General features: G+C 37.7%; 5 protein-coding genes and 1 pseudogene across 9 annotated transcripts; all 6 read left to right on the forward strand.

Annotated features, from left to right (window-relative positions):
• Positions 1 to 13,869: 13,869 nt before the first annotated feature.
• LOC142625268 (uncharacterized) lies at positions 13,870 to 16,057 on the forward strand. Its single transcript, XM_075798954.1, has 4 exons — positions 13,870 to 14,085; positions 14,185 to 14,603; positions 14,716 to 14,791; positions 15,098 to 16,057. The coding sequence occupies exons 1-4, from the start codon at positions 13,870 to 13,872 to the stop codon at positions 16,055 to 16,057; spliced, it is 1,671 nt and encodes a 556-aa protein (XP_075655069.1).
• Positions 16,058 to 16,395: 338 nt separating this feature from the next.
• LOC142625269 (uncharacterized) lies at positions 16,396 to 17,246 on the forward strand. Its single transcript, XM_075798955.1, has 2 exons — positions 16,396 to 16,929; positions 17,016 to 17,246. Exons 1-2 carry the CDS (start codon positions 16,396 to 16,398, stop codon positions 17,244 to 17,246), a joined length of 765 nt encoding a protein of 254 aa, XP_075655070.1.
• A 1,221-nt stretch (positions 17,247 to 18,467) lies between these two features.
• Positions 18,468 to 26,849, forward strand: LOC142625271 (WAT1-related protein At3g53210-like; annotated as a pseudogene).
• A 2,951-nt stretch (positions 26,850 to 29,800) lies between these two features.
• Positions 29,801 to 32,181, forward strand: LOC142626050 (protein WALLS ARE THIN 1-like). Of its 3 annotated transcripts, XM_075799821.1 has the most exons (7): positions 29,801 to 30,114; positions 30,210 to 30,272; positions 30,366 to 30,482; positions 30,577 to 30,745; positions 30,893 to 30,978; positions 31,336 to 31,488; positions 31,933 to 32,181. In XM_075799821.1, exons 1-7 carry the CDS (start codon positions 29,885 to 29,887, stop codon positions 32,102 to 32,104), a joined length of 990 nt encoding a protein of 329 aa, XP_075655936.1. In that variant the 5' UTR covers positions 29,801 to 29,884; the 3' UTR covers positions 32,105 to 32,181. The 3 variants fall into 3 exon arrangements, with proteins under 3 accessions (XP_075655936.1, XP_075655935.1, XP_075655934.1); XM_075799820.1 differs by having other exon boundaries at positions 30,577 to 30,983; positions 31,337 to 31,488; XM_075799819.1 differs by having other exon boundaries at positions 30,577 to 30,978.
• A 23,855-nt stretch (positions 32,182 to 56,036) lies between these two features.
• LOC142626263 (protein RTE1-HOMOLOG) lies at positions 56,037 to 58,767 on the forward strand. Of its 3 annotated transcripts, none has more exons than XM_075800064.1 (3): positions 56,037 to 56,253; positions 57,524 to 57,810; positions 58,181 to 58,767. In XM_075800064.1, exons 2-3 carry the CDS (start codon positions 57,541 to 57,543, stop codon positions 58,601 to 58,603), a joined length of 693 nt encoding a protein of 230 aa, XP_075656179.1. In that variant the 5' UTR covers positions 56,037 to 56,253; positions 57,524 to 57,540; the 3' UTR covers positions 58,604 to 58,767. The 3 variants fall into 3 exon arrangements, with proteins under 3 accessions (XP_075656179.1, XP_075656181.1, XP_075656180.1); XM_075800066.1 differs by having other exon boundaries at positions 56,083 to 56,258; positions 57,516 to 57,810; XM_075800065.1 differs by having other exon boundaries at positions 56,086 to 56,258.
• A 2,324-nt stretch (positions 58,768 to 61,091) lies between these two features.
• LOC142626322 (thioredoxin H-type) lies at positions 61,092 to 65,209 on the forward strand. The gene is made up of 3 exons (XM_075800145.1): positions 61,092 to 61,396; positions 64,505 to 64,627; positions 64,765 to 65,209. Exons 1-3 carry the CDS (start codon positions 61,307 to 61,309, stop codon positions 64,906 to 64,908), a joined length of 357 nt encoding a protein of 118 aa, XP_075656260.1. The 5' UTR covers positions 61,092 to 61,306; the 3' UTR covers positions 64,909 to 65,209.
• Positions 65,210 to 71,372: the final 6,163 nt, after the last annotated feature.

Genomic DNA, 71,372 nt, shown 5'->3' on the forward strand with positions numbered 1-71,372 from the left:
GGTGGTACTTTCCAACGAGGAGGAAGAAGCCCTTTGAGGCCTCCGTGTGGTTTGTGGTTGCCCTTCCCGAGGACGAATTTGAAGAAGACATGTGGAAGAATGGAGGTCTCCTCACCAATAGGGCTGCTAAGGTTGCAGAGAAAAGAGGGGGACGTCTCAAGTTCCCCCATCCTTACCACCTCCCTCCTCGGAGCCAAAACTTCCGGCCGAGGATCCAAAGAAGAAGAGGAAGCGGGATAACGAGGGGACGATTAATAAAGACCCCAAGAAACCACGACAACAACTCCCACTCGGCCCAGCAGCGAAGGTGGACAAGGGCAAGGCAGGGCCCGCTCGGTTGAAATCGGGGAATCGGGGACGAGGGCGAAGTGCGCCGAGCACCGACCACCCGGTCCCCCGATCGAGACCCGGGACGGCGCACCCATCTCACCGGTCCGGTATAAGGGCGGTTCAACAAGGCCATGCCCACCACCCGGCCGAGGTCTTGGAACGCCCTCTTGCCGCCGGACATGGAGACCTTGGAAAAAATGGGCCGGCCACCACAACTATTCCTCTCCCTAAAAGAGACTTAGCGCTGGTAAGTGTTTCTCCTTTTTTCCGGAAGATTCCACTTTTAACAATATATATAAGTAAAGTTTGTTTTTCTTGTTCTTAACTCCATCATACTTTGTTACGGGCTATTCGGGAGGTCTTTGTCAGAGAAGTTTATTGAAGACACTCGAAAAATAGCCGGGCGAACCGAGCTCGAAGTGTTGGAGCGAAAAGTCCTTGGGTACGTTGCCGAGAACGAGAAGCCGACCTCGAGGTGGCGGATGCGAGGAGAGAGAAAAAATGGGGTCGAGTCAAACTTGAAGACTATGAAGACCCGGATAGAAGGACGGCGCAAGCTCCTTCATGAAAAGAGATGAAGAACTCTCCCAAACTCAAAGGGAGTGCTCGGATTCGAAGAAGGAGCTGGCGTTGATGAAGAAAGAAGCCGGCTCCTTCCAACTCTCTCTCCACGCTGCCAAGCGAGCAAGTTTCGATGAAGGGGTAGCAACCACAGAGGAGACAGAGGAGTTCGCAGCTTTATGCCGCGAATACTTGTCAAAAAGTATGGGGGAAGCTTTAAACGTAGCGAGAGTTCCCCAATCTTCGGATCGAGGAAGTCCGAGAACGTTTGGCTTCCCACAGAAATACGAGGAGATTGAAGAGGCTCCGGCCGCTACTCCTACCCCGAGAGACAACTCTTCTGCTCCACCTCCGGTGGTTTCACGGCAAGTTCCTCGATCCTACGAACCCTTCCGGTTCCAACAAAGAGAAGGAAGGAGAAGGGGATGCGAGAGAAGGACTTGAGCCGAATAGTGGAACCCAACGTCCTTCCAACGAAGACAGTAGATAAAGGAAAGCAAGTTTTGACTCCTTTTGAGCTGGAGTTGAGAAAGACCGAGGGTACCAGTACCTCTCAGCAAGACCCCCCTCCAAAGGCTTAGGACTTATCTTTAGGACTTCTCTTTTTCCATGTTTGAATTATATATATGTAATGTATATTTGATTAATTAATGAAGAAAAATTTCATTTTGCTTTTCACTTGGGTTGTATCTGTTTTTACTTTATACTTTTTGTTCTTATTACAGAGGTTTCTCAGAGTAAACAACTCTAACACCAAGGATTGCACAATCATAACTTTCATATAATCACACGCATATTATTAAAGATTTAATAAAAGGTGACATGGTTAATGTATTTAAACAATGCCTTGACTAAAAAGAAGAAAGGACTTCATATAACGATTAAGCCCTTATAATGCATAACACTGTTTCTAGTAGGATGTAAGATCCGAGGACCGTTCCTTACAAAAAATTGCTTAACAACCAAAGATATGAAACTTAAGATCCGAATTTAATAAACAGTAACGCATTAACATCCAATCATAATAAGGAGACAACCTTGATCAAAGTTGTGGTCCGAAGATAAGACTTAAACCAATTTTCCGTTTGATTCTTAAAAATTATAACTTCAAATGTTAATTTTCCCAAAGTAGGAGGTCCGAAGACCCGGCATAACTAAGGTTCTGTTTAACAAATGACAAGACATCAATTTCCACAAGGTTTATGGTCCGAGGACTGCACTTAACCAAGTTTCTGTTTGATTCTTAAAAATGATAACTTCAAATGTTAATTTTCCCAAAGTAGGAGGTCCGAAGACCCGGCATAACTAAGGTTCTGTTTAACAAATGACAAGACATCAATTTCCACAAGGTTTATGGTCCGAGGACTGCACTTAACCAAGTTTCTGTTTGATTCTTAAAAATGATAACTTCAAATGTTAATTTTCCCAAAGTAGGAGGTCCGAAGACCCGGCATAACTAAGGTTCTGTTTAACAAATGACAAGACATCAATTTCCACAAGGTTTATGGTCCGAGGACTGCACTTAACCAAGTTTCTGTTTGATTCTTAAAAATGATAACTTCAAATGTTAATTTTCCCAAAGTAGAGGTCCGAAGACCCGGCATAACTAAGGTTCTGTTTTAACAAATGACAAGACATCAATTTCCACAAGGTTTATGGTCCGAGGACCGCACTAAACCAAGGTTCATATTGATTCTTAAAAATGATAACTTCAAATGTTAATTTTCCCAAAGTAGGAGGTCCGAAGACCCGGCATAACTAAGGTTCTGTTTAACAAATGACAAGACATCAATTTCCACAAGGTTTATGGTCCGAGGACTGCACTTAACCAAGTTTCTGTTTGATTCTTAAAAATGATAACTTCAAATGTTAATTTTCCCAAAGTAGGAGGTCCGAAGACCGGCATAACTAAGGTTCGTTTTAACAAATGACAAGACATCAATTTCCACAAGGTTTATGGTCCGAGGACCGCACTTAACCAAGTTTCTGTTTGATTCTTAAAAATGATAACTTCAAATGTTAATTTTCCCAAAGTAGGAGGTCCGAAGACCCGGCATAACTAAGGTTCTGTTTAACAAATGACAAGACATCAATTTCCACAAGGTTTGTGGTCCGAGGACTGCACTAAACCAAGTTTCTGTTTGATTCTTAAAAATTATAACTTCAAGAATCAGAGCTACTCATAACTTTGAAATATATTGACAAAAGCTCATTTTCATTAATAATAATACCTTCTAAGATTATTTACATTCCATGGACGTGGTACAATTCGTTCGTCTAGGTCAGCTAGCCTATACGACCCTATGCCTGCTATTGAAACAATGCGATAGGGCCTTCCAGGTTAGGTCCGAGCTTACCCCAAAATGGAGTTCTTAGAAGTGCCTACAACTTTCCTTAATACAAGATCACTGTGCGCAAGTGGCCTTAGCTTCACGTGGGCATCATATCCTCGTTTTAGCTTCGCCGATAATAGGCCATTTGGACCATGGCCGCCTCACGCCGTTCCTCAAGTAAATCAAGATCTTTCTCTAGAAGTCCCTTGTTATTCTCTGGGCTAAAAGAACTTGTCTTTAGAGTAGGAAAACCATATTCCAATGGTATCACCGCCTCGGCTCCATAAGTCATAGAGAATGGCGTTTCTCCAGTGGATACGCGCGGTGTGGTCCGATACGTCCACGGGACATGAGGGAGCTCTTCTACCCATTTACCTTTCGCATCATCCAACCTCTTCGAGCCCGTTGACTATGACCTTGTTAACGGCCTCGGCCTGCCCATTTCCTCGAGGATAAGCAGGGGTAGAATATCTATTTATGATACCCATGTATCACCAAAATATTGCCTAAAGGCGTTCTTTGTCAAATTGAACGCCATTGTCTGAGATAAGTGTATGCGGTATACCAAATCTAGTAACAATATTTTTCCATATAAATTTCTTTGAATCAACATCTCGGATATTGGCTAAGGGCTCAGCTTCAACCCATTTAGTGAAGTAGTCTGTTCCCACGAGTAGCCATCTTTTGTTGCCAGCAGCCCTCGGAAATGGCCCTACAATGTCCAAGCCCCACTGCGCGAAAGGCCATGGGCTGGAGAGAGGGTTAAGAACCCCTCCAGGTTGGTGGATATTAGGGGCGAACCTCTGACATTGATCACATTTTTTGGCATAATCCTGAGCCTCCCTCTGCATATTAGGCCACCAATAACCCTGAGTCAGGGCTCTATGGGCTAAGGATCTTCCCCCGGTGTGGCTCCCACAAATTCCCTCATGCAGTTCCTCCATTAACATTTATGTTGATTCTGGGTGCACACACAACAAATACGGTCCTGAAAAGGATCGTTTGTATAGCTTCTGGTCCTCGGACAACCAGAAACGCGGCGCCTTTCGACGTACCTTTGCCTTCAACCTTTGTCTTCGGGAAGAATGTCACTTTTAAGAAAAGATATGATCGAATCCATCCAACTAGGACTAGGCCTTATTAGATGGATGCGAGGTGCGTTAACGATTACAAGAGAAGGTTCTACGGATCCTCAACGAGAATAACCCTTGGTAGACCTTGAGCCGAGGATGTTGCCAACGTAGCCAAAGAATCGCATGAGTGTTTCCACTCCTAGAGACGTGAGCTAAGGCAAAGGAGTCGAATTCGGCGCCGACGCTCGACTGGGCCAAATATTCCTGCGTCGTCTCAGCCTCCATGGTCCCCATGACTTGGCCGACCACTAACTGAGAGTCCGAGAACACATGGATTTCCTTGCCACCCATCTTATGTACCATTTGCATGCCTACCAAGACTGCTTCATACTCGGCCTCATTATTAGTAGCCGAGAAGGCCAATCTCAAAGATTTTTCGAAGACAATTCCTTCAGGGGACATTAGAACAAGTCCAACACCAGACCCCTTTTGATTAGCAGCCCCATCCACATAAACTCTCCAAACCGAGGGCGATACGTCTGTGATCACACCAACTGATTTTTCACTCATGTGTGCTTCTTTTGAAGTTTCTTCTAACAATGGTTCAGTGAACTCTGCCACCAAATCAGCGAGGACCTGTCCCTTCACCGAAGTGCGAGGCTTGTATTTAACATCAAAGGCTCCCAAAATGGTTCCCCATTTTGCCACCTGCGAATAATCGGCACTACGCAACACGGCCTTAAGAGGCAACTGGGTCAAAACAACCACGGTATGAGATTGGAAATAATGAGGAAGTTTGCGCGTGGCGTGGACTACGACGGAAGTGCTTTTTCCAGGGGCGTAGATAGCGCACCTCGGCCTCATTTAAGGACTTACTAACGTAGTAGATCGGTCTACGTACTCCGCTTTCGTTCCTTATAAGGACTAAGCTCACCGCATGAATAGCCACGGCCGGATAAGCGAATAAAACCCTCGTCCACCTCGTGGCGAGATAAAATAGGTGGCCGAGAAAGATATTGCTAAGCTGTTAGAAAGCTAACTCGCAGAGCCTCGGTCCATTGAAACCCTTTCCACTTGTGCAACAACCGAAAGAAAGGACGGCATCGGTCACCGACCGAGAAATAAATCTATTCAACGCGGCAATCATTCCGATCAATTTCGAATCTCTTTTGGGTTCCTAGGCGGCAGGAAATTCTGAATAGCCTTAACTCGCACCGGGTTTACCTCTATGCCCCTATGAGTAATCATATATCCCAAGAACTTTCCGGATCCCACACCAAAAGAACACTTGGAGGCGTTAAGGCGCAACTTATACTTCCTTAGCACCTCGGAAGGTGTCGGCCGTATTGTCATGTGCGAAGGTACCGTCTTACTCTTCACCACCATATCATCTACGTATACTTCGATGGTTTTTCCATTCTTCGTTCAAACATTCGGGTCATCATTCTTTGATAAGTAGCCCCGCATTTTTTAATCCAAATGGCATGACCTTGTAATGATAGTTCCGGTTGGAGTAATGAAAGGATCTTCTCCCGATCCTCTAACGCCAAGGGAATTTGGTGGTAACTGGAAGGCGTCCAAGAAACTCATCCGAGGATGTCCAACGCAGCATCTACCGGTTGATCAATCCGTGGCATTGGGAATGAATCTTTAGGACAGCCTTGTTCGGATCGCAAAGTCCACACATACTCTCCACTTGCCGTTCTTCTTTTTAACAACAACAGTATGAGCCAACCATTCAGGGTAGAAAACTTCTTTGATAGCCCCTGCCCTTTTGAGTTTAAGAACCTCTTCCTTCACAGCCTCAGAATGTTCTCGGGAAGATCGCCGAGGTGGCTACCTCCTTGGAACGATGGCAGGATTGACGTTTAAACGATGACAAATAAAGGTCGGATCTACGCCTGGAGCCTCATAGGGGTCCCACGCAAAGACATCTAAATTATCCTTCAGAAATTTCAACAACTCCATCTTCTCTTGATGTGGCAAAAGTATGCCAACTTGGAAGAACCTCTCTGGATCATCTGTTATTACAAACTTCTCTAACTCCTCACAAACAGCCTCGTCTCCTGTCATCGCTCCGGAGTGCCTCGGAGGCTGTTAATTGCTATGACTCCCGGATGGACAAGGTTGATGACTCAATTTCGACCGACGAAGCACCGCAGCCGATATGCATTGCCTAGCCACTACACGGCTGCCGGATTTCCTCAACATGCTCCCCCGAGGGAATTTCACCTTAACATGTAAGGTAGGAGACGACTCCCAAAGCGTGCAGCCATGGCACAGCGAGGATGGATGTACGTATGGAGAGTACGCGTCAACCACAATGAAATCTACCTCAACCGTTTCTCGTGCCGGATTGAACGGGTAAACGGATTTGTCCCTTCGGCACAACGGCCCTTCCTTCGAAGCTTATAAGTGGGGAGTCGTAAGGGGTTAGATCTTCCAACTCAATCTTAGCCCTTTAAATAGATCGTACATGATATCTTCATTGCCACCGATCTATCATCACCCTTCTCACATCATAATTCCCTATCCCGAGGGTAACCACAAGAGGCATCGTCATGGGGGTCCGGATAGTCCCCGCTTTATCCTCCTCGGAGAAACCCAAGACAGTAAAGTGCCCCTTTAACCTTCGCGGCCACGCTACCCACATCCTCGGCCCGCGGATGGGAAACCGCCATCACCTAGTGGGACCCGAGCCGGTCCCCGCTGTGTGCAGTGCGACGAAGATAACATTAATTGTTCCCAATCTTTGGCCGAGATGAACTGTTCCTCTGGTTGTTTGAACCAACTTAGTGACACCTGGTGGCCGACACAAGCATCTTGCTTTAACTTTCCCTCACCGACGAGTCGCTTCTGTGATGGTTCCGGGGTCCGACGGTTTTCGGTAGTGTGACCCACATCCCGATGATGCGACAAAAAAGGTTTTGATTTCTTCTCGCGGGGTCCTGCCATCTTGCCGAGCCATCCGAAGAAGGGCTCTTTGCGAACTTTTTCTAATAACGATGCGGTACCGGTTCTCGGAACACGTGTTACGCCCGAGGTGCTGCCGAGCCGGATTGTCCGAAGTAATCCCTCCTCGGCTTGTTGTTGTGATATCTGTTCGACCTGAAATCCCTTCTCTCCTGTGGGATAACCTTCTCCTTTCCCTTTCCCTGCTGCTGGTCTTCCTCTACCCTTTTGTATTCATCAATACGATCCATAAGACGGCGTACGCTGCGGACGGGCTTTTTCGTCAAAGACTTTCTTAGGTCGTGATCAGTAGGGAGACCCACCTTAAAGGTATTAAGCGCCACCTCATCAAAGTCGCCGTCTATTTCATTAAACATCTCCCAGTATCGATCGGAGTATGCTTTCAGTGTCTCCCCTTCCTTCATGGCCATGGATAACAACGAGTCCAATGGCCGAGGGACTCTGCTACACGTAATGAACCGCGAAGCAAATGCCCTAGTTAGCTCTCCAAATGAGCCTACAGATCCCGATTTGAGACCGTTAAACCATCTCATAGCCACAGGTCCCAAGCTGGAGGGGAAGACTTTACACATCAAAGTCTCGTTGTGAGAGGGCACGGCCCTCCAATGGTTGAATTTACTTACGTGCTCCACCGGATCGTCCGGCCATTATATATGGTAAAGGTGGGGCAGGTGAACCTCACGGGAAGCCTCCCCCTCTCGATCCTCCGTGAAAACGGAGATTTAGAGAGCCGGTGCAACGCCCCACTCATGGTATCGTTGCCCAAGCCCCTAGAACGAAGCTTCACGCCTCGCGGGGCTGGTGGTCGTCCTCCTCACCGGAGGATGTTGCGGCCTCGCGGGGGAACATGACCTTGAGCGTAGCCAAGTCCCCTATCCTTCTGCGAGGAAGAACTAGACGAGGACGGGGAAACCTTACGTTTAGCACGGCGTAACTTTCTCTTCAAACGATTGATTTCCTTACGCATGGATTTAGAACCCTCATCATGGGTAGTGCTACCCCCTCCATGAGCGAGTATGGCTAGCCCCCGGGTATTACGTATGGACGCTTCCCTCACAATCCCTACGATGTTCAAGACGTTCGAAATGATCTTCCGAAAGTGATCCTTGTGACTCTGCATGGTGAGAGCCTAAGCCAGCAATAATATCCCTACCTCTTCTAGAATAGGTCCCCACAGACGGCGCCAATTGTAAGTGCACAAGTGCAAAGGCCCCCAAGAACAGTTATGGCCTGTGCCCAATGAGCCTTAAACAATATGAATTTGTAGAGTGTGGGCTTGAAACCTAGGTTAAAAGTGTGTGGGGATTAAATGACAAACTAAAGGTTGCAAATATTTGGAAACAACAAGGGATATTGTAAATCGGCCTTCTCGGACGTAAGCCAAGGGCTGTTCTTATATTATATCTTTCTCCTTGTCTTTTTTCTTTTTTTAGGTTACAAAAAGTTCGTTTTTCTTTTCTGTCTTAGATTGCTCTTTAAATACTACTCTTTTGAATACTTTGTACACGTGTTGCCTCACCTCCCCCTTAGCCTAGATATTTCTTTTCTCAGTGCCTTTGAATAGTAACCAGAAGTTTCTCTTCCACTGTTCAGGTGTCACTTCCCCATAAATGCGGCCAGGGTGGTAGGTGCAGGGTCTTTAATGTGGAGGTAGCAGCCTTTATCTTTGACATTTCTTCAACACCGGTGCTTCTGGGGCGTTCTAGGGTTCCCCCCTTTTAATCATTGGCCTTAACCGTGTCATCCCCTAATCTTTATTATGAAATCCCGAGTTCTTCGGAGTTCATCCGAGGGTAAGGTCACCCTCGGCTGGATCCTCGGATCCTCGGCGTATGGGCCGACCCATAGAAATAACAAATTCTAAACCCAGGATCAGGTTGGCATTCCTTAACACGGCCCAAAAGGCCCACGTTCCCATCAGGATCTTTTTGCCCCCCACAGTGTCAATAAAATATAATTTACTAATTAATAACAATATAATTTATACTTCCAATTATGTAAACATATTTTAATACTACAAATTAACTGAGTATAATTTAATAATTAATTAGATTTAATATAATACTTCAAATTAATAAAATATAATTTAACACTACAAATTAATAAAATAAAATATATTAATTAATTAATAAAAATATATTTTAATAACTCAATTTAACAAAATTTAATTTAATTTAATACTTCAAACTAATTTAATATATTTTAATTTAGGTAAACTACATAGTTTAGTCCCTAGCCTTTACACCATATTTCAATTTGGTCCTTAACCTTTCAATTGTGTCAATTTGGTCCTTAACCTTTTAATGTCGTGTCAATTTAGTCTTTGCCATTATATATTAGATGTAAATTGTTTACATAGCAAATAGCCAAAATAAAATTTTAGTTTATTATCACATCAACAGAAGCTAATTTTTTATTTTGGCCATTCGACATGTCATTAATTTTCATTCAAAAGATAATTGTAAGGATTAAATTGACACGGTAAAAAAAAGATAGGGACCAAATCGACACAATTAAAAGGTTAGGGATAAAATTGAAATATGGTGTATAGAATAAGGACCAAATACGTAGTTTATCCTTTAATTTAATACATCAAATTAATAAAATATAATTTGTCACTACAAATCACTAAAATATAATGTAATAACTAAGAAAAAAATGTAAGATGAGACTCAAGGACCAGAAATATTAAAATATAATTTAATATTACTTTGGAATGACTAAAATACCCCTAAAACTAAAAGAAGGTCAACTTACCTCCATAAACATAGAAAATGACTGAAGCACCCCTACCACCCAAAAAATGGCTGAAACACCCCCTACGCAAGAAAAATAATTGAAATACCTTTGAAGCCTAAAAAAATACTACAATACCCTTGAATACTAAGAAAACACCAAAATTGGAGAAAATATAACTTCTTATTCAGTGAAAACGACCGAGATACCCCTAAAACTAAAAGAATGTCAACCTACCCCACAAACTCAAAAGTGGCTAAGACACCCCTACCACCCAAAAAATGACTGAAATACCCCCGAAGCAAGAAAAATAACTGAAATACCATTGATGCCTATAAAAAGACCACAATACCCTTGAATCATAAGAAAAAACCAAAATTGGAGGAAATATAATTTAATATTCATTAAAAACGACTGACATACCCCTAAAACTAAAAGAAGGTCAACCTACCCCACAAACTCAAAAATGGGCTGAGACACCCCTACCACCCAAAAATTGTCTGAAATACCTTCAAAGTAAGAAAAATAACTTAAATACCATTGAAGCCTATAAAAAGACCACAATACCCTTGAATCATAAGAAAAAAACGAAATTGGAAGAAATATAATTTAATATTCATTTAAAAATTACAAAAGTACCCCTAAGACTAAAAGAAGGCCAACCTACCCCACAAACTCAAAAAATGGCTGAGACACCAAAATACCCCCAATTGCTAAAAATGAACCAAATACCCCATAGGCCATAGGCATTAAAAATGTTCACTATACACCCAAAGCCAAAAGGTGACCAAAATACCCTAGAAACTTTTAAAAGGACCAAAGTACCCCTAAACCCTAAAAATGACCAAAAATACACTCTAAGACTAAAAAAATGACCCAAATACCCCCATAAATGCAAAAAATGACCAAATACCCCCTATGCATTAAAATTTTTTACACACATACATCCTAAGCCAAAAAAATGACATAAATGTCCTTGGAACTTAAAAAATTATTAAAATGTTTAAAGGGTATAAGATCATTTCTTATGTTTTGGGAGGTATTTCGGTCATGCTATAACATTTCTCTAATTTTTCAGTCATTACAACGCTGCCTTCACAAGTTCTTCGATCATTTTTTATGCTTTAGGGGTGTATCGGTTATTTTTTAGGTTTCGAGTGTATTTCAGACAACTCCAACGATTACGAGGGCATTGTGGTCATTTTTTGATTTATAGGGGTATATTGGTCTTTTTCAAACATAGGGGGATATTTATGGTCGGTTTCCATATTTCGGGGGGTATTTTGGTAATTTTATGCGCTTTTGGGGGGGGGGGGGTTGGTCATTTTTTAAAGTTTCGAGAGTGCTTCGATCATTATTTAGGTTTCAAAGGTAATTCGGTTTTTTTTTTTTTTTTTTGGTTTCTACATTGCATTGGTCTTTTTTTTGTATCGGGTGTATTTTGGACTTTTTTGTGGTTACGAGGACATTGTGGTCATTTTTTCGATTTATATGGCTATTTTTGTATTATTCAAGTAATCGAGGGGTTTTCCACCTTTTTCAGGCATGGGGGGTACTTTTGTCATTTTCTAGCTTTTAAGAGGTATTTCGGTCATTTCAATGTTTTTAGGGTATTTCGGTCGTTTTGTATGTTTCGGGGGTATATTAGTCTTTTTCTGGGTGTCAGGTGTGTTTTGGACTTTTTTTTTTGTCTTTTTGGGGGCATTTTGGTCATTTATTAGACTTATAGGGGTATTTTGGTCTTATTCAAGTAATCGAGGGTATTTTTGTCTTTTTCAGGCACAAGGGGTACTTCGGTCATTTTCAATGTCTTGGGGGGTGCTTGGGTCATTTTTTATGTTTTGGGGAGTATCTCAGTCATTTATTAGGTTTCGGGGGTATAGCGGTCTTTTTCTAGGTATCGGGGCTGTTTTGGACATTTTTGTGTGTTTATGGGGGCATTTTGGTCACTTTTTCAATTTATGGGGTATTTTGTCTTATTCAAGTAATCAATGGTATTTTGCTCTTTTTCAATGTTTTGGGGGGTACTTTGGTCTTTTTCTAGGTTTAGGGGAGTATTGGTCATTTATTAATAAATCCCTATAGGTGACCTATTCTAGCGCTTTTCAAAAACGCCTAGATAGGTGAACCATCTGCCAGCGCTTTCAAAAGCGTTGGGATAGGTCTCTCTTATAAGGGAATTGAGTAATCCTATTCCAATGCTTTTGGAGCACTAATATAGGTGGACTATATTCCAGCGCTTCCAAAAGCGTCGGGATAGGTCTCCATCATAAGGGAATAAGGTAATCCTATTCTAGCGCTTTTCTAACATGTCGAGATAGGTTAATTCTCTGCCAACATTTTCAAAAGCCCTGAGATAGGTCTCTCCTATAAGGGAAATGAGTAACCGTATTCCAACGCTTTTAGAGCGCTAGGATAGGATACTTTCAAAAATTAAAGTAATTAAAAAAACGATAAACCTAACCCATAGCGGCGGTTGTAAAATGTTGCAATAGGACTTCCTATACCTGTGTTTTTGGAAACCACTGTTATAGGCCTCCTATTGCAGCAATTAATAAAGCACCGGTTTTGAGCTGCCGTAGTAGGTGTTGGGAAATTTAAACCCCAGTTGATAGAATTAACAAGTTTTAAACCCAAGTTGTTAATTAGATTTATTATGAATAAACTTATTAAAACAAACAAACATCAAAATCACATCAAAATCATGCAGCGGAAAAATAAATAAGACAAAATATGATGACCTAGGAAAACCAATTAAACAAACTAGTTTCACAGTACAAAACCTGGGGGGGGGGGGAAACCTTCCTGAAAAGCAATCCACTATAGTAAAGAGAAGTTTCAGATCTAGTACAAAACCTTTGTCCCTAAACTCTACAATCTCTGTAGATGAACTTACAGTAGAAACCTTCTACCGCTTCAGAACCTCTGAACTTTTCAATATATGAACGCCACCCTTTTGATGCACAGATCCCAGTACGTGACTAACTCCTTTGCACGAATCCAAATACATGACTCACTCACCAACTTAAGGAAGAAGAATGTTGGCTACAAAGTTCTTCACTTCATCAATAATGAAGATCAAGAAGCACTTGGTTACAAAACCCTAAGGCGTAAAGATGCAGTAGCTTCTTTCAGAGAGAATAAGGCTTGGGTCACCTTTTGCATGTGTTCTCCTTGTATTTTCTTGTGTGACGGCCTCTAAAATAAGCCTTATATATTTCTAGGGTTTTGAGAAAAGAAACCATATACAAATACATAAGCATGGGCCAAAAATCAGATTTGAAAATTTGATTTTCGTAATTCTTGATAGATACCTCAATAGATAGCTATTTTTTGAGACCTATTGCGAGCTATCGAGAAGCTATCGAGCATCCAGAAGGTTTCTCGATCAATCAAAATAGCTATCGAGAGCTATCGAGATTGCGATAAAGAAAAGCTAAAAAGTCTCGATAGATAGCCTAGCTGTCGAGAGCTATCGAGGAGCTATCGAGATTTAATGAATCATTACTTCTTTACTTGTTTCTTGGATAGACTTGCATGGCTTTAACACTTGAACTTGAAACCTAGTTTCTTGAAGTATTAAATACATCCTAGATATACTCAAATACAAGTAAAGTGTGTTTTGTCAAAGGATTATCCAATTACATAAAATTGACATATGTTCCTAACATGATTCACATATGTCCTAATAATAAGATTTCCTATATCAGCAGTTTCAAAAAGCGTTGCTACAGGCTCCTCTATTACCGCAGTTTTTAAAAGCGCCAAGAAAAAAACGCTACAATAGGATGATTTTTTTGTAGTGTTTGTCTCTTAAAATTCAGCCCAAGAAGCCAATAAAGAAGCATTTTTTCTTCGAAGCTATGTGGACAAGGGAGGAGGAATGTAAGGTAGTGGTGGAATTGGCTTGGGACCTGCTCAAAAGTGACCCCGAGTTCCAAATCACAGACAGATTGAAGAATTGCCAAGTGAACCTTCAAAGGTGGAATGATAGTGTGTTTGGTAATGTAAATTGGAGCTTAAAACAGAAACGAGACAGGCTTCAAAAACTGGAAGTGCTAAACTGCCTACATGAAAAGGTAGAGGAGATACAGGGCTTGAAAAAAGAAATTAATGAAATGCTGATCAGGGAGGAGATAATGTGGAATCAGATGTCCAGAGCTTCATGGATCAAGTAGGGTGATCGCAACACAAAATTCTTTCATGCGGTGGCAAGCCAAAGACGAAGAAGGAACAAAATAGTAGGGTTACAAAGTCCAAGTGGGGAGTGGCAAGAAGACCAGGGAGAGATTGATGGCATCATTTTGGAATACTTTGGAAACATTTTCAAATCTGATCAATCTACCAATGCTGAGTTCAATCTAGAGGCAATAAACCATAGAGTTTCACCCGACATGAATGAAAGCTTGCTTGCAGAGTTTAAGGTGGAAGAATTGTGGAGAGCTCTTAAACAAATGAACCCTACTAAGGCCCCAAGGCCAGATGGTACGCCCCCTATTTTCTACCAAAAGTATTGGGATATTGTAAGACCTGAGGTCATCAATTGTGTATTAAATGCTCTTAATTCCTGTGTGATGCCTAATGGGTTAAATGAAACGTATATTTGTCTTATCCCAAAAGTAAAATCCCCCCAAAAAAATTATGGAATATCGACCTATTAGTCTTTGCAACGTTATCTACAAGTTAATTGCTAAGGTCCTTGCTAACAGACTTAAGTCAATTCTTGTGGAAGTCATTGATGAGTCTCAAAGTGCGTTTGTGCCGGGGAGGCTTATTACGGATAATGTATTAGTGGAATTTGAAACGATGCATAGCATTGATTAGAGGAGGAAGGGGAAAGAGGCCTTGATGGCGATAAAGCTAGATATGAGCAAGGCCTAAGATAGGGTTGAATGGAGGTATTTGGAGGCTATGATGCATAGGATGGGTTTCCATGAGAGGTGGATCTCTCTTATGATGATGTGTATTAGCACAGTGGAGTACTCAGTGTTGATCAGTGGAGAAGCCAAAAGTAAAATTAAACCGTCAAGGGCTCTAAGACAAGAGGATCCAATATCCCCCTATCTATTTTTGTTGTGCACTGAGGGGTAGTCAGCTTTGCTGAAGGAGGAGAAGGAAGATACGATAAAAGGGGTGGCTGTATGCAGGGATGCTCCTCGAATCTCCCATTTGCTATTTGCAAATGACAACATTGTGTTCTGTAGGGCTACAATTGAGGAAAGCAACAGGATTATCAAAGTCCTAGAGGATTATGAAGGTGACTCGGGGCAAAGAATAAACAAAGAAAAAACTTCCCTCTTTTTCAGCAAAAACACACCAAAAGAGGTCCAAGACCAGGTGAAACAGAGATTTGGAGCTCAAATTATAAGGCATCATGAGAAGTATTTGGGGTTGCCTCCGTTAATAGGGAAAGGGAAAAGGAAAGCCTTTAATCAAATAAAGGATCAAGTAGGGAGACGTATTGCAGGGTGGAAAGGAAAATTATTGTCCAATGTGGGTAGGGAGATTCTCATCAAGGCCGTAGCACAAGCCACACCTACATATATGATGAGCTGTTTCAAAATCCCGGACTCACTTTGTAAGGAACTTAGCTCCATGATGAGCAACTTTTGGTGGGGGCAAAAAGATAAAGAAACGAAGATGTCTTGGATCTCTTGGGAGAAACTTTGCACACCAAAGGATAGAGGAGGCATGGGGTTCAGAGATCAAAAAGCCTTCAATTTAGCCCTTCTCACCAAACAAGGTTGGAAAATCATGAGAAATCAAAACTCCTTGGTCCACAGAATTTTCAAAATGAAATACTTCGCGGCAAGCTCTTTTTTCGAAGCCAAACTAGGAAATAGACCTTCCTACGTATGGCAAAGCATGGTGGCAGCAAAAGGAATTATTGAAAAAGGGTCGAGGTGGTGTGTGGGGAATAGGGAAAGTGTGACCATTTGGAAGGACCGGTGGCTGCCCACACCAGATTGTTTTAAAGTTGTAAGCCCGAGAATATTCTACTCCGCAAATGAAACAGTGGTGAGCCTCATAAACTTGGAGTTGAGAAGTTAGGATGTGGCAAAAGTGAGGAATACGTTCTCCCCCATGAAGCACAAGCAATTTTGGGAATTCCTATCAGCCAGCGGCTTCCTAATGACTCCCTCATCTAGGCTTGGACTCCCAATGGCAAATTCACAGTCAATAGCGCTTACAAAGTGGTGCAGAAATGGCTTCAAAACAGTCAACACAAAATAGCAGGGGGAATTGCTCTGATAGCTCACGTATGAAAGGCCTTTGGAAGTTAGTTTGGAGCTTAAGATGCCCGAACAAGATCAAACATTTCATGTGGAGGACTTGCTTGAACATTCTCCCTACAAAAGGGCTGCTAAGGAGTAGGGGTATTACACAGGATGGAAATTGTGATTCTGTGTGGCAAATGGGAAACGTCTGGGCATGTTTTATGGGGCTGCAATCTTGTTGGGTCGGTGTGGGGCAATACTAAAATTAAATTGCCTATCTTCGAGCCTAGTCCTAGGGAGTTCATAGACATAGTGTGGGAAATCAAAGCAAAAAAGCCGGAAATTGATTGGGAGTTATTTGCTGTTACGGCTTGGAGTTTATGGAACAATAGAAACTCAGTGCGCCATGGTGGGCGGAGTAAGACTGCAAAGGTGATTGTTAGGGAGGTGGCTGCATATGCAGATGAAGTTCGAATAGGGAGTGAAGGCCAGGTTAGTTCTACCCCTCATTTCAATTCTTTGTGGAGTCCTCCTAGGCGGGGTCTTTACAAAATTAATGTCGGTGGAACGATGTTTAAGGACTTAAATTGTTGCGGTGTGGGTGTAGTCATAAGGAATGAAAGGGGGCAGTTAATGGGAGCATTGAGCAAACGGTTTGATCTTCCTCTGCAAGCCTTAGAAGCGGAGGGAAGGCAGTGGAATAGGGCATTTTTTTGGCGTGGGATCTGAGTTTAAAGAGCATCATAGTGGAGATTGACTCTCAATTGGTTGTTAAGGCTCTCACAAACCAGGTTCAGAGCCCGAGCTCTATTCAGAAAATTATTGAAGGCACAACTTTGGGTCTTAGGTGTTTTGACTCATGGGAAATTAATTATGTTAGTAGAAAGTGCAATTCTGCAGCACATCTTATGGCTAGATATGCCAAGAATGTTAATGACTATGTAATATGGGTGGAAGACACCCGACCTGTGATTGTTGATCAGGTGTTGATTGATGTACATTTGAATCTTAGTCCAATTTAATGAAAGGTCAGTTGCTTTGCTATCAAAAAAAAAAATTAGGGTTTTACTAATATATGCCTGAGCTCAGGCATATATTAGTGAATTATTTTAAGAAATTTTTTATAAAAAGATGAAAAAAAGAGTAACTTTTTTTTTGTTAACTTTTTTCAAATTCTTGTAAAAAGTTTATTAAAATGAATGATTAATGTATGTCACAAGGGAATAAATTAACTGAACCCCTTTATTTTGATATTGTATATATTTTTGTTATGTTTCAAATTGATTGCGTGGGAAGAACTTTAGTGAAGTTTTATTTTATGGGTCGTTTTGATCTTAATAGGCTTAATTAACAGGTCTAACTTATAAGAAAACATGAATTTTGTGTGTACATTGCCCTGATGGACAATACACTTTTAGCAAATGGAGAAGCTAAAGTTATTAGTGCCTGAGGTTAGGACATTACAAAATTTGCAATGAAACATATTTTTATAATTGGCAATTACATATGCATTAGGTGGATCTTGAATTTATGATCTCACTTTCGACGTTGCTCTTAGAAGGGGAAGAGGTGCCATTTGAGTAGAGCTAATTGGCAAAATATGTAGTGACTAATGCTAACTTTATATATATAATTGCAATTTATTTTGAAAATAAAATATTCCATGATGCTACAAATTAGATGTTACATGCACTATTTTATTATCTACTTAGAGCATTCTCATCAAGAATGCTAAAAATGCTAAAAAACCAATTTTAGTACCAACATACAAAAATACATACTACATCAAAGCTCTCAAATACTAAAAATTTTGACACTTAGCTACAGTGAGCTATCATCTATAACAACTCACTGTAGTTGAATGTTAAAACCAAAAAATATTTTTTTAATCCCAGCCTCTCCCTCTTTCTCTCTTTCTCATGCTAGCAGCCCCTTTTCCACATCTTTTCAGTTGACTCTCCCTCAACCCATCCCTTCCCTTTTCCCATGCCTGAGACCCATCCCTTCCCTTCTCCCACGCCTAAAGTCGAACCCAACCTTGAAACTCTTTGACTAGCGTGGGCAATAGCATGGGCATCAGTGTTGAGGTGAGATCAGCGTGGGTCATCGGCATGGAATAGTGGTGGTTGTTTAGGTTTCATGGGTTTGGGTTGTGTGAAATTCTTGGGTTTGGGTTTCATGGATTTGGTATGGTGGGTGGGCTTTTTTTGGTTGTGGTATGGGTGGGTTCAACGTCGTCAATGATGGTTGTGATTGTTGTGGCTGTGGCAGTGGAGGCTGGTGGCAGTGGATGTGGGTTTGAGTTTGTGATTTAATTTTAGGTTTGTGATTGGTTTTGAGATTGTGATTTGGTTTTGAGTTTGTTTTTGTTTGTGATTTTGTGATTTGGGGTTGAGGTTGTGGGTGGTGATGTCTGTGGGAGTAGGTGTGGGTGGTGGTGGCTGGTGGCAGTGGGTTGGGTTTTCTATGGGTAGGGTGTTTTTGTTTTGGAGAAGATAAACGTGCAAAAGAGAGAGGAAGAAAGAAAGAGAGAGAAATAGATGAGGTTGAGAATAATAAATAATTATAAAATAATTAAGAAATAATATTTTAATGAAGTGTTAAAAAATATAAAACCTTTGATTGTGGGTATATTATAAAGTAGGGTGTTAAAATTGATAAAGTACTGTTTTAAGTTGCTAAATGCTATATTTTTTAGCATTCTTGATGTGAATGATCTAATCCTTTATAGGGCCTTTTCTTTTTCTTTTTTAATTTTTATTAATTTTCAGAATATTGAGAATAATTTGTGGAACCTATTTAGTCATAGTTGTTTCAACAAGACAATAACGGGTTGTAGCAGTGAACACAACTCTTACTTCTGTAGGGTTTAGAAAGTTGTTTTATTTTTTGTGATGAGAATTCTCATCACAAAAGAAGAAGAAGGTTAGTTGTTATACCTAACCTTCTTCGAAGAAGTTTAGTTGTTTTTCTCAAAAAAAGAAGAAGGTTAGTTGGTATACCTAACAATTGAAGAGCCTTAACGTAAACGTACCATGCACAAGTTTTTTTTTATTTTTTAGATAACTTGAAAACTTTTATTAAACAGAAAAGAACATTATATAATGATGGAGAGCTTATTCCAAGAAACAAGAATTCTCTTCCATTCAAACCATAAAGTCAACAATACAACTAGCATGTTTTGCTAAGATATGGGTAGGTCTATTTCTTTGTTTACATACATGAGAAAACAACACTTCCTAACATCATTACAAGAGCTTTGAATCCTAGAAATTATAGACATCACTGAAACTGATGGAGGTGACAAACCTTGAAGGGCATGAACCACATTAAGAGAATCACCTTCTAAAATAAACTTCTGTAATCCTACATCTTTGGCAAATTGCAGACCAGATTAAAATGCTTTGGCTTTCACCTCTAAAGGACCCAAAGGAGCATGAAATTTTTTGCACATAGCAGCCACAACCAAACCATTAATATCACGTATTATCACTCCCACCCCAGATTTTTTTCTTTCCTTGAAAACAGCTCCATCCACATTCACTTTATACAAGTTTTGGTGATATTACACGTGAAATCACTTTCAATATTAGTTCTATAGACTTGACTTATTTGATAATGTTTATATGGTGATTAGTCCTTCTAGGGTTCTATATACTTTAATTTGAATTCTATGGTTTCATGTGAAACTGCTTCATGCATATAATGTAACAAATTAAGAGTTTTGCCTCTGTGTTTTGACTTACATTTTAGACTTGAAAAGGTTACTCTTAGAGAAGTATAGCGCTAACCTTATATTCCATAGAATCCATACATATAAGTTGTTCCAACCTGTTTTGAGCTTTATTTTCTTTACCATTCTCATTTTTTTGCTTGGCTTTATTGGGTAAGTTTTATATATATATATATATATATATTTTTTTTTTTTGAAGGAAATTCTAGATTAAATAGCAAAGTTTTTCCCAGCTAAAATTTTGGCTTTCAATTCTGGTTGGTTAACATGTAATCAAGAATTCTATTATCCGGGTTTGAACAACACTTCAGCCACCTTTGCCTCTGCAACAGAAAATTCAGTTCCTGCTATAACCTTTCTCATGGCTGCCATATTCGGCACTGGCAGCTCTACTTGTATGTGAGACCACCCTCACTTGTCAAAAAAAATTTATATAAATAATTATTTTAAATTAATATGTTTTGGACCGCCCAGACTTGAAAATATTGTATATATATACTTTTAAAAATATATATTATTTACTAAATTAACCTATTTTGACCACCCTAATAAAAATGTTGAACACTTTTACTTGAGACTCATAAGAATTTGAGTTCAATAAATATAAGAGTAATGCTACACCCACATCATTTTCACAATAAATTTTATGTGGTAAGCTATGACAAATTCTAATTTGGGTTCAATATTGACATGTTTTACCCACCAATAACAAGCTAACAACTTGTTGCATTGAAATTGTTGTAGTCACTTTATTATTCTCATATCAACATTTTCAATTTGTACTTTATCTTTTATTAGTTTTTTTTTTTTCTTTATTAATACAAAAAATTGTAATATTTCATGTATTTGTATGTGTGTGTTTTTTTTTTTTTTTTTGTGACGTTGATATATTCAAATTGTCTTTTTATTAAATTTTGTATAATTTAAATTTTTTAATGACCACCCTAAAAATAATTCGTAGAGCCGCCACTAATATTCGGGCGAGAGAATTCATCAATCTTGTTATCTCTTCCTGAGTCTAATACCTTCAATGAAATAGGTCACTAAGCAGCAATATTGAATTTGCTGAATGGAGCAAGTACCCTTGAAAAGGAAAGATGGTATAGCTAAGGTGCTTCGTACTGTTTCTTCTGTTCTGGATCTCTTCTGATTACTCTTTACAACGGACCAACCCTATTTGGATCGAATTTACAGTCACACCAATCATATTTCTTCGGGACAAGTTGGACTTTAGGTTGCATCTATCTTATTTGTCAATGCCTTTGTTGGTCCAGTTGGATTATCTTACAAGGACCACTCTTAAAGAAATATCCAGCTCGGCTCTCGATTGCCTCGAATGCTTACCTATGTGGCACATATACCAACATGAATACACAATACATTGTACGACATAATATGTAGTATGGTGACATAGCATTTCTTGAAAAATTAGGATACGATACGTCAAAGATATGACAATTAATTAATTAATATTTATTTTTAGGTATGTATATTTTATATTTGGAATAAATTATGTTTATTTAGGACTCAAAAAATATGTAACAATAATGAAATGTTTGGAAATAGATCTAAAATTCATTTAAAGACAATAAAATATTGTTTAAAGTACAAGCAAAATAGTTCAAATAAACTAGACATCCCATAAAATAATTCAAATAAACAACATTCAACAAAAAAAAAAAAAAACAATTGAACTAAAAAAAAAAAAAAAAGATTTCTTCTTCTTGAGTGCGTACTCGATATGTTTCTATTCATATCAGATACATGCCTGACACTAATACATTGGTAATTTTGCCATGTTAGTGCTTCCCAAATGCTTACTTCTTTAGTATTTGGTAATAGTAGCAGTCTTTGAGAGAAACTCCCAAGCCAAGATAGTTAAATCCGCTTATGAACTCCTTACAATTTTTTATACAGTTCATAAGTCTAATTGATATCATGATTATCTGTCTTTGTATAGCCTAATAGAGGCAATAGCCTTATTGATCAACCAAGCAGTTTGTCAACGCCCGGTCTAAAATGGAGAACCGCCGTTGGGGCCTTCATTTGACCACCTGCCATGGCGACGCTCCCGCGTGCGCAGGGCCCATTAGAGTCCCCTCTCGATGAATGTGCGGTGGTTCGTACGGAGCTTCGGGTGCTCTCTCTCTCAGTGGAGGAAGGTATTTGTCTACCTTTGGAGGTGTGGGAGGAATCTTGGCCAAATTTTAAGGGAATTACCAAAGGTAAGTGAAGTCGCCACCAATCATTGGGTTTTTCTAAGGTGTGATTGGTCACCTGTTTCTAGTTGATTTTATTACCAATTTTAGGCAAAGAAAAATGGTGTTTTTCCTAATCTAATGTGGATGGAAAAAAAATCTTGATTCTTGAGTCCGGAAGTTTTGTTACGTGTGGGGAATGTGTTAGGCATGCCACAACACCTGTTCAAGGACAATCCTTTGTTTTGATAAAACCTTAATTTTTGGAGCTTAGCAATAAAAAACATGATTTTGGCATTGGCTTTTAAGACTTTGCATGCATGGGGGCTTTGAGGTTTGGCTTTTGAATGGGTGTGGTCCCAGTCTATGCTTTCTTAAGGCATTCGATCAAAGTACCAGATTTCCAAGGAGAAAATCCGACGACATGTCACCTTACTTTCGCGGCTAAAATTAGGCATCACTTCGCCTTAGGTCACATGGACTGTGACAATCACACCAAAAGAGGCGAGCAGGTATATATATACATACATCATGCACAACACAAGCACATAGAACAAGAAAGTAAATGCCTACATCCCTAGAGCATGGCCCAAAATATAGGTGCCGAAACGTAAACAGGGGTCGCCATACTCTAGAGATGAGGACGAATGGTACATGGAATGATATACCTAATACAACCCATCCAAGAGAGAAAGGAGGGAGGGAGCAAGGAAGGGGGTTTAAAAGAGTGAGGCTAGACCCCTAAAACTACTGAATATTTCCGCTTGGCTTATATCTACATGCTTGCATCCTCACCCTTTTTACTTGCGCTTGGGAGACCGTGCCTTAGCTCCGTGCGTCCTCGCTCCATGTGTGTACATGCAAAGGCAAAGGCGAAGACAAGAAACTAGCAAACAAGCAATGGAAGGAAACATATGCAAAGAGCATGTGAAAGAGGCATAAAGCAGATAAGCATGATAGATATGGCAAGCATAGCATATGGCAGGAGACATGACGAGCCACAAGATAAACAAACAAACAAGAAAAGCAAGAAGAAAAACAGGCAAGCAAGCAAACAAGAAAAAGAAAAACAAGCAAAAAGGCAAACAAAGGGTGGTGTCCACGGGGCGTAAATGTAGGTTTTGATCGAATGTCCATAGCTTCATTATGTTGAAGTATGGATGAAACACTAACAAGCAAGACTCATGCATGAACATGTAAGCAAGCGTGTAAAGATGCATAGAAAGCCAACGGGTGGCACAAACAAGCATGGCAAGCATATCATCGCAAGGAGCGGAAAAGGCGAAAGGTATGCATGAAGCAACCGGCATCATGACGATGCATCCCAAATGGTTACATCCAAACAAGGCCTCACGCGCGTCGAATGTAACCACACAACTACAAACCCACTAAAGGCGTCAAGCATGGCAAAACCTAGAACTAGAGAGGCTAACCCAAGCATAAAGTATAGAAGCAAGCAAGCATAGACATGCAAATAGGATGATCCAAACCCTTTCATGTGGACCTGGTGTATGGACAATGACAAAGACCATAGGGTCTAGATCGGATCCGAACCATTAGGCCAAAAACACAAGAAAGAGAGACAAAAGCGACAAAAGGGCTACAATAGCACATGGCATGACAAACAAGGTCTAGGCCTAAGAACATGGCATGAAGCGCACAAGCACATGGATGAAGGAATAACGCATGTAAAGAACATCGATCTAAGCATGTAAACACACCGATCTACACATATAAGCATGGAAATATGCATGTGGGCATGTGAATGTACATCTAAGCATGTGGATGTAAGCATAAAAGCATGGGAGAACACAAATCCAAGCATATAAGCATGTGAAGGCATAGACCTAGGCATAGGAGCATAGAACATGCATACAAACATGTAGATCTAAGCAAGGCATAACCATAGACATGATACAAGCATGTGAGCATGTAACCCTAACATCAACATAGAACAAAAAGAGGAAAAAAGCATAGGAAAACATAGCGTAAAGCATAAAACATGTAGGAAAGACAAATAGACATGTAAACAAGCATAGAAACATGTGGATCTAGCCAAACAACACATGGGAAGGATAGATCTAGGCACAAGCACATGGTATGAGACATGGAAGCATGTGGATCTAACATCAAAAACATAGGAAAGAGAAGACCTAAGCATAGAAAGCATAGCATAAAGCATAAAGCATGTAGATCAAGACAAATAACATACAAACAAGCATAGAAGAACATGGATCTAAGCTAAGAACATGTTAGGAGCAAGATAAATCAAGAAACATGCTAAGGAAAGCAATAAATCATGTTATTACAAAAAGAGCAAGATAAATGCTAGGAAAAAGATTTAGAAGGTTAGGGGTGTGGATAGTAGCTAAAAAACTACACCCACACCCCTAAACCCCAAATCCAAGGTGTAGAACCAAGGAAAAGAAGATTGGATATAAGAACAATACCTTGTATTTTTGTGAAGAAGGAAGAATCAAGAGGATTTGATGTTTTTTTTTTTTGTGTGTTTTTTGTGTTTGGAAGAGAGGAAAAATATGCAAAAAATGGCCAGGCAAAGATCAAAACCCAGAAAAGTGGTCTCTTTCTTAGTCTGAAGGTGTCTGAGGCCCTTTTATAGCCCTAATGCATTTTTCGAGCTGAAGGGCCGCCTTCCTCAAATGGCCTTATGATAGGCCAAAAATGTATTAACTTCTTGTGATGGATTAATTGATTAATTAACCAAGTTTAATTAATTAATCAAATTAACATGCAAAGTACGTGGCAGCACAAATAAATCACCAACTAAATAAATATGCAGCGGAAAATAAATTGACACGGTGATTAGTTTACGAATGGGGAAAATCTTCGAGGCAAAAACTCCACTGGGTCATTTTAAGGTCACCACTCCCGAAAATCTACTATTATTAAAACAAGCGGTTACAAGTAGAAGAATCTCAGTACCTTATACCAACCTACAGTTGAACCCTTACCCAATACCCAATTGGACTTGTTCTGTAGTGACAATCTCTCCTTGTATTGCACGGCTCCCAATACGTAACTAACCAATAAATGTGCGGATCCCAGTACGCGACTTGATCACCAACTTAAGAAGGATGTTGGCTGCAAAGTTCTTCTGTTCATCACACGATGAAGATCATGAAGTTGCTTGGTCACAAAACCCTACGGTGTACAAACACAGCAACTTCTTTAAGATGAACTAGGGCAAACTAGGTTTCCGTCACACTTTTCTTAATACTTGTGGAGTTGTGCTCTTGTGCAACTCTGTCACCTATTACGGCCTTTAAAATAATCCTTATATATGTTTAGGGTTGTGAGAAAAGAAAGCCCAAACATACATTCACGGATTGGATGAAAATCAGCTTTGAAAAACTGAGCTTCATAAATCTTGACAGATACCCTATCTATCAAGCAGCTGTTAAGCCTCGGGCTGAAACAACTCTTTTAAACCTCGATAGATACTAGCTGTCGAGCTTTAATAAACAGCACTTCTTCACTTGATTCTTGGACAGACTTACATGGTTTTAACACTTGAACTTGAAACCTTGTTTCTCGAATCATTAAACACATCCTAGATCTACCCAAATACAAATAAAATGCGTTTTGTTTTGCCAATTATATAAAATGTTGACATATGTTCCTAACATGAATCACATATGTCCTAACACCTTGGATCGGGTTGATCTTGACACCCTTGGAAAGATCTTTACTTCTTGTTTCTAAAAAGGTATGGAACTTGAAAATCCAACAGTAGGATCAAAAATTATGGCTCCTAGAAGTTAGCGGTGCATCAATTAGTGTGTTAACCCGGTTTTCATGATATCTCGGCCGTTCTAACTCCAATTTCGACCCATGAATAGTCATTGGAATGAGAATTCGATAATATTCGTAATAACATTAGTTTCAACCTGTTCTGAGGGCCATATCAAAATTAGGATTTCTAGGGCCAACTGAGAGTCAACTCGGGATCAAACTTGGTCAAAGTTGCCAAAATCTCTGAGAAGCTCAAGTTTGATGTAAAATTATGAAAGTAATATTCTAAGGGGAGTTTTACTTGTTTGACTTCCGATCAACCCAGGGTCGACCAGGGGTGTTTTGGTTATTTTGGTTGAAAGAGACACTTTGAGAGCTCCGGTGTCCAAATGGGTTGCGTCACATCATTCTAAATGTTCTCGGGGCCCCATGGAGAGAAGATGATATTTTTGGATTTTTCGAGGTTCGACACGCAAATTGAGGGCAAACAAAATATGGTATCAACACATGTGTTTCAGTATTTTGATAATAGGTGCAATCTTAACACGTTTCGTGACTATCATGACAAGTTATAGACGTTACTTTTTTTCACAACATATTTCATATTGCTGAAGTGATGTTAGTGCATGAGTCCATAAGTCTTAGTTATGTTTATCACTCACAGTCAACTACTACTTCATCAATATAAGATTTGTTGTAAAGCAAGTTGTGCCTGTCACATTACTGTGACAATTTAGAGTAAGATTTTTCATTATCAAAGTAAAGCCTGATGGGATGATAGAGCAGATTGGTGGTTGCGGGATTTGTGGCATGCAATACAAATATATGTAATTGACAAGGTAAGGCCGATGTTTGTTTCAATGTATCTACCTCTACAAATCTTGCTTCTTGTTATAATAGAAGCCGTTGCTTTAGGCGAAGAATTCTACCTAAAAGGGTAGGTCTCATTACTCTAGCTACAAAATTTAATTTTAGCACATTCCAATTTAAAAAGTACGGAAGCTAAGTTAAAATGCCATTTGAAGCTTCCTTCGTATTAAAAAAAAAAAAAAATCAAATTTGAATTGTCAAAGTTTGATAGCAATTTAGTGCATTCACGTGGGGTGTGAGGCAGGGCACACTGCCACAAGTTACAATAACAAGCTAATGTCCGGTCAGAGAGGCAGGCAGATGGAGGGCTGGGCATGAAGAAGAAGAATGGCCGGTCACTTTTGAACGATGATGCTATGGGTTAGATGATTTCTTTTCTTCTTCTTTTTTACTCTTAGTTTCCATTTTTCTGGTTTTTATTTTACCGGCCAATATTAGATTTCTTTCCTGATATGGCCGGTACAACCCGGTAAGCTCCAGTATGTAGAGTGGTATGAAATAGTTGTCTCTCTGTTTCGGCTAAGGTGCCGGTATGAAAAATTCCGACCGTACTGGTCGGTATGGGTATTCACTCCCTTGCCTAATGAGTGGAGAAGAACAATAAGCGAAGTGTATATACCTATGCAACAAAATATACTATCATCTGCCAATCATTTTTAAATGAAACTATTTATTTCAATATATGGTTAATTATGACTTGAAAAATTTTTAAAAATACTCTTAATCTAATTAGATAATTTTTATTCTTAAAATATAAAATATAAGGTTAAAATTGTAATTCAACAAAATTTAAAAAAAAATATATAAGAGAAATTTTATTTTCCTAAAAATGAGTACTCTCTCTATTTAAATATATCTTACGGCATGTTTGATACATTTTTTTTCTAAAAATAAAAATTAGCACACACTAAATCCAGCAGTTTATTTTATTTCAAAATCTACATTTTAGTTTCTTAAAAATTCATTCTTGTGTAACCTCACTAACAATAGATAAATTCAAATTAAAAAATTACATTAAACTAAAAAAAAAAAAAAAAACTTCATTGCACAGGTAGAGCGCATGTGATAAAGCTAGTATATTTTTATTATAAAGATCTAAAAAGGAAAAATCATTCTATACACTTAATAAGAAGAAAAAAATAGTTTACAAATGTACTTTGTGATATATCTTATATAGATATATGGTGAAAAATGTTAAAGTCACAAACTTTTTTACAAACTGTTAATATGGTAAGTGGTTATTAATAAATAAATAAAAGTGATATTGGTGGTGACCTCAAACAAAAATTAGTAAAAATTTGCTATACTAATGATTTGTAAAAATATTATAAAATAGTTTATGATTATAATATTACTAAATATGGCTTGAAAGTACATGCAAATATGCTACATTAAAACACCATCCGGATTAAAGTCAAGCATAGACATTGCTCAGTGGCAATCAAGAGCAATTTATAAATGTTATATAAGATTGGGGTAAACAGTAAACGCATGGCCAGAATCCATCTTTTTGCTTCGCCCAGTTGGCCCACAAAACCAACACTATGGAGCCTTCACCGTCCAGAGTCCCAACCCTTTAGAAAGGGAGAAAATTCTGTGTCGCAGAAATTGGTTAAGCCCCCTTGTCACATGGGGGTGGGACACAACTCTTCCTCTGTTGTGACATAGACTCTATAGGGCCATTGCCAGCTGAAAGCTGCATTGCTTGACAGCACAAACTTTCCTTGTGTATCTCACAATAATACGCCAATTCAACCTCCAGTTTTTGCACGTGTAGATTGATAAACTAACACCATTAAGCAGAACACCCATCAGGACTGCAGCCAGGGCTATAGCAAAAGCTTTTTTTCTCAACTCGAGTCTTTCTCTTGGTGTAACCCTCAAGCTCATAACTATATTTGCCTTAACGCAAAAATGGAGGAGGGGGTTTTCACTTTTCCTGAGGTGAGATTCTGTACAAGTAGTAAGTGATTTAGCATCCAATAACTCACTGTACAAAATTTGCCCCTATTGAGCAGTGCACCCGGTTGAAACACAGTTATAGCTACCCTCCTCTCAGTCCTCATTGACCATAGCAGCCAAGATATACAGTTAGAAAAACAGTTCAAAACACTGTAGTCTAGATATAGAATGTGATATAACGGAAGTATGAAAAAAGCATACATGATACTCTTTTTAACAGAGTAGAAACTAGTTTTTGATAATAAATTTTGAATCCATAAAAGGTTACTTGAATCTATAAGGTGATAAATCTAGAATTCACCTGAGAAAAGTTTGAGAAACTTTATTAATAATAATCTCTAAAAAAATGTTTACAAATTTTGAGGCCTATTTAAAGGATTTCTTAAACTTGATATGCAAAAAAATATATTTTAAAATAAGTCTTAATTAATACCTAACCATAATATGAACTAAATTTGGCCTAAAAGGTATTAAAAGCACTTAAAAATAAGAAAATTAATAACCTAAACCTAAAATAACTATAATTGCAAAAACAATACCAAAAATAACAAATTACATACTCCTTTTGGTTTCACTTTTGCTTTCGATTATAAATGATATAAGTATATTCCATTCGCTTGGAGCCTAAACGAGTTTTATTTTAAAAATGTGTAATATAGTGGTCCACATCTAATCGAGTTCAAATCTTCTGTCTCACTTTTCCTGCTCCACTCTATACTCTACCAATAAAAAACTTGTCATGTATTCACCTAATTAATTAAATACTATCATTATTGACTTATTAATGCTACCGTTATTAATTAATAGTAGTATTTAATCAAGTCTATTATTGACTTCTTTAATAAGTCCATTATTGACTTATTAATACTACTATTAATTAATAACGGTAGCATTAATAAGTCAATAATGATAGTATTTAATTAATTAGGTGAACACGTGGCAAATTTTTATCGGTAGAATATAGAGTGGAGCAGGAAAAGTAGGACAGAAGATTTGGACTCCATCTAATCAATTTCAACTTCATAATATAAGGCTCCACATTCAGTGGTTTTGTGAGGAACAACTCCTCTCTTATCTCTTTTGCGGAAGTCTTAGGTGATAGTGCAGAGCGATACCGCACATTGGTCTTTCTTTTGTGACTTCTATGTCGGATTCAATGGCGGAAGCTAGTTCAGACTCTGCTCAAAGAAGGTGTGCAATGCCTGAACGTGCCAAGCTGCACTTAGCCATGATTGTCTGCCAGTTAGGTTTTGCGGGGAACCATATTATTATGAAGATTGCACTTAACATGGGTATAAGCCTACTTGTTTTCCCAATTTATAGGAACATCGTCGCGCTGGTTGCACTAGTTCCCTTTGCGTATTTCTTAGAGAAGTACGAGGTTAACCTTATGTTACATAATAAGTTGTTCCAACCTGTTTTGAGCTTTATGTTCTTGCCATTCTTTTTTTTTTTCTTTGTACGTATAGGAGAGACAGACCACCAATTAGTATTTCTCTTTTGTTACAATTCTTCATCCTTGGCCTTATTGGGTAAGTTTATATATATATATAGGAAGGAATTCTAGATTAACATATGATATGCAAAGCTTTCCCAGTTACAATTTTGGCTTTCAATTCTGGCAGGTTAACATGTAATCAAGAATTCTATTATCTGGGTTTGGACAACACTTCAGCCACCTTTGCTTCTGCATCAGAAAACTCAGTTCCTGCTATAACCTTTCTCATGGCTGCCATATTCGGGTAAGAGAAATCATCAATCTTTTTGTCTCTTCCTAAGTCTAATACCTTCAATGAAATAGGTCACTAAGCACCGATATTAATGTTTATTTTGCAGAATGGAGCAAGTGCATTTGAACAGGAAAGATGGTATAGCTAAGGTGCTTGGAACTGTTTCTACTGTTGCTGGATCTCTTGTGATTACTCTTTACAAGGGACCAACCCTATTTGAATCGAATTTACAGTCACACCAATCATATTTCTTACTTTCCTTGGGAAATGTCAAGGTGACAAGTTGGACTTTAGGTTGCATCTATCTTATTGGTCATTGCCTTTGTTGCTCTAGTTGGATTATCATACAAACACCACTCTTAAAGAAGTATCCAGCTCGGCTTTCGATTGCCTCGTTTGCTTACTTCTTTAGTATTCTTCAGTATCTGGTGATAGCAGTAGCCTTTGAGAGAGACTCCCAAGCCTGGATAGTAAACTCAACTGATGAACTCCTTACTATTTTCTATACGATTCGTAAGTCTAACTTATATCATGATTGTCTGTCATTTGTATAGCCTTATTGATCCATCATGCCTATATTTCAGTATTTTGATCATAGGTGCAATCTAGCATGTCTCGTGACTATCATGACAATACATCGACATTACATTTATTACAACAAATTTCATAATTACTAAAGTGATGTGAGTGTATGAGTTCATAAGTGTCAATTGTGTTCATCACTCACAATCAACCATTACTTCATCAAATGTAAAGTTTTTTGTAAAACAAGTTGCGTTCGTCGCATTACTGTGACAATTTAGAGTAAGATTTTTCATTATCAAGATAAAGATTAATGGGATGATAGAGCAAACTGGTGGTTGCAGGGATTGGTGGCTTCTGCGATGACATATGCAATACAAATATATGTAATCGACAAGGCAGGACCGTTGTTTGTTTCAGTGTATCTACCTCTACAGACCTTGCTTGTTGCTATAATAGAAGCCATTCCTTTAGGCCAAGAATTCTACTTGGGAGGGTAAGTAGGTCTCATCACTCTACCTACTAATTAATTTAATTTTAGTAGGTTCTAATTAACTCATCTAGTAAAGTTTTTTGTCATTGAATTAGAGATCTGGGGTTCAAATCCACCTACACCGCAAAAATTGATAGAAGTCTTAGAGTGGTGATAAGAATAATTATCATGGAGTAAATGTCATAGATTGAAATTTTATCTAATAATAATAATAATAAATTTTATTTTTTTCCTTGAAAGTTTCTCTGCCAAGAGTTTTATCATCTAAATTTTCTTACAACTATAGTATCCATAATTTCACAAGTGTTGTCCATATTTTTAAAGTGTGTCCACACTTAACTCATGAAATAATAGTAGTAATAATAATAATAATAAATCTAGGTAACTTCCCTTGATTTATGTCAATAGTGTTTGTTAAATATTATTTTTCATTGTTTTGATGTGCAGGATTATTGGAGCAATTTTTATCGTAATAGGACTATACCTTGTTGTGTGGGGAAAAGGTGAAGAGAGAAAGTTTGTTGAAGAAAAGTCCTCAGTGTCTGGAAACGACAGCAATGGAAAAAGTTCAAGCCATGCCTCCATCATCCAACCATTGCTTGCTACTTCTACCAATTAATAATTTGTCCAACCAATTTTTATCGACCTCTTTTATTTTTTGAGAATCAAAATTAATAATGTACTATTTATTTTCTCTATTATTGCTCTAGCTGTATGTCACGTGCGCTGGCCGAAATGGAGGAGGAAAGCAACTGATCGATCATATTCATAAAATTAATTGAGAGACAAAGGGGTGGGTTTGTGATTGTTTCCACATATGAAAAGCTTCTATGATTGTCGGCATAAAAAGACATTTAATTTTTTTTTTTTTTTTGCAGAGTGAAGATATTTTGCTGATACTCTGATATCTTTTTTTTTTTTTTTTTTTTTTTTTTTTGATAACCTGGAATACAAAGCAGCAAAAACTAAAGAGGAACCACGGCAGCAGGACAAAGCCTGCTATGATACAACCCAGAGCAGTCCGAGCTTATGAGCTCAAGCAAATCCAAAGGAGGATCAACATAAACAATAAAATCCCTATCTTGAGTAACCCCTTTCTTGGCAAGAAAATCAGCACAACCATTAGCTTCTTGGTAACAATGGCGAAGCCTAACTTGGGGGATTTGACTAATCAAGCGCCTACAATCATCAACAATAGGAGAGACCACATTATTTGAGTAGAGAGGGTTAGCAAGGATCTCAACTATAGCTTTAGCATCAATTTGAATATCAACAGCACACAAGTTAAGCTCTTTGCAAAGGGTAAGGCCATCCCTAAGGCCCCAAAGCTCCGCAGTAAAGCTGGTTGCTCTCCCTATATTTCTTGAGAACCCCTTGATCCATTCACCACGCTCATTCCTCAAAATACCTCCACACCCAGCCAAGCCCGGGTTACCACTGGAAGCACCGTTAGTATTGAGGCGTGTCCATCCTTGTTGCGGCCTTTCCCACCGGATTTGCATCACCCTTCGAGCACTAGCTTGCTTAGGATTTAGAGCACAATATTGAAACTCCGAAGCACTAAAGAGGATATCCTTGTGGAGATTAGCTTTGTAGGGACAATTATTAAAAACCATGCCATTCCTCTGCTTCCATATCATCCAAACAACAAAAGAAAAAATAATTTTTTAAGGAGTATGGCTTCCCATGCGGCACAAAGAGTCCTTACAATTTCTGCTAAGCCATTGAAACATACCTTCCTCAAAAAAGCTGTTATTATCTTTAATTCCCAGCTGAGTCCAAATGTTCTTTGCCGCCACACAGTCACGCAGCCCATGCAGAGTAGTCTCTGGCTCCCTTTGGCAAATTTGACAGGTTTCCAAGTCCCTTAAACCCCTTCTAGCTAGACACACTTCTACTCCAATGCTATCATGAAGGAACATCCAAATGAAAAACTTAATACGCGGAAAAGTCTCCATTTTCCACACCCACTGACCCGAAAAAAGAGTAGGAGAATCTTGATAGTTCATGGCCAAGTCATAAGCTGATTTGAGGTTAAAATCCCCATGTTTTGTGCCACTCCAAATCAGCCTTTCTTCCATACTTGGGACCAAAGTGGAATGAGGAATGGACTTCAGCTCCATAAGAATAGAATCAGGAAGAGGGAGAGACAGTTTAGACCAATCCCACCTACCAGGCCCATTAAAGTCCTTTACAAGCAAATTCTCTTCTTCCTCCAAAAGAGGACTTTGGATAGCTGATCTCAAAAGGCCAATCATGGTCCAATTATCATGCCAAAAGCTACGCTTACTACTTCCTTCCGGAATCCATCTCATGCCTTTTTTAAAAACCGCCGAACCCTTTTTCATTGCCTTCCACACCCTAGAACAAGGAAGATTCTCGATGTTTCTAGAATTTAACATTCGGTTCGAGCAATACTTACTTTTGAGCACTTTGGCCCAAATTGAGTCTTATTCTGTGTGGAATCTCCAATTAAGTTTAGCAAGGAGAGCTAAGTTCTTTCCTTTAGCCGATTGGAGACCTAAGCCTCCCTCCTCCTTAGATCTAGTGACTTTGTGCCATCCCACCCAATGAGTCTTTTTGATTGTATCAGTGGAGCCCCATAAAAAGTTCCAGTTAACTCTATTAATGTTTTCAAGCAAATTTCCTGGCAAGGCAGCACACTGCATAGTGTAAGCAAGAACCGCGAAAGTTGAGGCTTGGATAAGAACAGCTCTTCCCACCATTGAGAGAAGATTGGCTTTCCATCTAGCCAATTTTTGTTTGATCTTATCCAGCACAAAATTGTATTCTTGACTACCAGTGCCCTGATGCTTAATAGGGAAACCTAAATACTTGCCTAGGTTAGGCGTTGACTTGAATCCCAAAATGTCGCACAAAGATTCCCTAGTGTCAATGTCCACATTTGAGGAGAAAAACACATTGGACTTACTATCACTGATGATTTGACCAGATTGGATGCAAAACTCATCAAGCACATCTCTAATGGTAGAACAGTTAACGTGGTCCGCTTTGGCAAAGAGAAGTAAATCATCGGCGAAAAACAAATAAGAGATTGCCAAACCACTTTTGGAGCTTTTAACAGGAATCCAGTTTTTCTCACTACATTTTCCTTCAATAAGATGCCCAAGGACTTCCATACACAGAATGAAAAGGTAAGGGGAAAGCGGATCCCTTTGCTTGATGCCTCTGATTGGGAGAATAGGATCGACACTGCCACCATTAAAAAGAATAGAGGTGGCCACCAAAGAGGCGGAGCACATAATAAGAGACACCAATTGATCAGGGAGGTTAGAATTGATCAAGACTTCCAGAATAAAACTCCATTCTAGCTTATCATACGCCTTCTCTAAATCTACCTTAATTGCCAGATAACCCAGCCGGCCTTTCTTGGAGCTAATAGTGTGAATGAGTTCTTACACAACAATGGCATTATCCACCCCCTTCCTACCCAGGACAAATGCTGATTGGAAAGGAGAAATAAGCTTGTCAAGAAAAGGCCTCAATCTGCACACAATAATTTTTGTCATAAGCTTGTACACCGTATTACACAGGCTAATAGGACGGTAATTTCCTAGAGTTTCAGGACCTGAAATCTTAGGAATCAGGACAATGTTGGTCCTGTTTAGGTAGCTAGGAATTTTCCTTTCCTCAAAGGCTAGTTTATCTTCCTTTTTTACCGACTCACCAACTGTAGACCAAAATCTCTGAAAAAAGCCAGCATGTAAACCATCAAGACCCGAAGATTTCCAAGGTTTCATCGCCCAAAGACCATCTTTAATCTCAGCATCAGAGAGAGGTATGCTAAGGGAATTCTTTTCCTCCTCGGTGAGGGCAGATTGCCAACGAGAGGGTTGAGGAGAAGTGAAGGGAGCGCTATCCAAACTAGAAGTGAACAGCCTGTCAAACCCTCTCCTAATGAACTCCACAATCTCCCTTTCATTGTGAATCCAATCCCCTGCATCATTTTTTATACAAGAAATTCGATTACACCTTCTTCGAACAATGGCAGACACATGATGGAATGATGTATCTCTATCCCCATGCACCAATCTATTAATTCGAGATTTCTGAACCCAAAGTTCCTCTTCCTACCTCAAAATGTCATTTAACTCGTTGTGAAGTCTGTTTTCCAAGGCTAACAAGGAAGAAGAGGCGTGCGTCGTCAAAGCTTTTTGGACTCCACCTAATCTAGCCATAACCCAGTTCTTTTTGGCGAAAATATTACCAAAATGGTTTTTATTCTAGTCCACAACCTTATTAGCAAAATTTACGACGCTTCTTGTAAGGAGGAGGATCAGTCCCAAGTATGTGAGACAACCCTAGGAAAAGTCAGATCTTCAAGCCAAAAAATTTGAAACCTAAAAGGCCAAGGGAGGTATACACCACTACCTGGATCAGATTCCAAAAGAATGGGGCAGTGATCAGATGACAACGAACCAAATGGCTCACCCTCGCATTGGGATATAAAGCACACCAGATTGGATTAAAAAATACCCAATCAATTCTTTCTTGAATCAGTTCCGATATATCTCTCCAATTAGACCACGTAAACCGAGGACCCGAAAACCCCAAATCAATCATATTACACCTATCTAGACAGTCTTTGAAAATTAAGGACCGGTTGACATTAACAGCCTTACCCCCAAACTTATCCCCATCAGCAAGCATTTCATTGAAGTCACCAGCAATAATCCAAGGCTTTTCATGAAGGGTAGCAACATTTTTCAAATTATTCCACAAAATACATCGTTCACGAAACCTAGGACTAGCATAAATGGCAGTAAAAAAAATTCAAGGTTGGAAGAGGTTACCTTAACCAACACGTGGATTTCCTAATCAGTCTTGGCAAGCTGAGTAACATGCACCTTCTCAGTGTTCCACATAAGCCAAAGGCCACCAGCATAGCCTATTGTGTCCGTATGAATCGCTCCATCAAAGGCGAGCTTGTCCGTAATGTCCTTAGCTCTCTCGCCACCTACACAAGTCTCCATGACGACCATGATGGCCGAATTGTGGTTAGTAGCCATATCAGTAGCATGCTTAATAAATGAAGCCTTCAACACACCCCGACAATCCCAAGCAATCACATTCATGACTAAACGATGATTTGGAGTTGGGCAAGCATCATGCGAAGGGAGCAATCGCACTTCCTCCATCAAAATCCATCCGATCATCCTCTCCACTTCTACCATCTAATTGTTTCCCGGCATCAAAGTCACTCAAAGCTTCAGAGGAAATAGACCCACTGTCGCACTCCTCGGAATCAGAGGGAAGGAGAACTTCCATGTTTTGCGCATCATTGCACTGAACCAAATCATTTCGAGTATAGGGCGAGCTCGAACTTCGTCGGCGACCATTTCAGGAGATTCCACAGCCCTCCCCACCATCTTGATCGTCCACTTCGCTTCCCGAATTGCTCCGGAATTGGAAATCTCCGTTAGCATCTCTTTGAATTTTTTTAACACTACTTGACGAAGCACCCGTAGAAGGAAATTTCTTAGTATGTGGAGAAGGAGGCATTGAAGTTTTCCCTCTACTTGGAGCAGCTTTACTTGAAGAGATTAGTGATGCCCTGCCTCTCGCAAGGTCTCTTTTGCCCTTCACTAAAGTGGCCACGGCCTTATCCACACTTAACCCCTGATTAAAATTCAAGGAAGGCCCAATAGGAAGCTCGGTTTGGGCAGTCCTTGATAAGCCCAAGCCCATAATCCCCCTACCTCATTACCCACTATACTGGGCTCCAATTCCACTAATGGATTCAAACCACTGCGAGCTTTTCTCTTCCCATCAGAGCTTTTTAATCCAGCTAGCAGCCTATCACCCTTATTTGTCTCCAACGTCTCCATCATTTTGGCATCTTTGACAGAAAGATGCAATTCGGGTTTGAGGTTGGTTGTGCTATCTTGGGCAGCTTTTAAACCTTTCCTTCTTCGTGAAACCACCATCCAAGGCCCGAAGCCAGCCTCGCGTGATTCAACCTCGTGCACCTCGGGAGGCGGAATGGCTTGGGCTTCCTTGTCAACATTTTCTGTGTTTTCCGCATGGGCCGGAGGCGAGGGAGGTCTGATGGAGTACTGGCAGCTTTCTTGCCGATGGCTGATGTGCCCACATAGGAAGCAAAGCTTCTAAAGACCCTCATAAGCTACATGCTGCTAACGTTTTCCGATACAAACCGTCTTGACAAGAGGCTTACCGATATCGACTTGTACGCAAAAACGAGCGTATCTGCCTCTGGCCTCCGTGGCGGTATGAGTATCGACCCTTAGGAAATTCCCCAAAGCTTGCCCAATCTGTCGCAGGACCTTAGCGTTATAATATTCTATGGGAAGTTCAATTAGGCGAACCTAAACTGCCACTGAGGTAACTGAAGCTTCCGACGGCTTAAAATTAGCTTCCCATTTGCGAATGGAGAGAAAGTGCTCCCCCATGAACCAGGGGCCTTTCTTAAGCACTGTTTCAAGATCTTCCTGAGCCGAGAATCTCACCAGGAAAAAATCCTTGCCGAGGTCCATCGTGTCTAACCTTCCCGTTGGTTTCCACAAACCCATGACTTTTTTGTGAAGAAAAGAAAACCCAACTGTTCTCCCAAAAACCTTAATGATAATAGCCTTAGAGCAAGGAGCTCAAATGCGTGACTTGGTCTCCTTAGAAAGATTGATTGCAGCAAATCCCTCCCTTGCTTTATCGATCTCTTCATCTGAGTCCGACTCAGCATCCATATGCGCTGCAAAATCAAAAGCTTGGGTGTAAGCACCCAGTATCTCCCAACGAGCTTGTCCCTGAATGATAGCTTGGCTGGTGTGGGAAGGTTGGCATTCCCAGGCCCGACTGTAGTGAGCTCTTCATGACCACAATGTGATTCCTTGACTTTTTTATTGCTTTGAACCAGCTCATTTTCTTCTTCACGAGAGAGAAAAAGTGCCATAGCCTTTGATAATATTTTACAAGCTAGCTTCATCGATGATACTTTGACATCGATGATTATATATATGTGTGTATATAGTATGTACATACATACATATATATATATATATATATTTATTTATTTATTTATTTATTTATTTATCAGAACATCGATAATTATCTTTGCTTGACTCGGATTTGCTCATATAAAAAGGTCATGTATTGTTAAAATTATAGTTAAGTGATTAAATTCACCATTTCCTAAAAACTTAAACTTTTGGGACAATCGGTAATTTAACATGGTATCAGAGCAGGAGATCTTGAGTTCAATCCTTGACTTTACTCTACCTCTCATTTAAAATGTTAAATTCTCACTTGTTGGGCCCTCATTTACTAAGGGGAGGTTTAGGCCCACAGTGAGGGGGAGTATTAGAATTATGGATAAGTGATTAAATTCACCATTTCCTAAAAGTTTAAGCTTTTGGGACAATTGGTAATTTAACATGTATCATTCTTAAGACGCTTAGTATAACCGCATCAAAATATAATTTCCGATCAGCTACAACGTAGAGCATTTTTGCCTATTTTAATGGCCAACTACCACCTAATGTTTTCAATTTATTTCAAAAATGCTTTTCTTAATGACTAACCTTTTACTTGAACCTCGCAAAATTCAAATAAACTAAAACTTAAAAGTGCAACTTCACACTTGTATAACTTAGATGGCTGTCATGTACCAAGGATAAACTATAGTTGCTACATGCTCTAGATTGACAGCAAAAATTGAAAGCTCGAATTTGTATTTAGACCCCAAATTAATTAAATATGGCTAGATTGCTTTTAACTCTAATTTATCTAAGTGCGGAAACAAGAGTAAATAAAGCGCAATCAACCGATACTACTCTAGTGCATAAACATGAACAATAAATAATAAAAGTAAAGCACAAGAGTAAAAAAAAAAGAGATGCAAACAGAAGATAACAAGGCGATGTGTTATCAAAGAGGTCACTGAATAACTCAGCGAAAAACCTCTCTGCCGCCCTCCAAGCGATAAATCGATTCACTAGACAATAAGTTGGGATACACGAATAGCAAAAGACCCTCCAAGCCTAATCTACCCAATGTACCTAAGCTCTTCAAACTCCTACTCCAACAAGGCTTCTCGGAACCATGTCTTGTCTAGCTTTTCGGATCCCGCAATACGCCTGATTGCATCCGCCAAGCCTCATCGGCTTCTTTTAGCAAATCCCCAAAGCTTCCCAATCTCCAAAGCACTCTCTACACTCTGAAAAGGTTTGGGTTGTATTTGAGTACAAATCTCCTCTCAATGTATGACAATGGGAGAGGGAAGGAGAAGAGGCTACAATGATTTCTCACTAAGGATGGGTAGCTCTCTCTAAAAGATGGGTGTGTGTGTTATTGAAAACCTATCTAGGGTTTTTTTGTCTGAATGGCCTCTCATACTTTTGTGGGTAATGAGGGTATATATAGTATGAGTAAAGGATAAGAAAGTCACGCTTAAAAACCTCTAGGTAGAGAGTTTCACGAGTATCTTGCGGGAAGACCTTACTCGCAAGACACTCGCAAAATCCTTCAAGTTGGCATGACTTTTCAGCTTCTAGCATGTGCTTCTCATGTGCCCTTTTCGCGAGATACTCTTCTCGCGAGATACTCGCGAACCAATCGCAAAAATGCACTGATTCTTCATTTCAAGCTTGATTCTTCATCAACTTAATACTAAACTCAATACCATAAAATCCCACAAAGTACAAGAAACAAAATAAAGCAATTATAACACTTTTTGTCATGAAATAAAGCCAACATAAAACATAGTTGTAAATCACAACTTTACAAAAATAAAATAGTAACATACAATGCTCTCTTCTTTTGGATAATAGTACCTAGTATGATAGCATCAGTAGTAATAGCTTCGTGCCTTCGTTATTGTGGTTACGGTGCCGAGCAAAATAGACATGAGTCCCATTTTTTATCTCAAGAATTGCAGATTTGCATGCTGAAACTTGCTTTTCGTTGCTTCGGTCTTGTTCCATCATTTGATAAGCACTTTGAACTATAAATCTGCCATCAAGAGTCCATGCCCATTGTAAAGAGTCTTCTAGCATGTCTAGGACTCAAATGAATTCTGTTGACGATTAAGGCCTCGTGGAAGAAATAAAATATCCACCAGCTCTTCTCTCCATGTCATGGATGCGTCATCAATTAAATCACACAGCCAACATATATTCAATTGATGAGGGGGAGGGAAAACTACCTTAAAATATGTACTCGGTGTGAGTAGCCATATGAATCATCCCATATTTGAACTTGGCAACCATCACCTATCCTCGGTCAATACCCCAAGTGTAGCACATCCCTTCTTGCTTAACGTAATGCTCCTCCAAGCATATTATACATTCGAAGATATATTAGCTTGGAGAAGAGAAGTGGAAGGAAGATATTTTGATTTGAGGACCATAAATAGCAGTGAATCTTAACAAATGAGAAACTTCTAACCTTGTTTAGCCTAAAGTGCACTTTTAAACAAATGCAAATCCAGAGACCCTAAGCCCTGTATCTTCTTTGTCTTACAAAGCTTGTCCAACTTGTCCAATGAATCTTCCTTTCACTCCACTACAGTCACCAACAGAAATTACTCACCATGGGATTGAGTTTTACACAAAGGCCATTTGGAATTAGGAAACAACTCATGGCATAAGTTGGGATGGATAGAGCAACTGCCTTCAACAAGGCCTCTCAACCTGACTGTGATTATAATCATTCCTTTCAACCTTGAATCTTTTGCCACACTCTGTCCTTCAATGCTAAGAAATCCAAAGATCTTTGTCTTCCAATAATTGGTAGTTCTCCCAACTATTCATTTTACTTCTCCTTGCAAAACAAAATATTGGCATCTGCAAAAAGGAGATGTATTAGTTTAGGACAACCGCTACTAATTGCTACCCCAAAGATTGTACTAGAATGCTTTGCATTTATTGAACAATAAAAATTTTTACCGACTCTGTAACCCAAATTTTTGGTTTATAAAATGTGTGTACAACAGGGTACATGTAAAAAACACTTATTATAATTTTTTGAAAGAGTTACAAAGCCTTTAGCGCATAAGAGGGAGATGCATTGCATTTTTTGAAGGATACCAAGCTGTTACAGACACTTTGTTACCCACCGCTACTAATCGCTACTCTAGAGCACGTACTAGAATGCTTTACATTTTTTGAAGGATACCAAGCTCTTACACACACTTTGTTACACACACAGTCTTAGTTTAATAAGTGTGTAATAGTGTTGGGTGCACTGCACCCATGAGTCCAGCCCACATGCCTTTTCAAGAGCTCATTTAATGAGCATGTCACTCTTGTCTTTCATGACTTGTGAGAAGTCTGACTTCTCTTAACGAGAAGTGGGCCAAAGTGTGTTGGATACGCTATATAATAAAAAAAATAAAATAAAAAACAAGCAAAAGGTTATTCGGCCCATGAGAGCTTAAGGGTCTGTTTGGATATAGCTGAAAATTGAAAAAATTGTAGCAAAATAATTTTTAAATGTGTGAATAGTGCCGCGGATCCTATTTTTAATTTTAAAAAAGCTGAAAAGTGTGTGTACTGTTCATGAACAGTGCATAAACAGTACCTGCACAATGATGAACGGTATATCTTGTCCCTGGTTGAACTCCGTGTGCAGGAAAAAAAAAAAGTTGAAAAACGCTGAACGCTGGATGCGTTCAGCTATCCAAACTCAGCCTAAGAAAGAGATTTTGGTTGAAACAAAGTCAAAGTAAGTGGCTTGCATTTATTGTGATTTGATGTGAAGAGTGTGGAAGGAAAAAAAGAAGAAAAGGTAAAAGAATTAAAAAGGAAAGGCCATTCGGCCATTTGGTGTAGAGAAAATAGGAGAAGTCCCAGCTAGTGAGACTGAGGACAGTGCAATCTTAAAGAGCAAGAGAAAATTGTGAGAGAACCATGAGGAAGAGAACAGTGAGTGAAAAGAAAAATAGTGTTTTTTCATTGCTCAAGTTGTATCTCTAAGTATTGTAATCTCTATAGTGAAATTATTCGGAGTTTGTCCCGTGATTTTTCCCTTCAAGGAGAAAGGGTTTCACGTAAATCTTTGTGTTCTTGTGTGGTTGTGCTTCCACTGTGCTTGCTGAAATTTATTCAAAGTTATATAGAATTTTTCCCAACAAATAGGGTACGCATAACAAACACTTATTATAATTTTTTGAAAGAGTTACAAAGCGTTTAGCACATAAAAGGGAGATGCTTTGGTTTTGGACCACCCCTACCAATTGCTACCTCAGAAATTGTACTAAAATGCTTTGTATTTTTCATTAAAAACTGTTACACATTTTTTTGACTGAAATCCGTAAGTTGAAACCATTGCTTGGAGATAACTCATTCAACACAATTGTAGATGTAAAGTTTTGATTTTCAACTGCCCTTTGTTGACTTCAATTCCATGCCAAATTTGGTTGTAATTTCTTCAATAATTTCCCTGTATTTAGGTGGGTTTATTTGTAAGGGATGAGTGTGAGAGATTAGTGAAGAATCAAGCTTCAAAAGAAGAATCAGTGTAGTTCGCAACTAGCTCGCGAATAAAGCAACCCGCGAAACTCTCTGTTTGGCAAAATGAAAAAATGTTTTACCAAATTCTTTACCCACACTATATATACCCTTACTACCCATGAAATGTAAGGAGTGGTTTCCAAAGAGAAAGCCCTGGCAAAAATACTTAAGAGTTAGAGATTGTTATATCCGCAATCATCTACACATTTTCTCTTCGTTTTCCTCTACTCCTACCTCTCTGTCTCTCCATCCTTGAGAAGTTCTTAGCCCAAACACTTACCTCACCCATTTAGAATGTTGAGACAAGTTTTGGTGCCTTTGGGAAGCATTGGGAGGAGTCATTAAGTGGCAGATGCAATCGAGCTGAATTGTGGGATCTAGAAAGCTAGTGAAGACAAAACTCTGAGAAGTCTGTTAATAGTAGGAGTTTGAAGGGCTCAAGTACATTGGGTAGATTAGGCTTGGAGGATCTTTTTTATATTCGTGTATCACTAATGGATCAATTTCGAATTGGAGGGTCGCGGAGAAGTTTTTCGCCGAGTTCTTTGGTTTCCTCTTCGATAACACATCTCGGTGTTATCTTGTGTTTACATTTCTCTTCCCTACTCTTTAAGTTTTACATTTATTGCTCATTGTGGTTGCATAAGGCTTAGACTAGTGTTATCAGTTTATTGTGCTCATTTACTCTTGTTCCGCACATAGATAAGTTAGAATAAAAGCAATCTAACCGTAATTTTTAAAATTGGGGGTCTGAACAAGTTTTAGTGTTTTCACACTAATTGAGCTTTTAGTAGACTTTACTTATATCAAGTTTGATAGCAATATGATTAATACAACCAACCCATTTTGTTTTTATATGAATGCAACATTTCAAAGGTAATCAGGAGATTGGGGACATTATTAGTGATATGACATAACAAAACCACATTAAGTATCAAATGTAATACAATAAGGATATGCATTTAATTGATTAGATAAAACTTTTGTGGGTTTTACTCCATTCCCATCTTTTTTATTTTATTATATTTTATACAAAATAAAAATTCTAATCTAACTTAATCTAGGCGTATATATGTGTGTGAAACTCCCTCCTAGAAACTTGAACCCTGACCCTTGCCTCCCACACCCTACAAGTACTTATACTTGTGGAGTGATCACCACACCAAGGGCACGATAGTTCCCTTCCTATCTTAAATTCTCTCATTTTATCCCATTTTAATATAAATGAAAGACACTTAGTAGCAGGAACAGACCTAGGTGGGGGCCTGGGCCCCCTAGTCTAGTTTTTTTTTTATATATACTTATTATATATATATATAATTTTTGTAGTTGCCCCCCTTCCAAAACTTAAGGCCCCTCCAACTAGCAACTATCCAATCCAAATAAAAATATTCACAATGGTGATTTTATTTTAGCAAAAAAAAAAAACTACTTTACCACCAAAAAACCATTTGTTATTGAAGAAGTTAAAGCTAATTTTTTTGAAACTACAATAAATTGATATAAATACCAGTTGACTATAGCAAGTTGTTAAAAATAAAATACAATATTTTATTAAGATTATCTCTCTACCTTCAATTAAAAAACTCAAATTCTCTCTCTTCCTTTATTAATTTAATGAGTTATTTATATTATTTTAAATGAAGTGGTAAAAAAAATAGAACATTTGATGTTAGGTTTATTGTGAAGTAATGTGATAAAATAGATAAATTAGTTTTTTAATGTGCTAAAAGCTAAATTTTTTAGCACAACTACTATGAATGCTCTAACTTCAAGGAAAAAAAAAAATCTTAGCTAGCCTAGTATTAAAAAAGAAAAATTATTTTTCTTTGTTGGTAAATGATTGCATTTTAATGTATTAAGAAACAATAATCTTGTGTATTTATAATTTGTTAATACTATATAAATGTCTATTTGGAGTTTTTTTTATTCCTTATACTCCGGACTCTTTTAGTTTAAAATCCAGAGTCCGTCCTTAGCAAACCAACCATCCAAAAATAAAAATAAAAAAGGCCCACGTTCCTCTCAGTTTTGTCTCTCTCTCTCATTCTCTCTCAATTACTCAGAAGTCAGAACCTTCACCGAGCAAATCCTTTATTATACACCCTACACTTCAAATACATTTCTTCTTCTTCTTTATAATTGGTCTTTCTTTCTCTTTCTTTGCTCCAATCTCTCTCCAATATCATCACTGTCAACTAGGCATTAGAACCAATACCAAATCTCGCCAGAGAAGAAGGCATGACCTAAATTAAAATAAATTTTTTTGGACAAATACAAAGAACCCAGAAGAGGTAAAGTAATAATTTTCTCAAAATTCGTATCTCTGTCTCTCTTATAAAGAAACCCTAAGAATAACATAGCAAAACCCGTAACAGTAAAATCAAAGAAAAGTTAAGCCACAAACTAGTACCCTATAATCAATCACCCAAAAGATACATATATCCATCAAATATATTACAAAATGAAGTGCTAGAAATAAAAAGAGAGAAGAGTAACCATGCAGCGATGATGAAATTAGTGGCAAAAGGGAGAGAGATAAATGTTGGAAATTAGGAATATAAAATCAAAGAAAAAAAATTGTTGAGCTCCTAGGTATTTGTGGTAGCAATTTTGATGTGCTGACCACGCTTCTTAGATGGCGTCTCCTACATTACTTTCGACAGCTCCTTGTCGTCCACTGCCAAGGGTGTTGGGTGTATGAGAGTGGGTTCGCTTGGTGAGAGAGAATGAAATGGGCCCTTTATATTAAAATTAGTCGCTGGCTTATTGCGATACATAGAAATTAAATAATTTTTTTGTAACTATAATATAATGTATAATTTGTTCTTTAAAATCTGTTGAAGATATTTTGTTCTTCTTAAAAATTAAAAACTAATTGAGTCTTAAATTGAGATAAACTCTTTAGTTTTGAATTTTAAAAAAATGCAAAAAATAGACATTAGAAATTAGAAATATGAGCCCTAAAAATGCAATAAAAATGATAAATATTCAAAAGTCCTTTCTGGTCTACTTTGGTCCATTCTATCCTCTTCGGTCCACTTTGGTTTTATTCAATCCGCATTGGTCCTATTCTTTCTACTTCAGTCCTAATTCGTCCACATTGGTCCTATTCGATCCATTTTGTCCACTTTAATTTAATTCGGTCTATTTCGTCCACTTTGGTCCTATTCAGCCTATTTTGTTTACTTTGGCTTTATTCGGTCTACATTTGTCCTATTTGGTCCATTCTATCCACTTCAGTCCTATTCAGTTGATATTGGTCCTATTCGGTCCACTTCAGTACAATTTGGTCTTACTCGGTCCTTTACGTCCACTTTGGTCCTAATTTGTTGTTCTTTCTTATTCGATCCACTTTGGTCCTATTCAGTCCACTTTGTTCTATTCGGTCCACCATACTTCCATTCGGTCCTATTTTGTCCATTCAGTCAAGTTCTTTTCATTTAGTCTAATTCAATCCATTTTGGTCCATTTTTGTGCACTTACATATAGGGAAAAGACACCGGGGCAGCACCACATTAGGGCCAGGGTGGTCCCAAGACCACCCTCACCTGGAAAAAAAAAATTATATATAATAATTTAAAATTTTTTATTTGTCTACCCTTCAAAAAAAAATTGGGAACACCCTCAGTTTTTTTTATGCCAATAAAATTAAATTTTGCTCCATAATTTTTTCTACTTTCAAGCAAAAAGAAAAAAAAAATTGTAACGCAACAAGCCCCCCCCCCCTGCAGAGAAAAAAAGGCCAACATCAATCCTCAACAAAACTAACCCTAAACAAATTTTTATATCAAAATAATTAAATTTTTATTAACTAAATACCCAACCCAAACGGATTCTCAAAAAAAAGAAAAAAAAAACCCAACCCAAACCGAATATGCGTACACCGATTGATCAAATGTAAAGCAAAACTAAAATCAGAAATCCTAACCTAAAGGGAAAAAACCTCATCAACAACCAAGCACATCGATGCCTCCACCTCAAACTCAGCAACAGCAACAACAACGGAGCACATCGGGTCATCGGCGACGGCAAGATCGGATCGGAGATAAGAGAAAGAGATTGTGTTGGCAGTTGGCCTTGAGCAACAGCAACAAACCCCGACCCCGCCCTGGTCCCAAAGCACATCGACATCGGCAATGGCGAGATCAGATCAAAGATTGGCTTGGTTGCCTCGAGTCCTCGCCATGCTATCACGACGCCACCCCTCAGGCCTCACGGTATTTCAATTCTTCATTTCTCTCTCGTTGGCTTTGTTGTGCTCTGAGAGTGAGAGCAGTGCTCTCTCTCTCTGTTTCTCTTTGAACTGAAATGAGATTCTCTCTCTCTGTTTCTCTGCTTCTCTATGTCTAATTGCCTTTATAACTTTATTTGACATTTTGAGTTTTTGACTTTATCAGTTTGTCATTTGTGAGTTGTCATTTTGTGTATTGTGAATTTTGTGTGTTGTGAATGTTTTATATCTTTAATGTTTTCTGTAATGTTGATTGACTCTTGTGACTCTTGTCTGTTGAGTGGGGGGTGGATAGGGGTCATGGGGTCATGGGGTGGGATATTTGAATTGGGGAAGTGGACAGGTAAAGACAATAAATGCATAAAAGTGGACAGGCAGAGGCAATAAAGGCATAAAAGTGGACAGGCAGAGGCAGTAAAGGCTAACTGACCAATACATTATAAAAGACAAAAAAATTAAATTATGTTAGGCACTAGGCAATGGGTTCTCCAAAACCGTGATAATCATGATGAAATAAGAAGATTTTATTTACAAAAAGGCTCTTGTCAACCGGTTCTCCAAAACCATGATTACCCTCTAACAAATTTTTCTGGAAAGCCCCATCGATTTAGATCTGAATGGTATGTAAATAGAAACTTGTTGGAATATAGTATAGACAAGGATGCAATAATTTGTTTATATTGCTACCTATTTGGGTAACATGTTGGTAAGCAAGGAGGAGGAGAGACTTTTGTAACGAAGGGATTCAAACTTTGGAATCAGAAAGAGAAGTTATTATCCCATGTTAGAGGAGTTAATAGTGCTCATAACCAAGCTGTCAAGAAGAGTGAAGATCTAATGAAGGAAAAGCAACACATTCAAAGTGTTTTGGTTAAGCAATCACATCAAGATAAAATTGAATATCGGGTTCAATTAAATGCAATAGTTGATTGCAAAAGATTCCTTTTATGCCAAGGATTAGCTTTTTGTGGTCATGATAAATCTCAAGGTTCAAGTGATAAAGGAAATTTCCTTGAGCTTCTACGATTTTTGGTAGATCACAATGAATCTATCAATGAAGTGTTGCAAAAAGCTCCAAAAAATTGCAAGCTTACCCACCATGAAATTCAAAAAGACACTGTGGATGTAATTGCACATGAAACATTCAAAGCTATCATCAAGGATCTTGACAATGGGTTCTTTTCAATATTAGTTGATGAGTCATGTGATATCTCAGTGAAAGAGCAAATGGTCCTCGTTCTTCGTTATGTGAACAAAAAATGAATTATTATAGAGTGGTTCCTTGGTATTGTACATATAGCAAATACCACCGCTTTGTCACTCAAATATGCTATTGAATGTTTACTTTTTGAACATAATTTGAGTTTATCGAAACTACGTGGGTAAGGTTATGACGGGGCTAGTAATATGCAAGGTGATATCAATGGTCTCAAAACTTTAATTTTGAAAGAGAATAAGTTAGCATTTTATGTCCATTGTTTTGCTCATCAACTTCAATTGACTCTTGTTGCCGTTGCTAAAAATCACATTAACATTGCTGAATTTTTTTATGTGGTTAGTAATTTAGTAACTGTTGTTGGAGGCTTTTGTAAGAGACGAGATGCTCTTCGAGATGCACAATTTGCCAAAATTAAAGAAGAATTAGAGATTGGTGTACGTAGAAGTAGGCAAGGTTTGAATTAAGAGACAAATCTTAAACATCCTAGTGATACACGTTGGGGGTCATATCATGGAACTATTCTCAACTTGATTTTGATGTTCTCTGCTGTTGTTGATGTACTTGAGATTATTGAAGAAGATAGCCTCTCCGACCAAAAAGTTGAAGCTCGATCTACTATGAGGGCAATTCTATCTTTTGAATTTGTATTTGCTCTACACTTGATGAAAAACATTTTAGGGATCATAAATGAGTTGTCGATAGCATTGCAAAAAAAAAAAAAATCAAGATATAGTAAATGCTATGAATCTTGTTAAAGTGTTTAAGCAACGATTGCAAGTAGTGAGAGATGATGGATGGATATCTTTATTGACTGAAGTGTCTTCATTTTGTACCACACATGATATTCCTATCTTGAACATGAATGAAATATTTGTAGGTAGTGGGAGACCGCGAAGCAACACCCAAAAAAAATACAAATTTACAACATTATCGTGTTAAGCTATTCTACGTAGTCGTAGATTTGCAACTTCAAGAGCTTAACAACCGTTTTTCAAAGGTGAATACCAATTTGCTACTTTGTATGGCTTGCTTGAATCCAAGTAATTCATTTATGGCTTTTGATAAGGAAAAGTTTATACGTCTAGCAAAGTTCTATCCAATTGATTTAGCAAAGTTCTATGCATTTGATTTTCTTGGGACAGATATCTTGGCACTTGGCTCTCAACTTCAGAATTACATTTTTTATATGCACAGCAATGACTTGTTTTTAGAGTTTCAAGGAATTGGTGAACTTGCTGAAAAGTTAGTGAAGACAGGGAAGCATGAGACTTATCCATTGGTCTATTTGCTTGTGAAATTAGTTTTTGTTAGGAAATTTAGACCCCAGTTGATAGAATTAACAAGTTTTAAACTCAAGTTGTTAATTAGATTTTTTATGAATAAACTCTGTTAAAACAAACAAACATCAATATCATGTCAATATTATGCACAGCGGAAATAAGACAAAATATGATGACCCTAGAAAACCAATGAAACAAACTAGTTTCACAGTAAAAAACCTAGGGGAACCTTCCTAAAAAGAAATTCACTATAGTAAAAAGAAGTTTCAGATCTAGTACAAAACTTTTGTCCCTAGACTCTACAATCCCCGTATATTAACTTACAGCAGAAACCTTCTACCGCTTCAAAACCTCTAAACTCTTCAATATATGAACACCACCCTTTTGTACAAATCCCAGTACATGACTAACCAATGATGCACGGATCCCAATACGTGACTAACTCCACCAACTTGAAGAAGATGTTAGCTGCAAAGTTCTCCACTTCATCAACAATGAAAATCAAGAAGTACTTTGTTACAAAACCCTAAGGCACAAAAAATGCAGTAACTTCTTACAGAGAGAATAATGCACTCAGTCACTTTTTCATATGTTCTCTATGTGCATACCCACTATGACGGCCTCTAAAATAAGTCTTATATATGTCTAGGGTTATGAGAAAAGAAACCCTTACACAAATATTTTAGCTTGGGCCGAAAATTAGATCTAAAAATTCTGGTTTCATAGATCTCGATAGATTCTATATCTGTAGAGAATCTGTTGAGCTTTATTCATTAAATCTCGATAGATATGTTTCTGTCGAGAATCTATCCAGCTTTAATGAACAGCTTTTCTTCACTTGTTTCTTGTTCCAATCTTCATGGCTTTAATACTTGACTTGAACAACATGTTTCTTGAAGTCTTAAACTATCCTAGATCTACTCAATTACAAGTAAAGTGCATTTTGTCAAAGGATTAGCCAATTTACAATAACATATGTTCTAACAAGTTCCACACATGTCCTAACAGTTTTGACCATTCTTGTCGCTATTGCAATTTTTATTGTTGTTATTTCAATATATGAAGTTCTCTTTTTATTAGATTGTATAATTTATACTTCTTAAAGAACACCTTGAGAAAAATTCCTAGAGCCACTACTGAAAAGATGTGTTGGTTTGAGAGCACCTATTCTAATATCTTAAACTCATAAGATCTAAAATCTTAAACATAGCATTTATTGTTGCTAGACTTTTGTTGAGTGACATTATCGTAGCATTTCAAACCACTTTAGCTTGGCTAAATTTAAATGAAAACCTTTCTAAACATGATTGTTTTGAATATACAAATCTAATCTTTAGGGTAGTTACTTATTTTTTTTTAAACTATTGTTAGGACATATGTGATTCATGCTAGAAATATATGTCAATATGTTATGTAATTGGCTAATCCTTTGACAAAACGTACTTTACTTGTATTTGGGTAGATCTAGAATGTGTTTAATACTTCAAGGAACAAGAGTTCAAGTCCAAGTATTGAAGCCATGCAAGTCTGTCCAAGATTTAAGTATTGAAGTGCAGGATTTTAAATCTTGACAACTAGTATCTATCAAGGTTTAAAAAAGAGCTGTTTCAGCCCGAGACTCGACAACTGCTCAACAGATAGGGTACCTGTCGAGATTTATGAAGACCAAATTTTCAATTCTGATTTTCATCTAATCCATGAATGTGTGTTTGAGCTTTCTTTTCTTACAACCCTAAACATATATAAGGATTATTTTAAGGGCCATCATAGGTTGAACAGTTGCGTGAGAATTGAGCAAAGTCTTGTTCATGAAAATTGTGACCAGAGACAGAATTTGCCCTAGTTCTTCTTTCTCTTGAAGAAGCTACTGTGTTTGTACACCATAGGGTTTTGTGACCAAGTAACTTCATGATCTTCATCGTGTGATGAACAAAAGAACTTTGCAACTAACAACCTTCTCAAGTTGGTGATCAAGTTGCGTACTGGGATCCATGCATCTTTTGGTTAGTCACATACTGGGAGTCGTGCAATACAAGGAGAGATTGTCACTACAGAACAAGCTCAATTCGATATTAGGGTAAGGGTTCAATTGTAGGTTGGTATAAGGTACTGGAATTCCTTTACTTGTAACTGCTTGTTGTGATAATAATGAATTCTTGAGAGTGATGACCTTAAAATCACCCAGTGGAGTTTTTTGCCTCGGAGGTTTTCCCCATTCGTAAACAAATCACCGTGTCAAATTTATTTTCCACTGCATTATATTTTAGTTGTGATTTGTTTGTACTGCCACGTACATTGCATGTTAATTTGATTAATTAATAAACTTGGGTAATTAATTAATTAATACATCACTAGGGGTCAATACATTCTTGGCCTATCAACTGTGACTTTTAAATGAATTGCATGAGATTGATTATATGTGTGTATGTGTGTGTGTGTGTGTGTGTGTGTGTATAAAAATTGAGATGACATCGTTAAATGATAACTCTAAGGCTTTCTTTTTTTTTTTTTGGTTGTGTCATAATCTAAAAATTGAGATGAATGGAAAATTATGACACTCGACAAAAAAAAAATGAGCCTCATCACATGCTCTTTGTTCAATTTGGTCCACCATGTTCCCATTTGGTTCTATTTTGTCCATTCGGTCAACTTCTTTTCACTTGGTCCAATTCCGTCCATTTTGGTCCATTTTTGTGCACTTAACATATAGGGAAAAGACATGTTGGTTTGAGAGCACCTTTTTTAATATCTCAAACTCATAATATCTAACATCTTAAACAAAGCATTTATTGTTACAACACTTTTGTTGAGTGACATTAATGTAGTATTTTAGACCACTTCAGCTTGGTTAAATTTAAGTGAAAGCCTTTCTAAACATGAATGTTTTGAATATACAAATCTAACCATTAGGGTAGTTACTCATTTGTTTTAAAACTGTGACTTTTATCAAGAAATATATATATATATATATATATATGTGTGTGTGTGTGTGTGTGTGTGTGTGTGTGTGTGTGTGTGTAAAAAAATTGATATGACATCGTTAAATGATAGCTCTAAGGCTTTTTTTATTTTTTTGGTTGTGTCATTATCTAAAAATTGAGATGAATGAAAAATTATAACACTAGATAAATAAAAAATAAAAAAGAGCCTCATCGCATGCACAAAGCGCATGTGACGAGGCTAGTTATCTTTAAAAAGATTATTATGATAATTAAAATTCATAACAAACTTATGCTGAATATGTTTAATTTATTTTCTAAATTTTATTGTACATGATTTGTTCTCCCTAAAAATTAAACAATTTCAAAAAGTAATTTCCATCAATCTATTTTTACAAATATATAATTTTATCATTTTTTTTATTGATATTATTCTTTTTTGAAATGGTCCATATTCTTCTAATTATTGTTATTATGCATTATATATTTCTAATTTCTTTTAGTACAATTAAAAATTTTAAGTTTCAAAATTATTATTTAAATTCTCATTCTCTTAAGAAGATTATTATGATAACAAAAATTTATCATGCAATTATAATAGATATTACTCAAATAATTGATAGTACTCTTGACCCAAAATTTTATTTTCCCATTCTTAAGTAGGTGCATCAAATTGGACTGAAGTGATCTAAAATAAACCAAATGGACCGAATCGACCGAAGTAGACCGAATGGACCAAATTGGACTAAATTGGCCTAGGTGGACCAAATTGGACCAAATATACCAAAGTGGACTATATAGACCAAATTGGACAGAATGGAAAAAAGTGGACTAAAAATGACCAAATTGACCGAAGTGAACCAAATGGGCCGAATTGGATTGAATTGGCCGAAGTAGACCGAATGGACCTAATTGAACTAAAGTGAACTGAAGTAGACTGAATTGGATTAAAGTGGACTAAGGTAGACTGAACCAAACTGCATAGATGAAGTGGACCAAAATAGACCGAAGCCGATTTGTAATTAGCATAAACTCAAATTCGTACTTCCAAAATAATTAAGTATAACTCAAACAAAATCAAACTAATACTATGAGAGAGAGAGAGAGAGAGAGAGAGAGAGAGAGAGAGAGAGAGAGAGAGAGAGAGAGAGAGTACTTGTAATAAGGAACTTAAAAAAGACAAAACCAAAAAAAATGAACTCAATATAGAGTTTTAAAAATCACAATGATTCATCAATATAAAATAGAGTTGCAAGAAAGAATAAAAAATCAAAAGAGAGTGAATAACCACTTTTTTAGAGAGAATGTGAGAGAGAATAATAAGAAAGTAATAGAAAATAATATGAGAAGAAAAAAAAGTAAAAATAAAAAAATATAGTAATAAATACCAAAGCATCCAATTCATGTTATTTTATGTAATAAAATAACATTATATACTGTCTTTATAATGCAGTAGGATAACATCCTTGAAATCAAAGAGAAGAAAAAAGATAACAATTTAAAAACAACCTTAATCACATCAACTCAAAGTAGACTTCCAAATAATAAAAAATTCATCAACCTAAAGTAGAGATGCAAGAAAAATAAATGAAACATCCACCAAAAAATGATAAACAAAATTTTGAAAAAGAGAGAGAGAAATAACCTTTTGTGAGTGAGAAAACTATGTATGGAATGAGAGAGAGAATTGTAAATTTATAGTAAGAGCGGAATAAGAAAAACCAAAAGTGAGCTTCACACACATATACACTTAGATTAGGCTAGAGTACAATTTCTATTTTGTATAAAAAAAGAAAAATAATAATAAAGGAAGATAAAGGGATAGAAGAAAAGTGATATTAAGGTAGATAGTAGTGGGGAGATGAAAAGTTAAATTGAAGGGGAAAAGTTAGAGAAAATATAACAATAAGTTAAGAAATTAATAAGACAAGAAAAAAAGTTTAAAAAAGAAAGAGAGAATGTTAGAAATGGATGGATGATGTAGCCGCTGATGTGGTTCAACAAAAGCGCAGCAATAATAAATACTATACTTAAACTTATATATATATATATATATATATATATGAGAGAGAGAAAATATGATAATTTAAAATGGGAGGGGAGCCGGACACAACTTTTGTCACTATTTTGCAAATAGCAATGTAGAAGCTAATAGGATGGAATTGGGACACTATCTCAAGAATTTTTTTTATTTTTTATACAAGATAAAATTTCTATTCTAGCCTAATCTAAGTGTATATGTATGTGAAGCTCTTTCCTAGAGACTTGAACCCCGGCTCTTACCCCCACACCCCACAAGCACTTATACTTTTGGGGTGACCACCGCGCCAAGTAATTTGTTTTAGGAATTAGAGCAATAAGGTTATAATTGAAGTTTTTGGTTAGTCTACGTTGGTATTAATTAAAATTTTAGGGAGCACACAGTTGTAATAAATGGTGGCAATCCCAATGATAGTTTTTAAAACCAAAAGTAAATTATCGCGCACCTTTGGTGTAGTGGTCACTCCATAAGTATAAATGTTTGTAGGGTGTGGGGAGTAAGGGCCGGAGTTCATGTCTTCAAGGAGTTTCACACACATATACACTTAGATTAGGCTAGAGTAAAAATTCTATCTTGTATAAAAACAAAAAACAAAAACAAAAGTAAGATCTACGATGAAGACAAATGGAGTTAAGACATTAAAATTTTAAGCAGTTAGGGAAGTTGCACACATTTGCTACTAATTCAACAAGTTTACGAGGAAGAAACACGTGGAAGAAGTAATTAATAGTAATTATCAAAATCTCAAGTATAAATAAAAGGTTCATTTCCAAGAAAAATGACACAAAAAAATCCGAAGAACTTTTCGTCATACTGAAATCATTATAAAGATAATAGTTATTTAGTTTTTTGGAGATCTTTTCGTAATCTATAGTGTTAGTGAAGAATTTGTGCTTGTAAGTGATTTCTTGGAATAATCATATTTATTGAAGTTTGATTCAAGTTAGATTATCCAAAAAAGTTTGATTCAAGTTCTAAGTTGTTACTCTCATTTTATTTGGAAAAAAAAATAGTTATTTTCCTTTTTATTGAAGTTTGATTAAAAAAAAGGTAAAAGAGTAATGATTTAGGCTTATTTTATTTTATAGTAAAATCTTTATTATTAAAAATATTATAAAAAAAAAAAAAAAAAAAAAAAAACTTGTTTGTGACCCATATATATATATGTACTTAGGAAAAACTAAGAACAATCATAATTGCACACTATTTACATTATTTAGTGCACCATACAATACAATGATTCAATTTCATGATCAACCTAAAAAATAAAAAATAAATATCTTTATTTAGAAGAAAATAATAATAAAAGAGGTTAGAAATCATTTATAAATCCTAAATCGATGTTACCCATTACCCAACCCCTTCCAAAAAAACAAAAGAAGGTTAAGATGAAAACTGAAGAAACCAACACCAATAGCATATTCCATATAATCTAACCCGCGCAGGAAAAACCGCCCCCATAAAAGCTGATTTAGACTAACTTCACGCGCCCAACTTCCACACTTCAACGACAAATCTCCCTCTCCACTTCCCCAAACCAACCGTCGCCTCCTCGTTTGTGAAACCAAGGTTAGGTACTCTCATTTTCCTCTCTGCGCTCGGATCTAATTACCTATATTTGTTTTTTATTTTCGTAATTTCATTTGTTCATGAGATTTCCTTGCTTGTGTTTCATCTGATTTAGATTTGATCTGCTATCTTGATCTTAATTTTGGGTACTTATTATTAGATAAGGTTTTTTTTTTGGGTGGCCTTGTGAGAAATATAATCATAGCTATTGTATAGCTTCTAGTCACTTGTAAAAATTTAGAGCCCTTACCTAAAATTTTGGGGTTGCAAAGAGTAAGGAACTGTAATATCTGGGAAAGTTTTGTCTACTTTCCTTCTAGGGTCCAGGTTCAACTGAGTAGGAGGGAGGATGGTTAAGTGGATCTGGGTTTGATTTGATTTGAGAGTTTAAAGTGACCAAAATGTGCCACATCTTACCCATAGGGATATCGGGTCGGGAGAATCTCCCCTTCGCCCCTCACTTTCAGGCCAACCGGTTTTAGGTCGTGCCCAATGTATAAAGCTCCCACTTTTGCGGGGTCTGAGAGAAGTGATTGGTAGGCAGCCTTACTCCTTTTATTTTTCTTTTGGGAGAGACTGATTCCTAGACTCGAATTTGTGACTTGTGCTTTTGGCGAAAGGTACTTGCCATTGAACCAAGACCTGATCTCTAGGGCCTACCTTATTTTATTAAAAAAAAAAAGTGTCACATCATACATTGCAGAAGAACCATATGTAAGATAATTGCTCATTTAATGGTTATATTAATGGATGTTATGTATGAGCTGAGAGGCCATGCAAAATGGATGTAGTGCCAAGCATACATAATTTCTATAAGTTTTGTGTAAGATCTTAAACTTTGGTTGGAATTTGAATGTGATTAGACTTTTAGAATAGTACTAGAAACTGACTTCAAATTAAGCATGTTCACCAGAAACTTGCTTCTGTTAATATAAGTGTAGATATTTTCTTTTGGCTCGTTATTGAATGGTAAAAGATGATCTATAAACCAACAGAAGGAAAAGTAGCAATATGTATTTTCTGGCGGTTGAAAATTTGAGGAGGTTACAATCTTATTTTGATTTGTTTTGTTTTGGAGAAATGAACTTTAAAGGTTAAGAATGAATTTACACATAAATGTTTTGGAGGAAGCATTTTGCAAATTTTAGGTGTGGTAAAAGTAAAACTTAATTTTTAATATTAGGTATCATCTTTATTTTTTATACAAACAATCTGTGATAATCTACATACTTTCACAAGTTCTAACTTCTAATGTGTTGAAGCAATTCAGATTGCCCAACTTTGGCAATGGAAGAAAGTGCAGACCCTGAGAACCAGCTGATGATTGAAGGAAATGTTCCAAAAACTATGCAAATTGATCCAAGAAGAGCTAGGTTCCCATACTGCATTGTGTGGACACCCCTTCCTATTATTTCATGGCTGATTCCTTTCATTGGTCACATTGGCATATGCAGAGAGGATGGAGTGATCTTGGACTTTGCAGGGCCCAATTTTGTGTGCGTGGACAATTTTGCATTTGGATCGGTAACCCGCTACCTTCAAATTAGCAAAGAAAAGGTTTGTACTGATTTAGTATCTGAATTAATGGTTTGGCTTGGCTCTTCTGCAGTCATTGTTTCTACAGTTGCTGCAATTACCAGTGTGGCACCTACTGGTAATATGGCCTGCCTAATGTTTTATGCACACCTTGTCATTGAACCAAAAAGAAAGCAAGCTACTTGTAAAATGCCTCTCCTTTCTTGGTGAAAGGACTGCCAGACCCCTTTTCACCTTTGATTTTGGTGAATTGGATTGGAAACTATGTTTACTGGCAACTTGCGACAATTGTAGAAACAGTTAGGAGCTGCTTTCCTTGTCAAGATGCTTATCAGTTAATTTTCAGATTATTCCTGGATTCATTTATGCTCTTTATAATTCTTGCAAGCAGTGTTGCATTTCTCCCTATCCTTCAGTATACAATAGTGAGGATGGATACATTCCGGATGAACCTGGACGAGAAGTATCGACATGGGATGATGCACTACGAAAGAGCACTCAGGAATTCCAACACCGATCTTACAACCTCTTAACTTGCAATTGCCACTCTTTTGTAGCAAACAACCTAAACAGGTTGGGCCTTCAATCAGGTGGGTGGAATGTGGTGAACCTTGCTGCTCTCATATTCCTCAAGGGTCGTTGGGTGAGCACAGGATCCATGGTGCGATCTGTCTTGCCATTCTTTATAGCATTTGCTCTTGGACTCGCATTTGGGGGTTTGACATTCCTAACTTACTGGGCCTTTTTCACGTGCTTTCTTGTTGGTTGGTTTCTTCTGGGTACTTACTGTTTTAAAGATTTGATCCAGTTGTAGAATTTCTGTTACTTGAATACTTGGATGTATAAAACTGCAGTTCAACAATGGTATTTTGATTCAGATACTTACATGTGCGGAATTACTAGGGAATATTTTCAGACAGCATGTCTTCTTTGTAAAATTCTTTTACCTTGGGTACACACTATTATTTTTGTGGAAAATTCAGTGTTCATCTCCTTTCCTTTCTGTAGCAAATCCCATGGATCAAGAGCTATACTTCCTCTCAATGGGATTATTTACCTCAGGCCATGCGCCTAATGCACAAGCGTGCGATAAGGCTTATTATTATTATTATTATTATTATTATTATCTTCTGTTGATTGAGATTTGAGAGAGACAGAAAGTAAAGACAATGTTGACAATTAGGTAACTAGAAAGTTTGATGGGTTATGAAGACAAGGTTGCTATAGATCCACGTCAATGGGCCTTGCATTACAGGCAAACAATGTAGCATCTTTGTCTTTGATAAGATTTAAAGGAAGGGTGAGTCTCACTCTCACACAACAAGGAAATGTCATACCCATCAACTATGAAAATTGTTGTTTAAACACCACAACATATATTTTTACACATTTTTTCATTCATACTATTAAAAATTTCTTACCAACCAACGGACCAAAAGTGCAACGATCAACGGTCCAAACTGTTTGTTTGGAGGAACAATTGTCTGGACTCTGGACTCTGTAGCAGTACCACTCTTCGCTCGTGCCTATTTTCTTTCTCTATATTCCTTTTCCAAACGTGCGACAAAGTACTGACCACAACTAGAATACTTATTTTATATATATATATATATATATATTTATATATTCTAATCAATGCCCGCTCTTTGTAGAGCCCACCGATGCATGGCCCTAGACGAAAAAAGACAGCGTCTGACAAGTGACAAACGACAAAAGCCCACCTGATATAATAATGGGCTTTTGTATTTTTTGACAAAATGAACCTTTGTTTCTTTGCTTTCAGACTAATCATGTGAAACAATTTGGCTATGTTTGGCTAACCATTTTTACGTATATCACTGTTGGACTTTACAATGGGTTTCAATTGGGCTGGTAAAGTGGACCAACAGTTATTTTTTTTTAACAATAATACATGTATTTTTACATATTTTTTCACTTATACATATTTTTAAAAAATACAAACAATGTTACTAGAACAATATTACCAAACGGCCTATATCACCTTTCTTTTTTTGGCAAAATGACATAAACTTTAGGTCAAATGGCCTCAAAGTTCAAATTGCCCCCTTACTCACTCACTCTCTCTCTCTCTCTCTCTCTCTCTCTCTCTCTCTCTATATATATATATATATATATAATCCTAGTAATTAATCTATGTACATTAATGTACGTGCAATCTCTACCACACCATCTAAACAATTATCATTATTATCATGCATACATTATGTGTTAAAAGTAAAATTGTTAAGCTTTGTCACAAACCTACTAAATACTTTAAGACCTGCTCTCCCTCTCTCCATGTGTGTGTTAAATATATAAAATTTTAAAATAAATAAACCTGAAGTACTAAATTTGGTATTTAGTCAAGAGTCTTAGCTACATTACATAAAAATAAAAATCTTGATTATTACCATTAAACTAACTTCTATTCATAACATTCAAAGCATGGATACATCAATTTTTTTTTTTTTTTTCCTCTATAGTTACTGCAGGGATATCTACTTGGACCCAATAAAGGGAAGAAAGTTTCAAAGAATTTTGAGAAAATTTCATACCTTGTTCACTTTTTATGGCACGCACTTTTCCTTTTTTTTTTTTTTTTAGTACCTACCTTGTTCATTCTTTGAATCTAAGTATATTTGAGAGTCTTCTCAAAAAAAAAAAAAAGTATATTTGAGAGAAAAAAAAATGTATATTTGACATAAAACTGTTTATTTTGACATTAACATTTTTTTGAAAATAAATCATTTTTTAAAAAAGTATGTTCTAAAAAAATATATCATTCTATGTTTGATTTCGACCTTAAAATGAATTGAAAAATTACCTTTTAACATATTTTATTTAGTTTTATATGAGAGCTTTGTTTTTTTTATATTTAGTTTTATATGAGATAAAGTTATTTTTCAAAACCTTTTTGCAAAAAACAACTTTATCTCATGCAAAACTAAATAAGGTCAAATAAGTAATATTTTTTCTTCAACTTCTTTATTTATATATATATATATATATATATAAACAAAAACAAGAAAATAAGAAAAATTATTTTCAATTTTTTACATAAAGTTTTCTATTGAAACAAAATGAACATTAATTTTCTGTCCAGAATGTTTTTATTTATTTATATTTTTTTCATGACTAAAAGGGTTTTTGAGACCAAAAAATTGTGGCCCAAATAGGCAGCAATGAGTGTGAAAAAATTAGACGATTTGGGTGGCTAATATTAGCTTGAGCACCTTCCTTTTATAATTTATACTCATTTATCCCACAATAAAAGCTTAACAGCTGGACTTCGTCCTTTACGTGGCTTGCATGAGAATCTCCGTGTGAGATGCGTGGTCCTCATATGGCAACATCGTAAATTTATTACAAAACTGAGGTCTATATTTCCAAGGATCACTTAACTTAGTTTTGCTTATTTATAGGAAGCAATAAAAAAACACCCAAACAGAGTAGACTCATTTCTTTTTGTGTGTTTATCTGTTTGTTTTCCGAGAAAATCTTTGAGAAAGAGAGAGAAATGGCAGCAGAGGAGGGACAAGTGATCGGTTGCCACACCGTCGAGGCCTGGAACGAGCAGCTCCAGAAGGGCAATGAAAACAAGAAACTGGTTTGTCACCTTTCTTCTTCTTCTTCTTCTTCTTCTTTTTTTTCATTTTATAATTAATTTTATATTTTTGTTTGGTTTATATATTTTTTGGATATGATTGTTGTTTGGTGTTTTGGGTGATTGGGGCTGCATTTATTTTGGATTCTGATTAATGGGTCTGGTTTGGTTTGGTTTAGTTTAGTTTGGTTTGTTCTTGTCTGATTTGATCAGCTTAATCTGGATTATTGCTGATGGCATTTGTGTTGGTAACTTGGTGTTGGTGGGTCCATTTATTTACATATTATATGGATTTATGGTGCTTATAGCAAGCTGGAGTCAGAAATCTTTGCTAAGGGTGGGGCGTTATTATCAAAATTTTTATTTTGGTTAAAGGCTTAACTTTTAGTTTTTTTTTTTTTTTGTTCCTAAATTTTTGAAAATGTAACGATTTTTTTTTTAAAGAACTTTTTTCAATAGCGTAAGAATGAAAATATTAAATATTAAAAAAAATTAGGAATGAAATAGAAGAAGATATTTTTAAATTTTAAGGGTAGAAAGTCTAAAGTTTTTTAGTACAATGATGAAAAAAACTGTTTTTTTATACTTTTTTAATATTAGATCATGCAAATTTTAGCGACGAAACCAATATATTTGCCTTTTTTTGGAGCACAAAATTTAAATTTTTATTTATAGTTGTATACAGAATAACACATTTGCAAAAATGTTGGGGACCTCAACGCCTAACTCTTCCATGGGTTTGGCATTATTATATTGAATTTTTTTTCTATTTAAAATTAATTTTCTAAAAATATTGTTAGTTGTCCTGTTGCAAAAGAAAGTGGGAAATTATCGTCTCGAGTTTTAAAAACTCGAGTTCAACCTTGAACTCGAGTTTTTAAAACTCGAGACTCAAGAGGTAAAAGGTGAGGTGGAAAAATTCCACGTAAAAATCAAGTTTTAGAAACTCGAGTTTCACAATTTTTGCCTTTCACGTAGAACTCGAGTTTTAGATACTCGAGTTCTACCATTTTCCCTTTCGGCTTTGTCTTCTTCCACTTCTTCCTCTTCCTCACATTTCTTCTCAGTTAGACTTTGTGCAGATCCAATCGGAGCTCCAATCGTTCAATCTGTTCTTCGTCTCTGTTCTTCGTTGTCAGATCGTTCCTCCTTCGTCGTCAAATCGTTCTTCCTATCGTCTGATCGTTCTGGGTTTCTTCTTCTTTTCTTCATCATCTTCCGTTCCTGGGTTTCTTCTTTTCTTCATCATCTTCGTCTTGGGTTTCTTCTTTTCTTCTTCGTTCCGTTCTTCCTAGGTTCGGGCTTCATCTTCTTCCTGGGTTCGGGCAACTAGGTTTCTCTCTTCTTCGTGTTCTACTAGGTTTCTCTCTGGGTTCTCTTTGGCGTTGGTTTGTTTGTAGAAATCGAGTCTACAAGACTCGACTTTGATTTGCTAGAACTTGAGTCTTTAAGACTCGAGATCTATGTGGCATTTTTTGGAATTTGCTGCCACGTCATCAAGACAAAACGAGGGTTTGGGACTCGAGTTTTAAAATGGAACTCGAGTTTCTAAAACTCAAGATACTATTTTGTTATTACGTTTCAGATGTGTGTTAACTTACTATATTGCCCTCTCTCACACTGCTATTCTGAAAATTGCCTCTTATTATATTAAGTAGAGCTTCAATAACATAGAGCTATAACTGAAAAGCTATTTAGCGTTTTGAGTATTTTTGAGCATTTTGCAAATAAAAGTGAAGTGCTTTAAAATTATGGATATATAAAGTAAGTGCAGCGAATGGTAGAGATTTCTCTTAAAGTTCTAAATTCTAGCTTTATTAATCTTAACAGCTTAAAGGTTCTTAAAGCGCTCTCTGATAGGACTTTTTGGACACACCTTACATGTGTTTGTGGTTTCTTTAAGATTGATCTTGATGCCTTGGTGAATTATGGCGGACACTGATTGGATAAAGTTTTTGGACTTTAGCTTTTACATTCTTTTTTTACCGCTTGATATATTTGTTTGGTTGAGATTTTTTCTTGCCAAGTCTCTTTTATGTCAATATATCTCAGGATATTTGCCATTAACATTTTTTGTGATAGTAGCAAAATTTATGAAGTCTCTTATTCTGTTTGGTTGGTTCTAAGAAAATGGTGAACTATTACTTTAATTTAAAGCTTTTTTGTTTCATTTTTCCCCCATATTATCTGAGAGGCAAAGAGGACGTTTTTGGGCAATTTTCGGAAAAATATTCATACTTGAAAATTTGAAATATATATTATGTTTTAGCTTTTTTTTTATTTGCTGATCCATCTCTAGTAAAACAAACAAAGCTTTGGTTTTGGAATAAAATTGATATTGGGTTTTGATTGATGTGGCTATTTTGATCATTATATTGGGAAATTAATGACGGGGCTCTGGTTAACACATAGAATGGAGGATACACAAAAAGTTGTGGTAGAGGCATGTTGTGACTTGTGAGTGAGATAAGAATTAGGTAGTAGATTCTTTTTGTAGAGTTTTAGAGTTGGCTAGATCAATCTGTAATAGGGAATTAGGCTTGTTAAACCTGTGTCCTCCAATCAAATCTCAAAATTTATATGTTGAATATCACCCCTTAGATGTACTGGTTTTGTTCAAATTGTCGTTTTATTGTCTAATTTTTCTATGAAGTCTGACTTGACATGCCACTTGTTACAGTGGTAAACTATTGATTTGGTAACAAAGTAATGTAAATTTTAAGAAAATACATTGAGAGAGAGAGAGACCATAAATGTTGGACTTATTGGGTTAATAACTGGATGGTTTGTGTTAGCAAGAGTGGGAAAGAGACTGGAGAATGTAGCGGTGGTGGTACTACTAGTGGTAATATTAAAAATAAATAACTAAATAAATAAAAATCGTCCAATGTTTGAAACAATTTAGTCATATTTTAATGATTAATAAACTGGTGAGTTTGGGCCCGCATGTAAAGGTTCCCTTGCATGTTTGGCATGTTTAGTCTCACAGCTATTATTATTTGATGCCGATGGTTGTCAATTTCACCGTTTCATTGTATGGACCATGTGTTTGCCATTACTTTAACAGGTTTTTTCATTCTTAGCATGCACTCAGCTCTATAATTGATGCAGATAGTTGTGGATTTCACTGCTTCCTGGTGTGGTCCATGTCGCTTCATTGCACCATTCCTGGCAGAGCTGGCTAAGAAATTGCCAAATGTCACATTTCTTAAAGTGGATGTGGATGAGCTGAAGGTAAAATAAAGTCAGATTATAAAATTTCTCTCTGCTAAAAAAGACAACATTTTACAAATTTAGAATTAGTTTTAGAAATATAGTTTGTTCAACTTATATTTGTCTTTCTCATTTAAAAATAAATGTCGTGTTTGCAGTCGGTTGCTCAAGATTGGGCCGTGGAGGCAATGCCAACCTTCATGTTCCTGAAAGAGGGGAAGATTGTGGACAAGGTAGTGGGAGCAAAGAAAGATGAACTGCAGCAGACTATTGCAAAGCACTTGGCCACTGCCACTGCTTAATCCTCATAGTGATGATGTTCACTACTTCTAAAAGTGTTTCTTAGACCTTTCCATTTGCTATTTAACCTTGATCTATATTATATATCGTGTAGACTGGAACTGAAAGTGTGTTGGTTTCGTGCGCCTATTTTAATTGCATGACATACTTGAAGCTCAATTTGTGGTTTTGCTGAGTTTTCTTGCTTGAAGAATGGGAATACTTGGATGCATATGAAGATGGTAGTATGTATTTTATGATGTTGGGTTTATAAAAGTGGCATGCCATCACACTAAATACTTGAGCATGTCTGGTTTACATCAATTTGTTATGTCGGAATGTGCATGAAAGTCAGTTTTTTTCAAACTAATTTTAACTTATATGTGTACTTCCCTTTTTCTACTTTTTCTCTGAAGTTTGATACATTCGTCCCTCGGGCTGACTTTTTACACGTTTGAACAGCTTAAAATGTACTAGAAAATAGGTACGAAAATTTTGTTTTAAGACAACCAGAGAGAGAATTTAGGTATGGATAATTAACTGGCGTATGAGGCTGATTTTTGGGACAACTATGAAACCAATTGAGGTTTTTTCCCCTTTGATTATAAAGCGAAGGGAAAACTTTTAATTGGAGAATTTAAACTATCAAAGCATCTTTTAATTTCTTCACAAACTGGCTGTTTGACATCGTGCCAGAAGTATTGGTAAAATCTGGCATGAAGTCCATCTGGTCCAAGAGCTTTAAATGTCTTTAGGCTCCACAATCCGACCCTAATATCCTCCTCCAAAACCTCCCTTCCAACCCTTTCTTGTTCCTCCTCTGAGAAATAGTGGCAAGAGAAATTAGAGATAGAAGGGTTGCGACTAGACTTTTCCAGCTTCGTGGAGTACAGATCAAAAAACTCTCTGTGTATGTGTTCTTTGACTTGATCTTCCTCAAAAATCCACTCCCCTTCTCTATTTTTAATACCTCTAATTTTGTTCTTATGTCTACGGACTATAGTGGAAAGATGAAAATACGAAGTATTTCTGATAGCTCGAATTTGTGTTAAAAACACAAGAGCTATTTAGACCCCAAATTAAAAAATTACGGCTCGGTTGATTTTATTCTAACTTAAATTAAGTGCGGAATAGAGTAAATGCGAGCAAACAAATGAAACAACTACTCTAAGCCATATTCAACAACAGTAAAATGAAAGCTAAAAGAGTAGGAAAAAGAGATGCAAACAAAAGATAACACGCTGATGTGTTATCGAAGAGGAAACCGAAGAACTCGGCGAAAAACCTCTCCGTCGCCCTCCAAGCGGTAAATTGATCCACTAGACAATAAGTTAGGATACATGAATAGCAAGAGACCCTCCAAGCCTAATCTACCTTATGTACCTAAGCCCTCCAAGCTCCTACTCCAACAAGACTTCTCGGAACCGTGTCTTGTCTAGCTTTCCGGATCCCGCAATACGCCTGATTGCTTCCGCCAAGCCTCACTGGCTTCTTTTGGCAAATTTTCAAAGCTTCCCAAGCTCCAAAACACTCTCTACACTCAGATTGGGTGTGAGTTGTGTTTGGGTACAAATCTCCTCTCAAGATATGGCAATGGAAGAAGGAAGGAGAAGAGACTACAATGATTTCTCACTAAGGATGTGTAGCTCTCTCTCTCTAAAAGATGGGTGTGGGTGTTGTAGAAAACCTATCTAGAGTTTTTCTCTCTAAATGGCCTCTCATACTTTTGTGGGTAATGAGGGTATATATAATATGGGTGAAGGGTAAGAAAGTCACACTTAAAAATCCTCTAGACAGAGAGTTTCGCGCGTATCTTGCAAGAAGGCCTTATCCGTGAGACACTCGCGAAATCCTCCAGGCTGGCACGACTCTTCAGCTTCCAACATGTGCTTCTCACGTGGCTCTTTCGCAGGTTAGCTTCTAGCGAGATAGTCGCGAAATCCACTGATTCTTTATTTTATGCTCGAGTCTTCACCAACTTAATACTAAACTCAATACAATAAAATCCCACAAAATACAAGGAACAAATTAAAGCAAATACAACACTTTTTGTCATGGAATAGAGCCAACATAAAACATTAGTTCCCTCAAGGTGGTCGCTTCCACCATGCTCCAACCCATCCTCTGTAACAAGTCCTTGCCCATTTTCCAATCCGGTTTCCATATCATTAGGAGTATGCCGAGAATGTCCTCCTTGCAACATATCACTAGATCGCAGCTCTGAACCGATGCTAGGATCTGGATCAGCTTCAGGATTGGATGATTCCCCAGATGTGCCGATGCCAACCCCCTGAAGTCCACTAGTCTCCTTTCCTGAATTAACCATCCTGATTCATCGTAATGAAGAACCACTAATGGCCTTCGTCGCCTGTTCAACCTCTCCGCTTCTTCCCAGGAAACCAGAGGAACATCCGTGAGAAACTTCCACCACGGATTAGGTGTGGTGCCCCAAGCTGGATGCTCCGATTCCAGGTATCCCGTCCTATGACTTTCTTGGGTTAGTGGAAACATTGACTTCCAAGCACTCCTTAATCCCTCCTCTACCCAGCCCATGGTGTCTATTGGAGCAGCTCTTATCTGGGCTATTACTTCGTCTGGCACTTGAATTACCTTGCCTTTGTATCTCATCTCCCAATCTTACCTTGGGCTCCTGCTTCAAATTTCTGAAGCTTTTTTCCATTAGTTCTGATACTCGAGCTTCCAAAGGTAAAGGATGTCTGGCCTTGAAAGGAGATGGCACCCAAGCTAGAGTTTTGCCTTTTGAGGGACTTTGAGCCCTTAATACCAAGCCTTTTAGTGGTTCTGCTTTTAGTGGGGAGAGTAGCTTTACCCCTATGACCCATCAAATTAGTTTCGGATTCCTTTCCCAACGTTTCCTAACACAAAGCCATTTCATTTCCTATTTCAAATTTCTCTTCCCCAGGCGAGTGATTTGTCATCTCAACAAGCATAGGGTCATGTTGCGTGTCTTCCATGTCTATCCGTTGGGGCTCATGTGTTGACTTGTCCTCCACCACTTAAGGACTATCAAAATGATTACCTGTTTTTCCCTTGCTACTTTCCTTGTTGGGATTCGATTTAGTTACTACCCTATTTCTTCCGTTTCGGACTGAGCCCCTCTTTCGTGTAACTAGCATCCATGGACCAAAGTTCTAATCCAACTGATCTTGTTCCCCATTTGAGTGAATAGTTGGTTCATCCTCTTCCCCAAGTTTGCTCCCTTGGTTTGCCTACTTAACATGGTAGCAACAATTCTCCTGTTTATGGCATAGTCTCCCACAGCAAAAATACAGCGTTGAAATGCCCTCATACAGCACTTGCTGATTTATACAACCTACTTAGACCCATTTCGTAAGTGGCTTCTCAAGGTTAATCTATATAAAAAGCCTAGTATAGCAGCCTCTAGATTCTGAAGCTGTGTAAGAGTCAATGCGAAGCACCGCCCCGATAGCTTCCCCTATTTTCTTGAACACTTCCCTATCATAAAATTCAATGGGAAGCTCAGGTAGCCTGATCCATACTGCTACCGAGGAAAGCTTAGCTTCTGATGCCTTAAAATATGGCTCCCCAGGCCTAATTGCAAGAAAATGCTCCCCCACAAACCAAGGACCTCCACGGAGAACCTTGTCATAGTCCTCAGAATTATTGAATCGTATTAAGAAAAAGTCCTTCCCCAAATTCACGCAATCCATTCTAGCTGCTGCTTTCCATAATGCATTGATCTTGAAAGTCAGGTAGCTGAATCCAATAGTCCCTAATGCGCATCTTAGTTTCCTTGGATAGCTTAACTTCCACCATGCCTTCAATTAGGGGATATATATCCATATCAGATTCGTACTCCATCTCCAAACTTTTATCAAACTTAAAAGCTTGTTCGTAGGCACCAGGTATCTCACCAACCAACATATCTCACCCATGCAAGCAGCTTTCATACTTGGAAGGAGAGGCTTAGATAATGTCCTTATTGCTCAAGAAATTATTTATGCTTTGAACAGAAAAAAGGGCAAGGATGGGATGGGTATATGGCCATCAAGGTGGATTTGGAAAAGGCATATGATAGATTGGAATGGACTTTTATCCACAAGGTATTCCAAGCCTTCCACTTTCCCCAACACCTTACCAAGCTTATCATGAGTTGTGTTACTACAATTAGTATATCAGTTTTGGTGAATGGAAGCAAGTTAGATAGTTTCCTCCCCTATCGTAGCATCAGACAGGGAGACCCCCTATCTTCCTACCTATTTATCTTGTGTATGGAGTTCCTCACCCACCTCACTGAAGGTAAGTGTGTGGATGGTAGCTAGACTCCCCTTCAGGCATCACGGGGGAACATTGGAATATCCCACCTTATTTTTGTAGATGATCTTATTTTATTTGCAAAAGTCACGGAGGAGGCATGTGAAGCAATATCGGAGTTGATGCAAGTGTTTTGCTCTAAATCGGGCCAAAAAGTGAGTGTGGATAAATCTAGAATTTATTTCTCTCCAAACGTGGTCCATGATAAGAGAGAAGTGCTAAACTTGGTATCCAATCCACTTCTAATTTTGGAAAATATCTAGGCTTCCCCCTTAAGCATAGAGGCTCGGATAGAAATCTGTTCAAATTTATGGTTGAGAAGGTGATGAGGAAATTGGTTGGTTGGAAATCGAACTACCTCTCCTTTGCTAGAAGAGCAATCTTGGTAAAGTTGGTTATGTCGGCTAATCCTAATTACGTGATGCAAGGTTCAGCCCTCCCTGTGCATTTGTGTGAGAAGTTGGACAGAGTAAATAGAAATTTTCTGTGGGGAACTACGGAGGAGAAAAGGAAAAAACATCTAGTGGGGTGGAGCAAAATAATAAAGTCTAAAGAGGAAGGGGGACTTGGGATACAAGCGGCTAGAGGCAAAAACATTGTCTTGCTGGCGAAGTTGAATTGGAGAATGTTTCAAGAGAAGGATTCCTTATGGGCAAAAGTTATCTTGAATAAGTATTGTGCAACTTCTAGAAGGAGGTCACAAGATCCGGATAAACTACCTTCCTCACCAAACTGGCAAGCAATCAAGCTTGGATTTGCTACCTTCTCTGATGGTATTGGGTGGAGAATTGGAAGCGGGGAAAAAACTGAAGTGTGGCAAGACAAATGGATAAAGGGAAGATCGCTTAGGGAGCTTATTGAAGGGCCTTTGCCTTCAGCAGAGAATGACTTAAAGGTGGCTAACCTCAACCAAAATCATGTATGGAATTGGAGCTTACTTTCCTTTGATCTACCCCAACACATCAAAGATAGTATTAAAGTTATCCCTGTCCAAATGTTTGGCACTGGTGAGGAGTCTATTATGTGGAATGCTTCCAAGGATGGCGAGTTCTCCACTGACTTTGCCTATCGCATAGCCACTTCGAACCAATCTCAAGTTTCTCCTTTCTATGGAATGTGGATATGGAAAGTTGACTCACTCCCCAAAATTATCCACTTCCTATGGATTTGTATTTATAATAGTGTACTAGTGAGAGGTATACTGGCTTCTAGGGGAATTAATTGCAGTAACCTATGTCCTATTTGCAATAGGCAGGAGGAGACTATAATCCACATGCTATGGGAATGTGAATTTGCTCGAGTTTTTTGGGATAGAATAAAAATTTCCCTTGGATTGAGGCAACCTGATGCTATTGATATGACAAATTGGCTTAAAGGCAATGGCACAAGCCAAGAGTCTCATCAGTCATCCATTCCATGGAAAATGCTCTTTCCCTTTGCCATATGGGCTCTTTGGAAACACAGGAACATGATGTGCTTCAAAAATGCTCCCTTAGACCTCTCCCTTAACAAATCCTGCATTAACCAAGCCTTGAAGTACTACTACTGTGTAGGGAAAATCAGAAAGCAAAGTAGCTTGGTTGCAATCCAGGTTAGATGGACTAAACCCCCTAGGGACTGGCTTAAGCATAATACAAATGGGGTATCACTGGGCAACCCGGGGAAGACAGGTGGAGTTGGTGTCATAAGGGATAGCTTTGGGAAAAGGGTGAAGGGTTTTTCTAGATCTATAAGAGTTGCTACAGGTGTCATTGCAGAATGTTAGGCCATTAGAGACGGGCTGGCTCTGGCAAAACAGTTCGGAGTTCAAAAGCTAGAAGTGGAGCTTGATGCAAAAATCATTGTTGATCTTTTGCAAGCTGAATCAGTGTCCAACAGATCCTTCTCTCCCCTTCTAAATGATTACAGGTTACTATTAAGCAGCTTCCAGCAGGTCAAGGTGAAGCATGTGTTTAGAGGGGTTAATTTTTGTGCTAATGCCTTGGCTTGGAGGGGTCTTCTTCAAGACAAGGATTTTGCAATGTTTGAAACTCCTTCTTCTTATGAGATAAACTCTTTTGTAATTTCAGAAAACAATGGCTTGTATTATAGCAGACTTACCACTGCTACTTTGGCCATTTTGGCTAGTTGATGTTAAATGCAATATCCCTTTCACCAAAAAAAGAAAAATGCCGACAAGCTCTACTGCCAA

This window comes from Castanea sativa, chromosome 2, assembly GCF_040712315.1.
Source record: "Castanea sativa cultivar Marrone di Chiusa Pesio chromosome 2, ASM4071231v1".
NCBI classification, from domain to species: domain Eukaryota; kingdom Viridiplantae; phylum Streptophyta; class Magnoliopsida; order Fagales; family Fagaceae; genus Castanea; species Castanea sativa.

Bases quoted from the DNA above. Each gene is read 5' to 3' on its own strand.
- LOC142625268 (XM_075798954.1), top strand. From the start codon at position 13,870: ATGTGGACAAGGGAGGAGGAATGTAAGGTAGTGGTGGAATTGGCTTGG. The intron at 14,604-14,715 runs GTATATTTGTCT...CCTTGCTAACAG, and splicing joins CCTAATGGGTTAAATGAAAC to ACTTAAGTCAATTCTTGTGG. The intron at 14,792-15,097 runs GTATTAGTGGAA...ACTGAGGGGTAG, and splicing joins GGAGGCTTATTACGGATAAT to TCAGCTTTGCTGAAGGAGGA.
- LOC142626322 (XM_075800145.1), top strand. From the start codon at position 61,307: ATGGCAGCAGAGGAGGGACAAGTGATCGGTTGCCACACCGTCGAGGCC. The intron at 61,397-64,504 runs GTTTGTCACCTT...TAATTGATGCAG, and splicing joins GCAATGAAAACAAGAAACTG to ATAGTTGTGGATTTCACTGC. The intron at 64,628-64,764 runs GTAAAATAAAGT...TCGTGTTTGCAG, and splicing joins TGGATGTGGATGAGCTGAAG to TCGGTTGCTCAAGATTGGGC.
- LOC142626050 (XM_075799819.1), top strand. From the start codon at position 29,885: ATGTCGGATTCAATGGCGGAAGCTAGTTCAGACTCTGCTCAAAGAAGG. The intron at 30,115-30,209 runs GTACGAGGTTAA...TTGTACGTATAG, and splicing joins TTTGCGTATTTCTTAGAGAA to GAGAGACAGACCACCAATTA. The intron at 31,489-31,932 runs GTAAGTAGGTCT...TTTGATGTGCAG, and splicing joins CAAGAATTCTACTTGGGAGG to GATTATTGGAGCAATTTTTA.
- LOC142626263 (XM_075800064.1), top strand. From the start codon at position 57,541: ATGGAAGAAAGTGCAGACCCTGAGAACCAGCTGATGATTGAAGGAAAT. The intron at 57,811-58,180 runs GTTTGTACTGAT...TCTTGCAAGCAG, and splicing joins TTCAAATTAGCAAAGAAAAG to TGTTGCATTTCTCCCTATCC.
- LOC142625269 (XM_075798955.1), top strand. From the start codon at position 16,396: ATGGAAATTGTGATTCTGTGTGGCAAATGGGAAACGTCTGGGCATGTT. The intron at 16,930-17,015 runs GCATTTTTTTGG...CTCACAAACCAG, and splicing joins AGGGAAGGCAGTGGAATAGG to GTTCAGAGCCCGAGCTCTAT.